The sequence below is a fragment of the Acinonyx jubatus genome, chromosome X (genome assembly GCF_027475565.1).
Source record: "Acinonyx jubatus isolate Ajub_Pintada_27869175 chromosome X, VMU_Ajub_asm_v1.0, whole genome shotgun sequence".
Taxonomy (NCBI): domain Eukaryota; kingdom Metazoa; phylum Chordata; class Mammalia; order Carnivora; family Felidae; genus Acinonyx; species Acinonyx jubatus.
This window is the reverse complement of record NC_069389.1, coordinates 112,666,018-112,738,106: the sequence shown is the minus strand read 5'-3', so window position 1 is coordinate 112,738,106 and position 72,089 is coordinate 112,666,018. Positions and strand designations below refer to the sequence as shown.

The window sequence follows — 72,089 nt, the reverse complement described above, 5'->3', positions numbered from 1 at the left end:
ACATTGAAAAAGACAAATGAAAGACATTTGTGGTATACAGCAGACAAAAGGATACCAGCTCTGATATCCAGAGACCTCGTACAAATAAACAAGGAGAAAGACAAATGATTCAACAAAAAAATAAGGCAAAGGATATGAACGAGCAGTCTCCAACAGGAGAAATACAAATAACTAATAAAAATATTAAAAGGTGCTTAACTTTACTAGTGATCAGGGGAAAATAACTTAATGGAATGAGATTGGATTTTTCATCCAAAATGCTGACAAAAATTAAAAAGAATGACAGGGTCCAGCATGCCAGGGGTCAAGTTAGCTCACACCCTTTGATCTAGCCATCATACTTCTAAGGTACCAGCGTGTAAAAATACTTGTAAATGTGCAAAAGATAGATTAAAAAGAATGTTTTTATAGCATTATCTGTAATGGTAAAGAAAAAAAAAACAACTGTTAACAATCTCAAGATTTATGTGGGAAGAGTTGAATAAATTATATAGTACACCTTACTATGGAATTCCCTCAGCTATTACAACAAAATGACTTCTATTGGGTCGCATGGGTGGCTCAGTCAGTTGGGCTTCTGACTTCGGCTCAGGTCATGATCTCACAGTTCATGAGTTCGAGCCCTGCATCGGGCTCTGTGCTGACAGCGTGGAGCCTGGAGCGGGCTTTGAGCTCTGGGTCTCCCTCTCTGTGCCCCTCCCCCACCCCTGCTCACCCTCTCTCTCTCTCTCTCTCTCTCTCTCTCTCTCTCTCTCAAAAATAAATAAACATTAAAAAAATATTTTAATGACTTTCTATTGAGCGCGGCTGGGGAGGGCAAGTTGTAGAATAGTATGTACAGGATGACTTCATTTTGTGAAACATCAAGAACACATGCACATACAGAGAAAAAGTAATCATGGCTGTCTCTGGACAGTGGAACTGTCACTTGTTACTCTGTCTACTACTGCATTTACAGTAAGCGTATATTACTTTTGTAGCAACAAAAAAATAAGCTCACTCTGTAACATTTGGATTAAAAAAACAACTGTAAGGAAACAGAAAAAAAATGATGCGAAATGTCACTAGACAAAGGCAATTATTATTAACCCGTCAACACTTCTTCAGTCTCTGGTATGCACATTAAACATATCTGAGATCTTCCTCTATGTAGTTTGGGGCTTGTCTTTCAATTATTGTTAAATTGTATTTTCCCTATAGGAAATTTAGAGAATAAAGAACTACAAGAGAATAAAAAGCCCATGTATTCCAGCCACCCAGAGATAACTGCTTAAGAAATACCATGCAATTTGAATTCACCGAATTGTATTATGAGTAATCAACGCACAGTGTCTCATCGATCTATGCATGGCCCGCTTTTATTTTTATCCATTAACTTATTGGATTTAATTTTCATAATTGTACAATTCTTAAATAGTCAATGGTATGCTTTTAATTATATAAGGAACACCCACCCACCGATTGAACCTGAGTGCTAGAATACGGACGATAGCTTCAATCCACTTCTATGATCTTCTCCTATTCCAGCCCCTTTCCTCAGTCCCAATGACCATTATCCCGAAGTTTTTATCGATGCTCCTTTGCTTTTTAATAAAATATTTTAAATCCCAAATATATATGTGTACCTAAATAACACAGTGTTTAGTTTCACTTGTTTTTGAATAATATAGGAAGGACATCCTATTATATGTGCTCTTCCAGGAATTGATACCTTAATTTAACATTATAGAAGTACAATCTACCCATATTATTATGTTCAGCAGTAGTTCATTTCTCTGCTATATAATATTACACTGTGTAAATATACCACAACTTACCCATTTTCCTCTTGGGACTTTTACCACTGACATAGTAGTGTATATTCTTCTGGTCATTTTTCAGAGGACATTTATATAGTTTGCTTTCTAAAGATTTGACTGTTATACATACTTCCATGTGACCTGTTCCTCTCACTAATGAGATCTTGTCAACATATTCCTATTTCAGTGAATATTCTTCTGTGGTAGACACTTAAATGGCTGCATAGTACTCCGTCATAGAGTTACCATATAATTTTATTTAACCACCCCCGATTCTTGGACATCTTGACTGCTTATGGGTTTTTTGCTCTGATAAGCATTATGATGTACATATCCCTTAACTCGGCAACTCTCCTTTAAGAATTTATCCTAAGTGATACCTGAACAAATTTGCACACAAGCATGTACAGGGCCACCATGGAAGACGACACAGTTTGTGTTCTGCACAACTTGTGTAATGTATGTGCTCATCACAGCAGTTTTTAGAATACAAAACAACTAGAAAGAACCTGATGCCCGCCAATAGGAGATATTAAAGTTACATATTAAAATTAGAACATAGACTCACAGTCACTGACATGGGAAGACGTTTATAATTTATTGTTAAGGGGAAAACTGGGTTAAATAGAAGTATGATTCCATTTTGTAAAAGAGAATAAACATACCTGTGAAAGAGGGTGGAAAAATATACACCAAAAACCTTCTAGAAATTATCTCTAAGTATTGAGTTTATTTGAGACCTTAACTTTTTTCAATTTGGTCTCTTTCATTTTGAAGTGTTTTCAACAGTAAAACTTGATTACATGTATAATAAGATGAATAAATAATGAACGTTTATGCACAATCATTTAAATATTTTTCCTGAATATAAAATACTTTCACACTGTAAGAACTTTGGGAGAAAAAAAAAAAGAACACCAAGAAGTACACACAAGTCACACATAAATGTACCCACCTAGAGATAATTAGTTCACAATCTCCAAGATGTTTATTTCTAGTCGTTTGTCTCTGATTATATATACTCAAGATAATTGCAATCACACTTTATATAATCTTGTGTGCTGATTTTTCACTTAACATTATATAATATCAACATACCACAAATATTTTAATGAAAGAATATTCCATCACATGGAAATAGCACATTTACCTAATCATGCCCTTAAAGTGAGACCCTTAGGTGTTTCTGTTTTTCACTATGCCAAGTACTACGTGAGGAACATCTTTGTGCATGAATTATCCGCATTTCAATGAAATAATTTTAAATGAAATCTTGAATAGATTCACTGAGATGAAAATATGAAGTCAAAGAGTACCAACTTTTTTATATCCCTTGATATATAGTGCCAAAACTATACTTACTATACATACATTTTTTAAGGCAGCATGGAGTGGTAGGGGAAAAAAGAAGCCAAAATACACGGATCCCATGCCCATCTTTAGTACTTGCTGTTTAACCTGATTAGGGAAAACTGATATAAAACATCCATCTTACTAATCAAATGAGAAAATAGATCCTTCAGTCACCATAAATGTTACTTCCTCAGGAATGCTTTCCTTAACTTTCCAGACTCTCACAACATCCTATACTTACTTTTCCTTCATGGTCTTGCAACAACTGATAGATAATTGTTCAATTATTTGTACGCTGTCAGTTTCCCCTAGGTGATTTTGAGCTCCATTAAACTATTCCTGGCACACAGTTGGCGCTCAATAAACATTTGTTGAATGAATGAAGACATGGATGATGGATGAAATGATAGCACTTTGCAAAATAAATCATTAGACATTTGGAAGGTATTTCAATTTTAATAATAATTATTATTCATTTGTATTACCATGTAGACAATTCTAGATCTTTAGGGATCCCTTGACCAACCATAATTTCATTATGTAGCTTTAATGCTTGTCATGCCACCCAGAGGCATGGTAGCAATATTGCTGGAAGCACCTGTTAGGAGGTGAGACTTGGAGAACCAAGTAGTTAGTTCTCTAGGTCAGCATGCTGGGGGTTAGGGAGTTGTAGTTACCATTAGTTGAACACAAGACAGTAGTCAGGAATCCAGGAGGTCAATGATATGTGAAGAAACAGGTAAATCCTGGAGGTCAGAAACAAACTAATGATAAGTGGTCTATATAGTAAGGTAAAACTGGAGAATGGTCAGTGGTAAGAGATTGAAGTTGATGGGAGGGCCAAATTCCAAGCACCAGGATTCAAAGCATGGACTTATGAATATGATTCTAAAGCAAACGGCTCTTGAACTCAGTGCTTCCTTATTTCTGCCCAAATTGAAAACGGTATCAGGAAGTGTTTGTGCCTAGTTCCATACACATGGGCAAGGGAATAATAGTAAATAGTTGAGGAATGAGATCTGTGGATACAAATATGTTCTGATAGTGACAGGAAAAAGTGAGACCATTTGGACATAAGATCTGATAATAGTCTGCACATAAAACGGGAGCAATCACGCTTTGGATCCCATAATTCTCATCTTGACTTTCAGCAGCAGATATTATAGCATAGCGGTTAGGATCATGGGCTCTGGTCACAAGCTAGCTGAGTCCAAATCCCAGCTTTCTCATTTCACTTATTAGTTGTGTCCTTTGGACAAGTTACTTCACTTCTGTGTGTCAGTTTCCTCATCTGTAAAACGGAGATGACAGCACCTACCTCAATGGGTTCTTGGGAAGATTAAATGAGTTGATGCATGTTACAACCTTAGAACAGTGCCTGGACGTAGCAAATGCTATGTCAAGTGTTATTATTATGATTACTATTATTATTAATTGGTCACATAAGACCAAACAAAAACTGGTGTTAAAAGAAATGGATAAATACACGGTATGTTAACTCTAATAAACAGTCTCTAAACAGGATTTTTTTTCATTAAATAAGAATTTCACTTGCACCTAAACATAGTTGACTATATGAAACCTATAAGCATTAGGGAAGTAGCAAAATTTCTCACAGCAATCCCATCAGTGTGTTTATTTTCCAGAGGCTGTTTTATGAACACTATCTTAAAAAATTGTAAAGCATAAATACATATTTACTAATAGCAGAAAACACTATTAAGCTGCAATACAGTTAATCCATAAAATCTGGTCTGTAAGAAGGAACACCTTATTAAATTTTTTGAGGCTAAATCTACTGTAGGCAGGATTACTTGTGTTGGAGGGCCTGTCTGTAGAAAGATCTGAACACAGAAAGGCTTGGACTTGGGAAGACTAATTTTAAAAAGGTCTGGACCTGGGGAAAGGTCAGAAGACCTGGACTATGGAACATGTTAGAATACCTGGATATTGTAGACACTGGAAGACCCAATGTTAGAAGACCGGCACTCTGGAGACGTTGGAAGATGTGGATATTGAGCCCCCTGTTGGAAGACTGGGTAGTTGTCGGAAGACGTGGAGATGCTGGAAGACGTGGAGTTGCTGGAAGATGCGGAGATGCTGGAAGACGAGCAGATGCTGGAAGCCCTGGAGATGCTGGAAGCCCTGGAGATGCAGGAAGACGTGGATTTTCTGGAAGACGCGGCTTAGTTGGAAGACGTGGATTTTCTGGAAGACAAATTTGTTGGAAGACGTGGGTAGGCCGGAAGACATGAATTTGATGGAAGACACAGCCTTGTTGGAAGACGTGGATTTGCTGGAAGACATCGATTTTCTGGAAGATGTCGATTTTCTGGAAGACCTGGAGGTCATTGGAAGACGTGGATTTCCTGGAAGACATGGATTTTCAGGAAGACCCGAGTTGTCTGGAAGACCTGGATTGTTTGGAAGACGTAGATTTGCTGGAAGACCTGGAGGTTCCTGGAAGACATGGATTTTTTTCCGGAAGACGTGGATCTCTAGGAAGACATATATTTGTTGGAAGACCTGGATCTAGTGGAAGACATAAATTTTCTGGAAGACGTGGCTTTATTAGAAGACCTGGATTTATTTAGTGGAAGACATAAATTTTGTTTGGAAGACGTCGATTGACTAGAAGACTGGATTTGGTGGAAGACATGGATTGGTTGGAAGATCTGGACTTTTCTGGAAGATACGGATTTGGTGGAAGACGTATATTTTTCTGGAAGACATGGAGTGAGTGGAAGACCTGGATTTCTTTCTGGAAGACATCAATTGACTGGAAGACCTGGATTTTCCGGAAGACATAAGTCAGCTGGAAGACTTGGATTGATTGGAAGACTTGGATTTGGTGGAAGACAGTTTTTTTTCTGGAAGACATGGATTGGCTGGAAGGCCTTGAAATTGCTGGAAGATGTGGATTGTCTGGAAGACCTTGAAACCATTGGAAGACATGGATTTTCCTGGAAGACGTGGATTTTCCTGGAAGATATGGGTTTTATGGAAGACCTATAATTACTGGAAGACGTGGATTATCCGGAAGACATGGATTATCTGGAAGACCTTGATGTTGTTGGAAGACTTAGAATTTGTTGGAAGACTTGGAGTTGCTGGAAGACCTGGAGTTGTTGGAAGACCTTGACACTGGCACCATTGGAAACCCTGGACATTGGAGACATTGGAAGCACAGGATATTGGAGACATTGGAAACCTTAGATTTTGTGGACATTGGTTATTCTGGACGTTGGAGACTTTGGAGACCCTAACTGTTTGGAATTCATGGGTATTGGAAGCCCTGAATACTTAGAGGCATTGTAAGTCCTGCACCTTGGAAGCCCTAAACATTGGAAGATATAGACAAGGGAAGATCTAGACATTTAGAAATCCTAAAATTGGAAGCCCTGGGTATCGGGAGATATTTGGGAAACCTGGATATTGACACATTCATGTTAAGACACAGAATTTGGAAGCTATAATTTTCATGATGCTGGAAGTCAAGGACGTTGGCAGCCCTAGACATTAAGAGACTTGGACAGTAAGATGTCAGGATGTCAAAAGACCAAGTCATCCAGACATTGGGGATGTTGGAACACCTAACCATTGGAAAACCTGGTTCTTAAGAGATATTGAAAGACTTGGGCAGTGGAAGAACTGGTGACAATGAGACATTGTAAAATCAGAATTTAGGAGACACTAAAAATTGTAGGAACCAAATGATGTGAGAGCTAGAAGATATTAGAAGAGCTGCACTAGGACACAATAAAACGTGGACTCTAGAAGACGTGCATATATGGGACACTGGAGGATTGGGAACATAGAGAAATTGGAACTTAGAACTCTGGACCCTGAGACAAGACCTGGAACTTGATGATTGATTATTGGAGAAAGTAGAAGACCTAGAGTTTTAATGTCCCCGATGATGAGGAGATTAGAAAACCCTGGCATTGGAGATGCTTCAGGCCAGAGAGTGGAAGATGTGGGCATTGTAACATTTAGAAGATCTGGCAATTGGAGATGTTGGAAGCTGTGAAGCTCAGAAAACCTGATGTTAGAGATACTAACGAATCAAAAGGCCTAATCTTAGAGATACTAGAAGGTCATGTTGAAAGATATTGGCAATGTTGAAAGACTTTCACATATGGACCTGATGTGACATTTAAAGACATATGATAAGGCTACTCTAGTAGTCTTTATAACTATGGCATCTCTCACTAAAAAGCAAAACACAGAGAAAGGACATCTTAGGAAGATGACAAAGAGGAAGCAGGGAAATTCAAGCGAAAGCAAGTAGTTTGAATGGGTTGGAACCTATTTTCATAGTCCCAGTGAACTAGCCTTGTATTGTTTGACAGGACGTGAATGAGGAATTATCAAAGATGAAGGAATATCCAGCTTGGAGAACTACTTGACTTTAAATAGGAGTCAGCCAGCCAACGTTTTCTGTAAATAGTTAAGATTTTGCGGGCCATATGGTTTCTATTGCAACTACTCAAGTCTATCATTATAATGTAGCCATAGGCGATACATAAATGAGTGGACATGGTTGTGTTGCAATAAAACTTTTATTTAAAAAAAGTTGGGCCAGCTTTGACCCAAAGGCCTTAGTTTGCCAGTTCCTGCTCTAGATGCCAAATCTAGGGTATAGTAAGTATATTAAGTACATCCCAGGCTAGCATTCACATGCAAAAGAGTGTGTAGAGCAATTTGAAGCCCGGTGGTAAATAAAGATACCATGTATGTGATGATGCTCAGGATAGGCGGCTAGCAAGAACCTGAGAATGGAGTTTAGATCTCCACTTAATTATTCCAGGGGCACAACAAGAATATTTGTATTTAGAGCCAAAATTGAATGGGTAGCATTCAGGACCCCAGGCAAACGGGGCTGGGGTTCAGTGAGGATACCCTAACTCGATAGGCTGGAAGCTTAAAAAGAATATTAAAGAAGAAAGTCACTTTTACACACCGGGGTTATCCTTCCAGGACTAAGCACCGTTCATCCAAAGAGAGGGAGTCCCCAGCCCAGGGCAGAGAATAAGTGGCAAAGCCTTCACTCTGTGTCCCATATTCTTCTCATTAGGACACTCAACATGCCACCGCCAATTAATCAAGAGCCAAGTCTAGGTGTTCGTAATAATGGAGGAGAAGAGGAAGGAGACTACAGCTTTGAAGTCTCATCTCAGGCACTCTGCCTTCAGGTAATAAGTCTAATTTCTGCTCTTACCCACCAGAGCTTAAGCAACAAACGTAAGAGATCAGGGTTGAGTTGTAAGCTGAAGATCTTTAGTACTTAGGCAGGGCTGAGGAAGACACGGGTGATCACAGACACTGTAGGAAAGAGAACACCGGCCGGCAAAACTGGTTACAATACGCTGGGACCGGGTCATGATTTAAAGGTTAAGTAGTGGAATATATAGACAATGGGCAGCCACTGAAGATTTTTGGACAAGGAAGTACCAGCATCCGAATTGTACACGAGGAAAATTTGTCAAGCAGCCAAGTGCCGAAGACTACCAGACATAATATACTAGAACATCAAAGACTCCCAGGTTCAAACACTAAAAGAGTTGGGATGTGAGTTATGAAGCCACTATAATCATCCAGGCTGAGTGGTAACGGGGGCTTGAACTGAGGCAGTGACAGCTCTGTTACCCAACAGATCCAGCATTTGGATGATGATGAATACTCAGCATTCTGGAAAGCATGATGCTAAGTTTCTTGAATGCCATCACAGAATGCATGAAATAGCAAAGATGTTCAGAAGCGAGTTATGCGGAATTGTCCTCCCCTCGTAAGAGTACTTAGATATCCAATTTTCTCTCAAAGGCAGCTGAGCTAATAATTTGGTGGTTTAAGCAAAGCAGGTCCTATAGAGCTTTATTGTTAGCTCCTATTAACACAGAGTGACTTAATTATCTTAAAAGTGGAACCAAGTGGATGGATTATTTTCTGGAGAATAGGAATATATCCATGTGAAAAAAGTCATTAAGAGTCATCCGTATATGAATAAATATCATGCAAGGATAACCACTTGATAAATAAAGCACATATAAATGGAGCTGCAGTCAAGGAGTACCACAGGGGCAAAGGAATTACCATTTCAGGTATCTTTCGCAAGCCAAGAAAAATATTGAAAATCAATTTTTATTCCTTCTCTCTTCTTAAAACCATCATGCATACCATTTTTGAAGGAAATTAGATAAAATATCAAAATATTAAAATCCTGCAAAAACATGAGTCAACTATCATCTTTAGTTCTATAATGCTTGTTATAATAATAATAGCAACAATTTATTGAGCGCTTACTATGTGCCAGGCACTGTACTAGGCATTTCATATAATCTCATAGCAATCCTATAATGGCAGGTATTTTTCGACCCCGTTTTACAGATTAGAAACTCAAGTCTGAAATGGTTAAAAAGCATGCCCACAGTCACGTAGCTGGTAATTGGCAGGGACAGGATTGAAAGCAACTCTGATCCCCAAACCTAGGCCCCACGCTGACTTGCCACACCCCAATAGCTCAAGGGCGATCCTGCGGGGACCAAGTGCCACTCACGCAAAGAGAGGGAGTCCCCACCCCAGGCAGACAAGAAGCCAATGGCAAAGCCCTCATTTATCTATGTTCCGTGTTCTTCTCATCACGGCCTTCCTCATGCCCCTGCCAGGAAATCAGGAGTTAATTCTAGGTATTGGCAAAAATGGGTTAATTATAATCACGGGCTTTATGCAGTAATGCAAGAAAGATGAAGTGCAATGTCTCAAGCACACTAGATTCCTATTTAATTTCCCGTTTGTTGTTCGCACTAGTGAAATGTCCTATCTGGGCTTTCATCTATTTTCTATGTGATTTTATGGCTCCCAAGAACATATACACTCTGTTCATGCCACAATTTATTTCTGAATTCTTAGATAAACAACCATAGCACATTGACATCAAGACCATTAAAAGGTAACTCTATGTAAAGTTCAGTGATCAATATATTCCATAGCACAAACGTGGTTCGCACACTCTTCGGCTATACACGCCGTAGAAGCCCTTTATTAGCATTCAGGTGGTGGCAGCTGTGTAATCCAAATGTGTGGTTTAAAGAGCCTTGTCTGCATTTTGAACGGAAAAGATTTTAAACAAAGGGCTCTTTTTAAATGTAATACCAGTTTTCTAATATTCTCTACAAGTTTCATCAACCTGGGCTGCCCTTTCTCCCCACCTCCTTTTCCTTTTCTTATCTTTTTCCAGTGGTTAAATATGTCTGTAAAGAAGGAAAACTCCATGCATTTCATAATAGTGAACACAACAATTTACCTGAACCATTTGACAAGAGGAAGATTCTTTTCACCCAAACTGTGCATACAACCTTCTAAAAGAAATTTCAGCTTGTCAATTTTGGGGACTATTCTTAATTTTAAAAAGAAAAAAGAAACACCCATTTGCATGGCAATGTTGTCATTCATTTCTATTTCTACCGCTTAGGTCTATACCAACTTTCAAATCCACCTGTAAGTTCTGCTGACTTGTTAAACTCAGCCATATTGAAATGTTCTAGATTTTATCGTCATCAATGAAACTTCTTAGATTATTTTAACTGGATATTGCATTAAACAAGAATTAGATTTATCTCAATTATTTTATTTCAAATGGCCTGGTCCCTAGACAAACATTTCCACCTCTCAAGGCAAAGTCTAGGCATTTCTGTGACAACTAAACTGATATAATAGTTGGTTTCCCATTGCATTATTTTTATATTAATGGTTCCTGGTTGATGCTGTTCAACTTAAATTTGATTTCTCTAACTCTGGTCAGATTTAAGAGAAATAAAATGGCAAGGCAGTAATCTCAAGAAATGGTAAAACTCTCAGGAAACCACATTCTCTAAAGGCATATGGAACCACTGATTATACTGGTAAAATAGTCATCGACTTAAAAATATTTACCTCTTGATATGATTAAGAATGTACCAATTATCCATGGAACCTTGAAACAGTAACCATACAGAGTTCTCTGCTTTGGTTTATGAAAACAATAGATACAACATGTTAAGATGTTTTACTCATAATATCTATGCATTATTATTTTCCCCAAGTCCTGTAACTCAAGAAGAAAAATCGCCATTAACACAAATAAGAAACTCATAGGAGGCCCTCTCTGTCTTTCTTTTTAGGAAGTTGATGCCATGTTTGTTTCTCGTTTTTCTATGCCTAACTCTCTTTTCTGGAAGACACTAAAACATGGTAAAACTTGAACCAGAAGCACGATTTTTAAAATAACAGGAACACAGTACAGTAATGCTGCTACTTACCTTGGTCTCTATGAAAGGGCTCAGGCACACTCACAATCAACCAATGAGGTTGATGCACCTTTCTTTCAAGGTGCAGAGAGAGAGGGACCTTAGAGACCAAGTGGTCCTATTTCACTTGACAGATAAGGGAAAAGTAGGGTGATTTGAATAAGACCATCCATTGAGTTAGTGGTGGAGCCGAAATTTAGAATCAGGGTTTCCTAGCTGCTGAGCCCACTAGCATTTGTATTACATTTTCTACTAGAATTCTGTTCAGACTGAGAGCAGCAGTTAACAACCATGGCTGTATAAAACATCGGTTGAGGAGCTTTAAAAATATACAGGTGCTGACCCCGTCCCTGATTCCGTACATCCAGAGGCAGGTCCCAGAAATCTGTGTTTTTCAAAGCCCCCCAACGTGATTTTGATGTGTCGAGAACTACTGTAAGGCAAGGGAGTGAGCTCCTCTGGCACTGTGGCGGGCCGCTAGACCCACAGCACCTGAAAATGAGTTTTCAACTCTCATCTGCCTCTTTTGAACCTGTTGGGGAATGCCTGATCTCAACTGTAACTATGCAAGCAAGCCCTTTTAACTCTTGGATTTTCTTCCCTTTCCTCTGACCACTTCAAACTCAGATATAGGTAAGCTATCATTCAAACCTTCAGCCGCCGAGGGTGGTGTGGATCATTGGATTTCTACCACCTTTCGGGAAGAAGTTTCGATATCCCTTTCCCAGAGGGTATTTAAATATGCAAATCGCTGGGAAGACCAGATAGGACAACAGAGAGGATCAATGGAGATGAACTCTGGCAGGTTTTACTCCTTGAGTAGATACCAAGAGTAAATCCCAGAATGCATTTTAAACGCACTGCCTTAAAGACTGACCAATGGCTACATCTACAACTGCTGGAAAACAAATTAACTGATACCAAACGAATGAGTCTAGATTCTGTCAAAATGGCAAGTTAGGCTTAAATAAGATTAAAATAAATGTCAGTATCAAGAGTACAAAATCAAGTTGTCCAACCACATAGAGTAACCCCCCTCCCTACGTATTAGAGTTGACTTCCTGGAACCCTCACTGTAGAGGAATCTGTGTTGGGGGGACTTATGAGCCTCGGGGGGGGGGGAAATTGCAGCAGGGAAGTGGGTGTTATGACAGCCCAGACACTTGGTCTGTTCGCTGAAATAAGACACTAAGTAAAGTGAATCTTGTTGGTATTTTACTAATTTCACATCAGTAACAGTGATGACTGGGCAACCGATTTCTGCTTCTCTCTGATCTCAAAGTCAGGACAATCATGCGTCAGTGAAAATGCTGGTCATCACAGTAGTGATAGGGAAAGAATCAAGACAATTGGGTTTTGTCTGGAGAGAAGTAAGCTCAACCTTCCGTTCTACTTTCCTCTTCCAGCACTTGGATCACCACATCATCAGAGCTGTTGGGAGTCTGAATCCCAAGGTTCAACTATCTGTGTGTGGCCTTTCTGCCTGCTGTTTGTAGAATGGGTTTGAATGACATGGCCCGAAGGTCCAGCCTCTTCTTCCCTGTTGAAGCAAACAGAGAAAGACTTACTGGCCTTCATTTGAAGGTTTCTTATTACTGCTTTATAGGGTTGTGGGTAATCGTTTAAATCTTGCCTTCAGGTCAATAAATATTCCATCGAAAGATCTCTCTCCTCTGAATCATCACAGCAATTTGACTTGTGGAACAGCTGCTCCTACATTCTTTGAGTTCTGGATGTTAACCTATGCTGACCTGTGGTATCAACTTTTGATGTGATCACATCTCTGAAAAAGTTCTCAACTATCTTCTGAGGGTGAGAATCTAACACTTCAGCAAAATGTCACTTAAATCAATGTCTTCAAATCCTTCACCACCCAAATGTTTTGCAGATGCTACAACCTTTTCAATTTCGTCTACCACTGGGAGAAAACTTTCAGAGTCCATTACAACCTCATTCCCAAGTTTGTGCCAGGCTCCATTAAGGGTTGCCTGTGTTATTTTTCGCATTGATTCTTCCACTATTGTTAAAGCATTACAAATGGGGAAATTTTGTCAAGCTACTTTCACAGTCAGTTCTGGCGTCTCTCTCATACGATCTGCAAGGTAATCAAATATACGCCAAGTACAGTACCTCACAAACAATTTTCAGCACTCCCAGATGCTTGGGTTGAAGGAGTGGAGTTGTACTGGGGGGTGGAGGTGACTGGAACACAAGGATCAGCATTTACTATCGCACTTTTGGCAGTAGGAGCAGGTGTCCAAAAGCAGCAACTTTGAATTCAAGGTTTTTTGTTTTTTGTTTTTTGTTTTTTTTGGTTTAAATATTGTCTAACCTCAGGAATGAAGACTTCAAAAACTGGCCCAAAAAGAGTTTCTCAGTGATCCCTACTTTATGGTTTCCCTTCATGTAAACAGAAAAGTGTTTCTAGCATTCTCTTTTAAGAGGGCAAGGACTTCGCAATCTGTGAAGCAATGTGGGTTTAATCAATCACCAGAACCGTTGGAACGAAACAGAACTTTGAGCTTGTCCTTTCCAGGCTTGAAGCCTCTGGTCTTTTTCTCATCCTCTGCAAAAGGTGTGCAAGTAGGCATGTACTTCCTGAACAGGGCCATTTCGTCAGCACTGAAAAAACAGCCATTTCCCTCAATCCGTTCCCTCAGGTATTCAGGGTAGCCAGCAGCAGCCTCACGATCTGCTTCCTCTGCCGACCATTTCTTTTCAGACAGACCACAGCATTTCTTAAACCTAGCCAACCACCCTTTACTCACAGTGAATGTTGTAACCTTTTGTCCAGATGAAAATTGAAACTTGCGTTTTTGTGATGCTCGCTGGCAGATTACGCATACAGGAGGAGGCCTATGCAGCTCTCTCTGGGTTAGAAGCCACACGTGCACATCTTTTCCATGGTCTCTGTGTTGGCATTTCACGTTATGTATGATGTTCTTGATGATTCTAGTGTGCTCCTCGATTGATTGGCCCTAATAGCATCTTATTTTTATTGTGCAAATCATAGATTTATTAATGCCAAAAAAAGGAAAAAAAGGGCCCTAGAGAGGTCTTGGTTTCACCATTATTGAGCATTTCGAGAACTTTCATTTCGTTTGCTGCAAACATCACTTTTCTTGCCCTCTTTGCTCTTCTAGCATCTGCACTCTTGCTTTTCTGCTTGGGTGCCATTCCTACCCAGACTCAACGCAAATTTCTAATTAGTGACAGTTTTAGATCACTGAGCAGTACACGACACTAATTCGTGATACGCACGAAGCAAATGACAACATTCACAAGACAAATAAAAACAGCAAAACGGCTTTTGCGTGACAACACGTGTGTGTGCTCAATGGCTGCAGAGGGGACAACAGGCAGAAGAACAAGGGCAGAAGCAAGCGACCCGGGTGTCGGTCTCGTCACATGAGACAGTCGGCAGGATAACGTGATGGCGACGTGAACTTGCATGCTGTTCCCAAACTCTCAAAGGCGCAGAGTAGGCAAACTCCAGTTTTGTAGGAAAATGACTTGCAGTTGTGAAGGGATCGCGGAAGTCAGGAGTGAAGGTCAAGTCTGCCTGGCTGGGATGAGAAGCACAAATAGCACCGGCTAGGAGAGAGCAGACACAAAAATAGGAAATGAAGTCAGGAACAGAGGCAGATTGCCTAAGTAGCTTTTACATTAGCGAGGAGAACATGAACTTGGGATAATAATAATATATGCCAACCTGCCCTTACAGAGGCTGGACCAATTTGTATGCTTACCAACAGTGGAGGAGAGCCCTCTTCTCCCATATGTTCACCAACATGAAATATTACCAATCTTTGTCATTTGCACCAAACAGAAGGTGAATAGCAAGGTATCTCAGTTTTGTTTTAATTTTCATTTCTTTAATCATCTTTCCATATGGTGAGCCATTTCTACTCCATCTTTAAATTGTCCGTTTATATCCTTTGCCCACTCAAAAATTTTTCTCCTACTGATTTGTAGGCACTATTAGCATATTAGAGAACTCTCCTTTTCTTTTTCGTTTTTTAAAAAATTTATTTATTTTGAGAGAGAGAGAGTATGTGTGTGTGTGTGTGTGTGAGCAGGGGAGGGGCAGAGAGAGAGAGAGAGAGAGAGGGAGGGAGAAGCTCCAGCAGGCTCCAGACCGTCAGTACTCAGCCTGACACAGGGCTCAAACCCATGAACCATGAGGTCATGACCTGAGCCAAAATCAAGAGTCAGATGCTTAACCGACTGAGCCACCCAGGCGCCCCTACGGAACTCTTAAACTCTATGCTGCAAACATTTTCTTTAAGCCTGCCATTTACTTTTTAATTTTGTCTTTTGCCATAAAGACGTTCAGATATTTATGTAATCAAATGTTTCATGCCTTGCTTTGAAAAGCTTTCGCCTCCCTAAGATGATAAAAATGTGTTCACGTATTTTCTTCCAATATTTTTATAGTTCTGCGGTATTATTTCGAGGTATTGAGGAAAGGAAGGATTCCTTGATGAATGATGGTGGAATGACTGACCATCCAGCTACAAGAGTGTCAGGCCTCTCTCGATGGCACTTCCCCTCTGTACGGGAGACAGGAGTTCTGGTAGACTCCGAGCCCCACGCTGATTCCCAGTTGATGGCTCAGCTTTCTCCGGAGGTCACTATAGCTCGAGGAGGGGAGAGTAATGAATAATTAATTACTCTGTATTTTTCTGGCTTAAGTTCTGTTCTGCTACCGGTCTATACTCCTGACTTCTGTCAGCTGAGGGACAGTACCAAGTTCTCAGATCTCTGATCTGCCAATAATCGCGTCACTCATAATTCACAGTCAATCACAGTTTGGGCACGACTGGAGGAATCTGGATATGAGTAAGCTGTCAGGTAGAATAGGTGACTGCCGTTGACTTTATTAGGTATAATAACGGAACCGCGGTAAGATAGGTGAATACTCACTTTTGAGGGTGGAGAACTGAAGCAAATACATAAACTCATCACTTATTTTATCAAAAATGTTAACAATTGTTAAATCCAGGTGCTTGGCAAGTGGGCATTCACTTCACTACTTTATTTCTCTGCAGACTTGAACACTCATAATAAAAAGTGTGTGTGTGCGCATGCACATGTGTGCATGAGGTAATAATCTCGTATTTCATGGCCACATTTTAGGTACCATCACGTCTCTGTCAGTGACTTTTCAGGTTAAATACCAGATTAAGAATTACAACTAAAGAGAGGCGCCTGGGTGGCTCAGGTTAAGCGTCCGACTCCTGATTTCAGCTCAGGCCACGATCTCATGGCCGTGGGATCAAGCCCCGTGTCAGGCTCTGCATTGACAGCACAGAGCCTGCTTGGGATTCTCTCCCTCTCTCCACCACTCGTACTCTCTCTCAAAATTAAATAAACTTTTTAAAAAATACAACTAAAGAACAACTGATCACTGGAGGGGAATCACTTTAATGAAGTATTTTCCCCCCGTTAAATCAATAGATTAAATACTAAGGCATCACACAGCCTGAATCCCAGTATCAATTTAAAGGTATGAGACCAATTTCCAGGTCTCCTTTTTCCCTACCAAACTGGAACAGAAGATTTATGGCAATTTAATCCAAAAGGAGATTATCTGAACCTTGGGACAGCTCAGCTTCATAATACTAATAGCACCTCTTTTCCACACCGTACAAGAGATGGAGATTTATGAAAGGAAATCAGGAGCAAACAAGAGGATAAAAACTGATAACCCAGGGTAGGGAGACTGACTACTTATGTGCGTAACCGAATCACTGGGTAAAACTTCATTCGACCAACTTTCAAATGAGAAAATACATTTCTACCCACAAAATTCACTTTGGGTCAGCCTTTCACCCTGTGTCCTTTGACCTTTTGCTAAGGGACATGTCACTTTTCTAAGACACTGGCACCAGGCCAGTGTGAAGAATAAAGTGTCTGAAACAAACGTCCTCCGTCACCTTTCAGTTCTGTGAGTTGTGCAGAGCTTCGAGGCGGTTAGGACGCTATCAAATAACGGTATAACCAAGAGTTCCTCTTCTCAAGGTATTATTCCAAAGTACATTTATCTAAAGGGTTGAGAGCATACCATCATGCATCCGGCCCTTGTGAGTCCAAGGAGGCCTGATATGCTGTCGAACGAGAAATAAAGCCCGATTGAGCTTTGAGTTGAGGCTCACGTCGCTCAAGTGCCCAAAAGGGCAGGAGCGTCTCAGGATGTTGATTCTGTCAGCATTTCAACAACGGGGAAGAATAAAGGATTTCTAAAAGTGCCACACCCTGTGAGGATTTGAACAGCCAAACAGGATTGAGCTCCTTTGAAGCTTCTGTTATGAAGGGACATTTGGTCTCGGTGGCGGGGGTGGGGGGGGGGGTGCTGCTTTCATACAAGCTGTGCAGAACTATCATCTTCCCCCTTCAAAAATCTTAAAACACACACACTCAAGTGGTGAACTCAAAAAGTACAGAGCCCCGGAAGCATTTCACCTTTTGAGTATAATACCCATAAATGGCAACCGATGGGGAGATTTCCATGAGAAATCTTATTTTCTTCCAAAATTGATAAACTACCCACAACATGTTTACCAGGAGGATAAACCAAGCTGTCATGCAACTGACTTTTGAGACCGAAGAACCCTAAGAGAGCGTTTCAAAAGTAAACCCTTATCATAACAAGTTTCTGACATGCATTCTCCTCAGACAGCTCGTGCTTGTCACGTACAAGGGCCACGTGGTATGAAGAATCCAGAAATGAACGGAGAAAAAACCTTGATCTCAAGAAACTTAAGTGTTCCAGGGAAGGTGAAGATAACGTGCTATGAGGTAGAAAGTCACACATTCCCTAAGAGTTACAAACAATGTGTTATTGAGGCCTAATCCTGTTTTTGTCCATTTCTACTTTATGTACCCTGCTTCGGGCCCTTCTCTTTCCTCATCTGAAGAAAGATGTGACTTCCTAAGTCGTCCGCCTGCCATTCACACCTACTGACCGCACTGCCTCCAGAGTAACCTTTTTTTTTTTTTTGAAGTTTCTTTATTTTGAGGGGAGGAGCAGAGAGAGAAAGGGAGAGAGAGAGAGAATCCCAGGCAGGCTCCACACTGTCAGCACAGAGCCCAATGCGAGGCTCGAACATGTGAACCACGAGATCGCACCCTGAGCTGAGACCGAGAGTTGGGTGCTTAGCCGACTGAGCCACCCAGGCGCCCCAGAGAGCAACGTTTCTAAAATAAGTGTCTAAGCCAGTGCTGCCGCCACTTGAAATCATTCCATGAGTCTCCATGGCTTATGGAATAAAGTCCAACCTCCCTGTGTGTGGTGCTGTCTGCCTACTTTCCCAGGCTTATCTTTCACTGCCTCTCCGTTTCTGCCTCTGTAATCTCCGCGGTAGCCATTAAGGGGCTATTTCAATCACCCGGATTTCCTTAACCTTCAACGCTAGGTCAAGAACCACCTCTCCCAGGAAGCTTTCCCTGATCTCTCTGGCTGTGTCTGAAGCACCGGCTGGCTCTGAAGTAGGGATCGGAGCTCTCGGAGCCTCCTTCCCAAATTTACTCCGATTGCAGCACTGATGACATTGCACCGTGCTGCCATCTGGTTCCCTGTGTGTGTCATCATCTGTGGATGCCTTGCAACACACGCAAAAGTCAGTATTTGAATCGGACTTTGAAGAATGGGTAGGATCTCCAGCATGTGGAGAAGAGAGCAAGCGAGTGGGAAGGAAGAGGCAGGAAAACGCTGGGGAAAATTAGACGAGGTTGAAAGACAGGGTAGCCGAAGTGGATGGTAAAACAGAGTTGAAAGTCTGTTGAGGCAAGTCATGGAGGGCCTCAGATGGCAGATTTCTTTTGTGAGATGGAGTTACATTTAGCTGTCTCGGTATTAACGAAAGGCTTTGTTTGCAATAAATAAAAAATTAAGGAGATGTTTAGGATGAAGGAGACCTGTTCTCCTTTGTTACTATGTCTCAGCACACACATTCCCACAAGAAAAAGACCTATTTATGTCCTAAATAATTTATGTGCACCGTGCTGATATTTATTATCACGTTGCTATTTTGTTCTCGCTATTTTAATGTTTGATAACGACAGTTAGGAAACATCTTCACTTTCCTTCCATGGCTTGATGGGTCATTAATCAAATAGACATCCACAAGTTATTAATAATAATCTATTTTTCACATTAATATTCCATGGAAAATCACGCATATTTCTTACTGGATCCAAGTATTTTTTGTAGCTCTGAAAATTCTCCCCACCCCAAAAAAATCAAATGGAGTCCATGTGGCAACAGTGCCCTCTGCTGGCTACAGCGTGGAACAGCTACACCGAGACAGGGAAGAAACGCCAACACCCATCTGCGGTGCGCCCCCGCGGGACAAGGTTCCCCCCCATGCCTGCCCTTTCTCAATTTCTTCCCCTTTTGTATTAAGCAGAATGTTGACTTAATAGCTCCTCAAAGTAAGCAAACTCGTCTTAATAGGCCAGGAATCTGGCAAGTGATGGGACAAATTCCCCCTTTTCCCTGATCTTTTGAGGGACTGGACACACCCAAAGCTTCAAAAGATTTCTTTTCTTTTTCTTGTTTTTTAGGAAAAGGCACATAAATGTGAATAGTTTCCTGATCTCTTTCATTTGCTCTTCCCCTTTACTTCATTTTCACCGGCCTGCGTGAGACGAAAGGGAGCATTTAGTTCGGGAACCCAGCAAGGAATCCGGCAGTCACCGACCTAGTGGCCAGCCACGTCCCAACCTGAAATACAACTGGGCCGTCCCCTAGGCCTGGGCTACGCGTGCCATTTGTCTCTTAGCCGTAACGGCCGCAAACCACACGAGCTCGGCAGAAACTGGTTCTGAGGGATAATGACAACTGAAAGCCACTTTGAGCCAGCGCCCAGCACTGTGTCTGGTTCCCGGCTGAGAAGAGTTATATGAGGTATGACAAGGGAGATGCACTGTAAATTATGGAGTGTCGTCATTCAAGGTGCCTGCATCATTGCAAATTCAGACTGAATCGCAATACCAGGAAAAGCTCCTGGCAGGCTTGAGCCGAACAAGGCGGCCCGGAGCATAGAAGCATCCCTCTTTCTGCAAATTAATTTCAAAAGCGCTTCCCAGTTACTCGTGGTTCCTTCAAAACACATATATTCAACCCAATTCCGCATGGGTTCCTAAGCCCTGATTAAGGGAGCACAGCTTCCTCTTGTGTCCTACTTCTGCAGTGTTTTGGCGATTGGAAGGCAGAGCTTTGCAACCTGGGGGTCTCGCATAAGCTCTGGCCTTCAATCTCCTCCAAACGTCGCACTGCCCCAATGGCCTCGGTGAGCCAAGAACTGGGCTTTGCTCCTTGAGGCACGAGGTGATGAAGCCGCAGTGTCTCCAAACCGAACTCACTGCAAAGAAAGCAAATGAGAAGTAGGACCGAGGTCCAGGATTGGGGACCAGGGGGGCGGGGCGGGGGGGGGGCGGATCACTTCGGAGTTGATTCGCAAAGCCCAGGATTCGGATGAGGCCAGGGTGGCTAAGTCGTGCCGAGTCGGGGTCAGATCGTGTCTTTATTTCACATGTTGATGTTTTGTTCATCATGGATTTTTCTTTTTGCATTAACTTTGAATTTTTAAAGATGTCGCATTAAAATTTTTATCTTAATTACCGTGTGTCTTGGTGCGCCCCCCCCCCCCTCGCCTTAAATTTCGCGCCGGAGGTGCCTCCCGGCTTTGCCCTTGGCCCGGGCCTGGTGACTGGAGTGCGGGATACGCGATGGTCGCAGCTGGAGAAGAGGTAAAGGGCCGCCCCGAGCAGGGGGTGGGAGCGGAAGCCTGGGCCGCTGCAGTGGGCGTGGGGGAGGGGCGGAGGTGGGGCTGGAAGCCGAGGCCCGGGCTCGGGCACGTCGTGGCGGCCCCCCGGGGAATCGGCTGGGTTAAAGCGGAAGGCCGGAAGGCCGCTGCTATACCTGTTCTGGCTGCTTCGGGCCCCGCCACCTCCTCTCCTAACGGCCAACATCCGATCTGCTCCCCGGTGGGGACGGAGCGCAGGGTCCCCGCGGCAGTGCCGACCGAAGCAGTGCCCTGTGGCGCAGCCTTTGTCCACCTGCTGCTCCCAGGAGAGACCTGCCCTCCCCCGCGGCCGGCCGCCCGCCGCGCCCGTCGCTCGTCGCTGCCGGACGTCCTCTCGCTCCGCGCTGGGTGGGCTCGTCCCCCGCGGGGATGGGAAGACCGCGTGCCGTCACTTCCCACCTGGTCGCTGGCTCCGGACGTTTCCTCGGTTACGCGGTTCAATCCGCCCCCATCCCCTTCCCCGCGTCCCAGTCCGTCAGCTCCGTCCCAGCAACAGCGGCAGCCCAGACGCACTCTGGATTAACCATCTCGAGGCCAGTGATGACACTCCGCAGGGTTATTCCTTAGCGGTCAAAGTCGCTGTTTGACCTGATCGTTGGGGCAAGCGGCAAATCCGAAAGAACTTCAGATTTGGGGTAGGATTTAGCAAGTGTCAGTTCACCAGGTTACTTCGGGTTTCTTCCGAAGCAATTAACATGGCTTGTTCAAGTGAGACCTGCGGCTAGAATGGAAACAAATACTCCTGGAAAAAGGATGCGAAAAATGGGTATGCCACACGGTTGTTTTAGTGTGGTAAGTTACACTCAAAACAACCAGGAGGGTGGAAATGCACATTTCCCCCAGATCCCCAAAGACGTACTTCATTTCCGGAGTCCTGCCTTCAGATGTTTGGCTATTTTTAAGGCCTTAGTATATAAGTGATGGGCAAAGTCCGTAAGTACAAGGACAAATGCCAGATTTACCAATAAAAACACAAGTCACCCAGTTAAAACTAAATCTCAGGTAAACAACAAATACTTTGTTAATGTAACTATGTCCTATGCAATATACAAAACTTGGATGTTAAAAGCTATTCATTGTTTTTAAGTGAAATTCAAAGAAGTGAACTTCAAATTAACTAGGTGTCCTGTTTGTTTGGGTTTTTTTTCCTGGCAAGTCTGATAACAATGCATCAGCTACTTGAAGTCCCTTTTTTATAGTCAGTCTAACAAACAAGACACAAGCCTATATTGAGAAGTAGGCAAAAAAAAAAAAAAAAAAATCACAAGTTTTCTTAGTAATTTGTACACGCAAAAAAAAAAAGCCACATTGAAACATTTATTATGAAAACAGTAAAAAGTTTATTTACGTTAACCGAGGAGACTGTCAATCTGATAGTTCAGATTATTAAGAGGCTACAAACTACTCCCTGGGGAATAAATCAGGCCTGTTGCCATGTTTTGTAATGGTCTTTGAGCTTTACATTTTTAAATGGTCAAAAAGAATCAAAAGAAGAACAATATTCTGTGGTAAGTAAAAGTTACAAGAATTTCAAAATTCAGTATCCATAATTAAAGCTTATTGTAACCCAGTCACGCCCCCTAATTTTCTTACTGTCTCAGTCTGTCTTCAGGCTGGTAGCCTGCAAAAGCAAAGTCAAGCCAATGCAACAGAAATGGACGGACCTGCAAAGCCAGAAATTTTTACTATCCGGCCCTTTTAGAGAAGCACTTTGTCAACTCCTGATATGGATGAAACCATTACCTGTAAAGCGGTGTTATAAATAATCATTAAGTCTGTTAGCTACAACTCTGAGCAGGCTAAACATTTCCCTATTTGTAGAAATTATTTGCTTAGCTGTCCTTTTTCTCGTAGTGAAAAGAAAAGGACCCTATTTCCATAGATCAAAATTTTGGTGAACTGAAAACCAATGGCGTTGGAATGAGATTTGTTTTAACAATATAGGCTGTCTCCGCTTTTCACAATGTCTAATTCACCCTTTGTCCATTGCTTCACTGCCTCGCAAATCCAAATATTGCTGCGGTTCCTAGATCCCGAACCTGGACAGTATTTTACCAAGTGGCTCGCCTGCCATCTAGTGGGGGAAGACGTAAGTGAATTATTATTGATTGATTGATTTATTTATTGATTTATTTATTTAGACAAACGGACTGGCTAGCTATATAACCTCTAGGACCTTGAACGGTGATGATAAGAGCAATTCCTTACATTTGAATAGCAGTTTGCCATTTACAAAGCATTTCCCCGTATAGTATTTTAATTAATCCTCCCTCGGAACAAGTGCTGTGTTATAAGCAGATCTTCTTTGCCCTATTTTTCAGATGAAAAAACTGAGTCTGAACATTAGCTTATACAGGGTCATACAGGTGGGCTCAAACCCAAGTGCCACATTCTTTTTGCTAAGCCTAACCCTTCCGAATTTAAGTTCCTTTGTTTCTACATTTCTAGCTCTACTCTATGAATGATTTTGAAAGTCTCTATTTGCCACAAGTACATATATTTTAGGAAACTTCCATGGATAGTTTTTTAAAACGAACATGACCCATCCAAAATATCCCTTCTCAAGAAAAAAAAAAATCAAAGAAGGCCAATGCAACTTTTTTCAGGCAAATTTTTAATTAGTATTTTTCAAAAACAGGGTATGAGTTAAGATCCATTTTCTAATGGAAAATGGAAGGTGCCAAAAGTGGGCAGAAGACACTGGCCCCCTTTAAATCCTTAAGATATTAATATATATAACATATAAGATATATAACATATATTAATATACATAAGATATATAAGATTGTTATATAATAATAATAACTAAGATATAAGATATATAATAATAATAACGCTTTCAGTGCAATACAATCCCCTTACTTTTAGGTCTACAGAATGTTGTTTGCATATGGCTTTGAGAGTGTAAGAAGGGAGATTTGTGGGCTCTTCCAGGAGCTACTAAAGTGCCTCTGTCTTAGAACAGCAGCCTGTGTGCTTAGTGATGACCAAGAACCAGATTAAATCACCAGAGGTCAGGGCAACCCGTAAGAAAGAGTCACATTTGTGATGACACCCATCTGCTGGGTCTACAGCTGGGCACACAGTGCGAATGGACGGAATCATGGGCCGCCTGCTACACGCAGCTGTACGTGTTGAGTGTGTCCAAAAATGCCCAAAGCATCAACCCAAGAAAGAACAGTTTCCACAACTTTGCACATCACTGTTCTCAGGCCCTGCCTGTTTCTGGTGAGCCTGCCCCCAGTGCGAACACTTTAGGATTACTTGCAAATAGCCACCCCTTCATACTGAACTTTCGGCTTCGGGTAGGAGTATGAAAACTAAGGCCCCTGGGACATAGGAATTAAATCCTTGTATCGCTAGACTTTCCACGCCACCTTCAGTTTAACCACAGGCAGTCCCTACCGTTTGCGAGCTTTGCGGGTAGTGTGATTTGTAGATAGAGGCGCTCTCCAACTCTGGCTCGGACGTGAGCCTGGAACCATTTTACTGGCTGCCCCCATCGTCCCGGAAGCCAACGTTCCGGTTGGGCCATTTTAAGCTACAGAGGCCTGGTTATTTATGGGGCTAGCACATGGCTGAACCCGGGTGTACCTTACCAGTTATGCCGAGAGGGTAGAATCGAACATTCTGAAATAGCCCCTGAGGTTCACTACTGGTTTTTTCAAGCCCATCAGGTCATCCTAGGTACGTCCCTACAAGTTCACAGCACAAGAACTCCCTAAAGTTGCTCCTATTTATATCACAACTATCATTATCGTTACTATTACTACTGACCACACTGCTGCTACTAACGACGACGCACACCGTACGGGGTTCCCTCTTGTTAGACACTGTTGTAGGGGCTGCATATGCATGAACTAAACCAATCCTCACGGACTGTACCTGTGCGATGTTCACACCAAGGCCCAGAGAGGCGCAGAGACTCGCCCAATCTCAGTAGTGAGCCTGAACGCGCACGGTGCGGCAACGACGGAACCGAAGCAGTCCGATTCCAGAGCCCTAGCTTCTAATTGATATGGCCTCAAGCCCAAAGCACAGTCGGAAGAAGAAAGGACGCATCACCAACGCAATGAAGTCCAGTGACCAGCTTGCCCTTCACGACCTTCCGTGGTCTAGCTGCATCTCATATTTCCCTCGCCCTGGGCCACTTCCAGCCTAGTCCGCTGTGGCCGCTACAAAGGGCTTACCAGTAACAGGCCAACCCTGGATTCACGTTGTTCCTTCTATATTATCCCCTCCCTCACCCCTTTCCCTGTTGAACTTCTCATCCATTAAGGCCCAGCTGCGATTCAACCTCTTTGGTAAATATTTACCTGGGGCCCCAGCTGGAACCAAATACACTCACCCTTCTACCCTCACTCACTGCCCTCTGCCTGAGCTTCTCCTAGGGTGCTGAGTACCTTTTACCTGAAATTGGAATTATTTACATGCGTACCAGTCAGTCACACTCACCAGACTATAACCTCACTATAGAAAACCCAGCACAACCCCTGCCTCAACCATGGCTCCTTGGTTCCCTAAATATATTAACTCACAGGTTCCCTTGGCACTTTGTTCTTACCTTGTGTATAATACTTAACCTTACCGCAGGGTGCAGTCATTGGTCTGGGTATGTGCCTTACCCAAGAAGGTAAACTCCGTGAGGGGGAACGGTGGTCATATGTGTGTGTGTGTGTGTGTGTGTGTGTGTGTGTGTGTGTATGTTTATAAAGTTTATTTATTTTGAGAGAGTATGTGTGTGCGTGCACGCATGTGAGCAGAGGAGGGGAAGAGAGAGAAGGAGAGAGAGATTCCCAAGCATGCCCCACAATGCCAACGCAGAGCCCGACACTGGGCTCGGACCTATGAACAGTGGGATCATACCCGAGCCAAAACCAAGAGCCACACGCTTAACCGGCTGAGCCACCCAGGCGCCCGGGCAGACGGTGTTTCGCTTGTCTCTGTATCTTCAGCCTAGCACAATCTCCTGCTCATTTGCTTGTCGAATGAATGAAGGAGGGAAGCCCTTCCTGAATCTCCCCAACTAGAAGTAATCACTCCCTTCTCCGAACACCAATAGCTCCTTGTTCTTCCATGTGCCTTTTTTTTTTTTTTTTATCTTTGTTAGCGTTATCCATGGACAGGTCTTATCTCCTTGTTAGACTATAAGCATCCTAAGGTTGGAGCTATGCCTTAGGCATCTCCATGGTTCCATTACCTAGCAGAATTCCTGGTCTAGTAAATGGGCTCGATAAATGTTTTTATATGAGAGAGAGCATGTGCAACTGGGGGAGAGGGCCAGAGGGAAAGAGAATCTTAAACAGGTTCCGCACTCGCACTCAGCACAGAACCCGACGCGGGGCTCAATCCCACACCCTGGGATCGTGACCTGAGCTGAAACCAAGAGTTGGACGCTCATCCCTGAGCTGAAACCAAGAGCTGAACGCTCAACCGACTGAGCCACCCAGGCACACTAAATATTTTCTGAATGAATGACTCATCACAAGGAATGGAGCCCCTTAATGATGGGCTCACCAGTGGTCTCAAGGAATAAATGGAAGAAGGCTGAACTGGGTGGGAATCAGCCATGAAGGCTGAGGTGAGCTGTGTGTGGTGGAAAAGCTGTGAGCTATGGGGCCTGTCACTCACACCTATACACACAGGCAGCCATCATTTGTCACTGTCAGTACTGACATGAGAGGCAATTCATTATTCTTTGCTTTGCTACTGGAGATATTATTAGGAAAACAAACATCAACATCCTCTAAGAGAATAGGACAAAGTGATGAAAACCCATAAAGAAAACTTATTTTCAGATTCATACAATAGGTATATATACATTCTGGGAAAACACGATGTATCCGTTTGTCAGTGTGATTATATCCCAGTCCTAGCCTTCCTTTCACATTATTCAAAACATTATCTTAGCACCACAAGACAAATAATAAACGAAAAAGCTTGTATTATAATGCAATGGCAGGAAAGCTTTAAAATATCATAAAAATATATGGGTCTACAGGTTAATAATGGGACATTCTTATGCCATCAACTGATAAATCAAAGAAGTAAAAATAAAATATCTTGGAATGAAGTAATCTTCAAAACTGAGTTCTTTATAGAATAACCCGACTCTTAAGATTTAAGAGAAGGAAGAATAAGAACACTGGCTGAGAATCTACCACGTGTCAAATACTAGCCTCCGTGCTTTTACCCACATTATCTAATTTATCGGTCTGAAGAAATCATGGAAGGTTACAGGGCTCGTAAGCATCCAAATTGGAACTCGGTCACATGTCTTCTGTATGCTTACCTTTATTCTGCCCCTCCTATTAAGAATTCACTGCAAATATAACACTTACTGAAACTCCCCATCAGTACCATTTACCTTTATCCCTCCCCACCACAAACACCATTTCAGATGCTATCTGGGCCAGTTAACGGAATTTCTCAGAGATTCATTCAACACATCTAAGTCCAAGTGGTCAGGATTTCTCCCATTCATCTACCCTATCGTCGATGCCTATATTTTTCCTTTAGAGAGTTTAAACCTGGTGAGTTACACAGACTACTAGTCTTTTTAATTTTTTTCATCTTCCCCAAACACACAGTTTTAGTAGCCTGATGACAGAAAGCCAATCCTGGCAATCCAAATGGGCTGAGTTCCAATGGATCAACAACTCACTTGGTAGCCTGCCACCAAGTGGCCAATCGCCATCAGAAAATATGGAGCCCAATCCTTCTCTAGTCTGCCGCCGATTAATTAAGTGGGTCATCTTTCCTTGGCAGTGGTGACAGTCCCTTCCAAGCAATCCTATGTGTGAGAGTAGTATGCAACTGGCTTGCAGACAGGGGACTTACTGCAAACATCCATAGACACTTTCAGACTAGGGAAAAGTTTGTGAGACCGTGTAACAACAAATTTAAGTAGTAGAGTATTCATGATCAGTATTAAAAAAAAACACTAAGCACTTGTCAAAATGGCACAGTTAATTTCTTTTAGAATTAAATGAAAATGAAGGAACAACAATTAAGCATGTAATTATCCACAAAAATGTTTTTAAGATTTGTAATTACAGTTAATTGCTATAAAATATCACGTTGACTTAAAAAGCTGTTACAAGATTGAAAATAAAGTAACGGCATGGTAAATGCATACTTCCTTCTGTTCGCCCAGGCACACGGGCTAGGGCACAGCCCCAGCTCCCTTTGTGACCCAGCTCCCTGTCCTCCTTCCTCAGCCGGCTACACATCCAGCCTCCCTTACTCTAGTTGTGCCTTTTTTTTCCCCCTTTCTCGCTTTGTCCCTGCCCACGTGACAGGTCTTCATATTCTCTGCTCTTGTCCCCCATCTGTGGTGGAGATGCCGAAAGAAAATGATCCATGGGATTAAGAAAAATTAAAACGAAGCCACGGAGGTGATCTGGCTTTAAAATTGGAGTTCTGATGAACTGCATCTGGGTTGACGTTCCCTAAACTGGACCTAACTTCAAAGCATGTCACTTTCATTCACTGTAGCCACAACCGTGTCTTAATCCAAAAGGTTTCCAAAGTTAATTTGCATTACGACTATAGCATGAAGATGAACGTTCAGAAAACCTGTCCTCAGTAAAAACAAGAAAACAAAAAAACATGGTGTTATCTTTTCAAACCACACCTGACATTTAAAAAATTTAAGTGCATGGCTCCATGTAATATCTCTTCGTTAATATCACTATCCTCTTACAGCTGTTCTTGAAAAAGTTGGGAGGGGCGCCTGGGTGGCTCAGTTAAGCGTCCGACTTTGGCTCAGGTCATGATCTCATGGTTCATGAGTTCAAGCCCTGTGTCGAGCTCTGTGCTGACAGCTCAGAGCCCGGAGCCTGCTTTGGATCCTGTGTCTCCCTTTCTCTCTGCCCGCCCCCCCCCCTCAAAAATAAATAAACGTTAAAAAATTAAAGAGAGAAGAAAAATTTGGGTTACTAGTTACCCATCTGCTCTACTTGGGTGGGGGGAGAGGTTATATGGGTAGTTCAGAGAATCCTACTATTTTCTTCAAGCACTAAAATGTACATATTTCAATATAATATATACTTACTAATCTAACTCGTGCTTGTCCATTTTCACAGCTCCTTATTCGGTAGAATTTACTTATATGTGGCTATAAAGTATCTATATTTATCATTGTTCACGTGTGAGAACAATTTGATCCCCTAAAATATCTCTGCAACATGAAACGTGTACTCTGGCCAGTGTGAGCCTCAAAGCCAATAGAAGTTGTTTAGCTCTGCAACTATGTCTAGCATCTATTGTATGCAAATGCCAGAGGAATGGAGATACATGGGATCTAAATACTTGAGAGAGAAACTAATTACACTTCAGCAATTAGTTTAGCATACGAAACCCTGGTACTCGTAGACGGATCCAAACAGAGGGCATCTCTGTAAGCATGTGGTTCCATTGGTATATTAGTATTTGTGAATTCATTCATCTATTCACTCCACAAACCTTTCCTCAGCTGCTGTTCTGGGCATGTCACCATGCAGGGTGCTGGAGACACGTAGAGCAACTCGTTAAATCTCCACGAGAATATGAGGTAGGTACTGTTATGGTTCCTATTTTCCAAGTGCAGCTTAGAGAAGTCATTTGCCCAACATCACATAGCTAGTAAAGTGGCACAGTCACTCCAAAATAACTCAGACGACAGAGACACCTTTAACTTAATCGTAGGGAAGTGGCATTTAATCCAAAATCCTAGGCAGAGAGAGGACTGGTGAAGCCTCGGGGCACTATGGACACCCAGGATTATTTACTGGAACTTTTACTAACTCTCCAGTGCTCTGACGCGGTGTCACCATTACTGCAGGTGGCACCGAATGTGGCCATTCAGGACGACTATGAAGAAGGGGGAACAGCTTCCTCCTCACCTAGGGCCCATGCCAGGGTCTAGCCACAAACAACAGTGACTCTGATGAGTACTCGGGGCTGGCAGACCAGGGAGGGCAGCTCCCCGAATTTGAGGGTCAGGCTAGAAAATGCAGCCTATGCCACTAGGACGCAACATGAACTTGATGGCTATTTGCCCCATTTGACAGGGCAGTCTGAGTGCAGTGAAACTGCCTTTTGTATGTTCCCTTCCTCAGACCCCTTAAGAGTCAAAAAAAAAAAAAAAAGTCTCCCCACTAAAACAAAAGTAAAACAAAATGACAAGAATGTGGCAGAAGGAATTCATGGTCCTACTCCTTGGGCCCCATTTTCCTCTCTGAAAACAGACCAAGCAACGCCAAGCATCTCCCTGGGAGGCCGGCTGGAATGCCGTAAGCTGATTTTCAGAAACTCAAATAAGCGGCAGCGGCTAAGACAGAATTAATTCAGGTTACTGTTTTGTCTGTTTGCTTGATGTTTTGCAACTGAAGAGCTAAGGAGAAGGCTCTTTTGCTCTTAAGAACTAGCTGAGGGTCCGAGGGGCTAAGCCTGTTTGAGTGTTATGTCCCCCGGCATCCGGCAGCTGTCCAGCCCAGGACGTGCTTCTGGCTTTCAACTAACAGACTCAATCTCTTTATGATGACGCCACCTACAGCCTTACGGAAGAAATTCTGAGCACAGGAGAGAGATCACTATGAGCTCTTATCAGGTGAATCAGAACCATAAGGAGAGGGAGGCTCTGTATTTTTTAAAAGATCCCCATGTGATTCTAAAGTGCATCCAGGCTGAGAACCACAGGTTTACATGGTTTCAACCTTGGGAGGTTTCTAAGTAACTGGAACTCAGGTCACATGGAGAGGGAGGAACCCTCTAGGCCAGAGCTGCCCAAGAGAAATGTAATAGTATGAGTCATGGATATAATTTTACATTGTTTACATAGTCCAAAGAAGAAAATAGAAAGTACCAGGTAAATCAATATGATAACATATTTTATATCACCAAATATATCCAAGATATTATCATTTCAACATGTAATCAATATAAAAACTCATGGAATGATCTTTTCCATTCTAAGTCTTCAAAGTGTGATGTGTATTTTACGCATACAATATATACTCGGCACTGGACAGCACAGCTGTATGTCTGAGTGAATACCCGCCAAGTGGGTATGGCTTTTACCTCCCTATGGGCTGCCACTCCAGAATGGTGCTCTGGAAAGTAATTAAGTAATTTCATCTGCAGAGTCACTGAAAGGGCCAGAGCTGGAAGAGCCAGTCGATATTTGGTCCAACTCCATCACCTAAGAACAGCGATCAAAGCCCAAGGGGGGGAAGGCTTGTACCAGATTGTGCTCGTGATGTGCTACAACGCAAAGGCTTTGGAATCTTAGGCCGTTCTCTCTATCCTGAAAAAGACTGCCATTGAAAAGGTGGTGTCTGTGCTAAGTCTCCCCTTTCTTGATTAGCAAAGAAGTATTTTCTGTAATGCTGAATAAAAACAGAAATTGATCAAAAGGCTATTCGTTTTACGTTAGAAATTAAAATACCAAATTTCCACTTTGTTGGGATTTTTTATTTTAGCACAGCAGGCTTTGGACACCTTATCTGATGCCTCGTCAACTGTCAATTTCAGCGCATACAGGGCCAAATTCACTCAAGAGATCCCCAACTGAACAGAGTGATTTCTGGAACAATCCACACATCTGGTAGGAGTAATCAGAAGCTTCATTAACAGACCTGAATTAAACAAAAGGTTTATCAAGGCTGTTAAGGACCACTGGTTGGTTACACAGACCTCTTTAGTCTTTCATCTGTTTTTTTTTTTTAAGATTTTTAATGTTTATTTATTTTTGAGAGACAGAGATGTGGCACAAGTTGGGGAGGGGCAGAGAGAGAGGGAGACACAGAATCCCAAGCGGGCTCCAGGCTCTGAGCGGTCAGCACAGAGCCTGACACGGGGCTCGAACTCATGAGCTGTGAGATCATGACCTGAGCCGAAGTCGGACGCTCAGGTGACTGAGCCACCCAGGCGGCCCTCTTTCATCTGTTTTTGAATGAAATGGTAAGGGTTACTTAGATACTAATTGCAAACTGCCTAATACTCAGGAGTGTGTGGTAACTAAAAAGTGTTTCCCTGAGGAAAGGAAAAATAGGATAAAAACAGAGAAGGAGGCAAACCACAAGAGACTCTTAATACAGAGAACAGACTAGGGGGTTGCTAGAGGGGAGGTGGGGGGGTGATGGGCTAAATGGGTGATGGGCATTAAGGAGAGCACTTGTTGGATAACAACTGGATGTTATATGTAAGAGATGAATCACTGGGTTCTGTTCCTGAGGCCAAGACTACACTGTATGTCAACTAACTTGAGAATTAAAAAAAAAAAAAAAAAGTGTTTCCTCCCCACAAAAAAGATGCCTAGGTAACTATCAACATGTGTTTCCCTAATATGCAGTTGTGTACTAGAGAAAGTTATGGGCCAATGTGTTTGGGTCCTTTTTTGTTCCTTTACTTATCCTCTTCAGTGGTTTACATCAGGGTTAACCTGGAGACAGTTCTGCCCCACTCAGTACTGGCTTTTCTGTGGCTTGTCAGCATTACATCACATAACTGAGCAAAGAGCCGACACGGTGATACAAACAGCCACATACACGCTGGTTCTGTCCTTCATGCATTCAATCATTCATTGAGCACCCGTATACAAGGCACTGTGCCAGGCCCTGCAAAGGACACAAAAGTAAAGGAAATATAACTGCTGCTTTCAACATGCTTACATGTATGGGAAAGGAATATACAAATGGCTGAACTGTCTGAAAACTCTAAGTGTTCAAGGGCACGCATATGCAATATTATGGGAGACACATCTTTTTATAGATATATATCTTAATAATTTTTTAGATCATTTCGACTGAAAATGAGAAAAGGACACACAGATGGGGTGGGATGAAGGGACAGGCTGTTTTGATAAACTCCAACACTTGAAATCAGGGCTTAAGGAGGAGAGCTATGGTTTTAGCTTCCACAGCAAGGGGTTGTTTTCCTTTCTTTTGTGTTACAGACTGGTGAGAAAATCCCCATTTACCCTGAAGAGTAATGCATTCTTGCTTGTCCAATTTTACAGTACCCTCTGAGAGTTGGGCGTGAATTTTTACCAAAAAATGCGAAAGGCAGCCTTCCTTCCCGGTCCATCGTACGTTTACAAGACATTCAAATATCTGCACAGAGTAAGCAAGAAAATCCTCATTATGGGGCTTGGCCAGGGTCCCGTTCCTCTGGCAGGATTCACGAGCCATCTGAAGGCGACACACACAGATGACACTGAGGGGCTGTGGATGTTAGGGGCAGACAAGCCTTTCCCCACAAGAAAGTCTGGCACCTTCGCTCTCCACCTCCTCCTCCTCTTGGAACTGAGATTTTTAAGTTTTGCCGCTGAGTGGGCAGAGCTGGGGACGCCAGAGACCGCTGAAGATTTTGTTTCTTGACTATGCTGGAAGGGACGGTAAGGGTGCATTTGAGATGAGCCTTGAAGGATGGGATGAGTTTGAACAGCCAAGTGAAGGAAGAGGAGCCTTCTTAGGCGAAGGCAGTGACATGCAAAGGGAGGGCAGGAGAGAAGCTTCAGGACCCCGGGGTGGGGGGGCAGACTCGCTCAAGAGGCCGAGCCACACTTCTCCTTCGGGGCTAAACACCATGCCCTGTCCTAGAATAATCATCAGCCAGGAATCCGAGAGGGGATGAGAGGATGGGATGGGGAAGGTGAAGGAACAACCGTAAAGGTCTCTCTTCCCCTGGCCAAGTTCCTCTGCCAAAGCTGTTCCAGCTCCCCTTTGGCTTTCCTAAGCATCCCCCCTCACCCACCTCCAGGGCAATAATGACTGGGTGTGGGGGTAAACCCCAAGAGGGCTTTCTGAGCCCCTGCAGAGAGCCGAATAATAGGGCTTTGCAAACGAGGGACTTTAAGAGTCCTTAATCCCAAGAAGTTTAATAATATTCACAAACACAAGTTTAAATGAAAAACTTGAAAAGCAAAAAAAAAAAAAAAAAAAAAAATGTCTGCTACATTAATAAAGCCTTAGTGGACCGTAATCAGGTTTTGATTTAATCTCTTTAGGAAGCCCTCTAATACTCTGCATCAAATACAAAGCTAATCTTCTTGTTTCCTCTGAAACTCCACCTCAGCAAATCGTTCATCCCGCCACGGAAAGAAACAAGCCTCTCCAGAATGTATTCTGTGGTTTGGACTCACAGTGATTGTGTTGTGGATTAAACAGTCCTCTGTCAATAGTCATTTTTAAGTTTTGTAGCTTTGCAGTTTCTAAGATGCAAAGATTAAAATATTTTCCAAGTCGTTACCCACAGATATTACCTCTCTGCCTTCTCCAGTCACCCCTGTTCCTCCTTTCCTAAGCCTTCCTGTAATTTACAGACACTCGGGGTCCGCTTCTGGTCCGCCGGGGCACAAGCTGAACACTCTTGTGTCTGGGTCATTCACTCGGCCTCAAATTGCGCTTGTACTCTGGTTCCGGAAGCCTTCCCTAGGGGAACTGATCTCAAACTCCAGGGACTGGTACCTGTGTGCTGAGAATCAACCCATTTTCCTCTGCGAGCTGCAATACCTCCTTCCCTAGTTTTCATTATTTTACAAAGTGTGCCAATTTGCTTCTCTTGGGGCTGGGGGTAAATAAAATGCGTCACAAAAACTCTCCCATCCCCCTGTGACCCAAGATAATTAAGAGAATTTTAGAAAACGCTCAATGACCCAAAAGTTTTCTATTCCTGCTCTCAGTGAAGGCAGTAGGTCTACTTGGGATGTATCACGCGGAGCACTGCCTCATGTTTGATAGGTTACAGAGTCGTCATCTAAAAGCAATTTCCAGGGACGTCCGGGTGGCTCAGTCAGTTGAGCATCCGACTTCAGTTTGGGTCATGATCTCACAGCTTGTGAGTTCAAGCCCCATGTCGGGCTCTGTGCTGACCGCTCAGAGCCTGGAGCCTGCTTTGGATTCTATGTCTCCCTCTGTCTCTGCCCCTAACCCACTTGCATCTTGTCTCTGTCTCTCTCAAAAATAAATAAAACATTAAAAAAATTTTTAAAGAAATAAAAAAAATAAAAAATAAAATAAAAGCAATTTCCAAATTGTGGAAACCACCCCTTTTCACATATCCATGAAAACCGACCAGTTCTACGAAGAAGGTTGGGATCTAACTCAGCTGAATTATCTTTACCTTTATAAAATACATCAAAAGATGTCTGCAAATTCTAAGAAAGAGAAGTACATGCTAAAATCTCCAGCATTCATAACTTTACTGGGGCAGCAAAAGCCTCCCATGTTCAATATGTTAGGTATTGTTTCCCACATCTGAAAAGTTACTTAGGCTTATTATTACAATTAACAATACTTCACAACTGTGTATCACATTATATTTTATGTGATCATACGTATTTTCTCACTTGTCTTCACAATAACCCTGTGATATAATAAGCAGAGCAACTATTATTGTTCTTCCCATTTTAAAGATGAGGAAACTGGTGATGAGGTAAAGATTTTACCCAACTAGTCAGTAGTGCAGTGACATGACGAATCCGTGTTTTCTGCCTTCCTGTTCAACATGTTCAACTGGGGTAAACTATAACTTTCTGGCATTCGATACCAAAGACGTCCATTGTCTGGATAAACCAGAAGGGATTACATCAGAGAACTGACCTTGAACGGACAGGCTGAGGGAAGAGAACTGAGGAACTCCCAGATCAAAGGCTCACCTATCTGCTGCCATTAAATGGCAGCAAAATGAAATACTTTTGCCGCCTCATGGCTTCACTTCCTCTACACAAGAAACATCGTTTCCTGGGGGCACCTGGGTGGTTCGGCAGGTTGAGCGTCCGGCTGTTGATTTCGGCTTGGGTCATGATCTCGAGTTTTGTGGGTCCGAGCCCTGCATGGGGCTCTCACGCTGACTTGCTTGGGATTCTCTCTCTCCCTCTTTCTCTGCCTCTCCCCTGATGGCTCGCTCGCGCACGCTCTCTCTCCCGCAAAATAAATAAATAAATAAATAAATAAATAAATAAATAAGAAAATATAGTTTCCTGAATATTTAAATTAAACCTGAAGCTCATAACTTTAAAAAAGTTTCATTCAAATGAAAAGTCAGGTAGTATCTTTAGGACTGGAAGTTCTACTTTTCATTCTTCTATCTCGGCTTTCTATCTGTGAAGGAGCATGGAGTGGCCCTTTAACCACATGAGGCATCGCCATCTGTCTACACTGTCTCCCTACTGACAGGCTATTGGCCAAAGAAGGGGAGGAAGAATCCAGGGCAGGGATGGGCCAGGGCACCAGAGGAACTTTGCTGCCTGTGCCCCATCCCGCCCCTTCCGAAAGGTCTGCTCCCAGTGAAGGCAGCTGGGCATGGCTGTCCCTTCCCACCGTCAGCTGAGACGACTCCAGTCAAAGCCAGTACACCTGGTTTCACAGGCTCACAGGGCCCGTGCTGCTGTGTGTGACAAGTCAGGCCAAGATCCAACACATTCCAACGTAATTCTTCGTTCACTGGTCCAGAGATTTCCAAACTTTGAAAAAAGACAGTATCCCAGCTCAGCGCACCCTTGACCTAAGTAAAGCCTGCTTATTGTATTTATCATTTCTCCTACTAAGAAAACTCCCATGCAGGAAAAATGTATTTCTCTTTCCTTTTCTAAATGAACTCAGTTTTGTATTTGAAGCTTACACACTGTTTTCCTCAGGACACTTCGGGTGGGGCAGAGGCGAGGAACGAGATTCAAAACTAGGAAAACTCCAGTCCCAAGATCGAAGGTGGAAAGAGCAGTAAGTGGAGTAGATGGCAAGGAGGTGTGGGGGTGGGGGGGCAGAATATGTAATTGTGAATATGGTACAATGCAAGCAAAGTCTGCATCCATATGGCTCTTCTTTCTGGAACACTCCCAGTACTAAATAGTGTGGTCCGCTCTGTCCATAAATACATGTGTAGCTATCACCTCTCTTGTTGTAAAATAACCCTTGCATAGAGTGTTAATTACATGATTTTAAGCGAGTGATTGCTATGATGTGCGCTATGTAAATGAGCCAGGAATGGGAACATTCCCAAGAAGGAGTATCACACTGGATCCTGCTCCCCCTCATTTGTCTGAAGCGTGAATCCACCATATAACATCTTCTTTACCTTCTACTGGGGATTAGTGTTGAGTTATTTAGATACAGGACATAGCACACTTTTCAGTCCATCTAGTGAGCAAACTTATTAGCGAAATTCTAGAGGAAGAAAAAAAATCGCCTTGCTGTATTCTTTAGTGACTGAGTCCTCTTTCCCTCTACTCGAAGGTAATGTTGTTCATTCCTAAGACTGTGTCAGGGGAGGGGGACATAAAGAGAGAAAGGAAGTTTCAAGCTCACCCCTGCTGCATCATGAGCGATGTGTGTGATTAATACAGCTCCTCAACCCCATTTAAGGTTTATCTTTCCATGTTTTCTCGGGCTCCCAGACTCCATATGAAATGATATGTAAATAAATTAGGGATATGTTGAGGAAAAACAGATAGTAAAGCTCTTAACAAAAGACAACATGCCACATAACTTTCTACCCTCCATTTCGTTCCTCCCTGTACCACCATGACCTAACTTTCAGTGGGGAAACTACTTTTGGTCAGAAGCATCGGCTACCCCTTTGTTCTTACTGAGGCATGTTTCAGGCATCTTCAAGCTCAGTTTAGACTTCTGGAAACTCTGAGAGAGTCAACAATCTGACCGTAAATGCCATGTGCTCAGTAGAGAGATGATATTCAGCTTAAGGAACAGGTGGTCAGACTGTGTAAGACTCTAGTACCCTGGTGAGAGGGTACCTGACTTTTGTACCCTGTCGAGAAGGAGAAAACAAGGGGAACAGGGGCCAAAATTGTCAAATGGGGAATGGCAGAGAGAGGCTAACCTAGGCAAAGAGAAGAGTTCAGTGAGACAGGAACTGTCTTCAATGATCAAAAGGGTCATGTGTCGGGGCGCCTGAGTGGCTCAGTCGGTTAAGCGTCTGACTTCGGCTCAGGTCACAACCTCAGGGTTTGTGGGTTCGAGCCCCGCGTCGGGCTCTGTGCTGACAGCTCAGAGCCTGGAGCCTGCTTCAGATTGTATCTTTCTCTCTCTCTGCCTCTCCCCACTCGTGCTCTCTCTCTCTCTCTCTCTCTCTTAAAAATAAACATTAAAAAAATTTTTTTAAAAAGGGTCATGTGTCAGCAGGAAGTGACTTTCCCCAGGTTCAGAATGTGCATCCCGGGGAGACAGATTTCAGTCCAACAAGAGGCAGGACTATAAAGATGGCCAGAGACTGAATGGGCCACCTCAGAAAACACGGAGTGCCCCATCCTGGAGATGTTCACACCAAGGTAGAAGAAACTACTTAGTGCAGATTTCAAAATGGAGATACAGAGACTGCACTAAATGGTCTTTAAGGGTTCTTTGCAACTTGAGACTATGTTATCATCTTCCCTTCTCTGGTCCTCAGCTTCAACTGGGGTCCTAAGAGAAACACTAGAAATCTTCCTATATTACAAATGAGAACTTTACCGAACTCGCAACCTACCTTCACCAATGGGCACGGCCTCTCTCTGCTGGTCTGGGAACACGGTAGGGATTTCAGGCAGAGCCACAGGTAGCTCAAAAGAGCTCCTATCCCGACCCGAGCAGAGCTTAAATAAGTCAGTTACAGATACCTGCACAGACAACTCCCCATCCAACTCGTTCACGAAGCCCCCCAACAGCACCCTCCCAGCTCCTTACCCTCTCATGTGCACAGATCTCTCTGCCTGCACCCAGATCTCTATGTGCTACAGCCAACTCCCCTTTGCAGGTTCTCTTGTGACGAAAACCTCTCAAAATGAACCCGCTCAATGACGCGCTCACACAGTTGCCCAATCAGCACACTTGTCCCTTGTCTCCATTCCCGATCTGGTCTGTCGTGCATCCTCCTCAAGTCAAGGTGCTAGGTAGCTGTAAGTCTCAGATCTGAACCACTCACAGACCAGATATTGGCCCTTTGCTATTAGCTTACCAGGTCCTCAGCCCTTGCACTGACTGGGCCTAGTGGGCAAACTGAGGTGCAAAAAAAAAAAAAATCAAAATAGTGCAAACACATACCAGCCATTTCACCCCTTCATTCTGGCACAACGCAGCCACCCCTTATTTCCCAACAGAGACATGCGACCAAATACACTGTATCGTCCTGGCCAGAAAACGGTCCTCTCCTGGACACTCAGTCCTAAAAAGCTACATCCCTACCCTTGCTTGCGTCACCCACAAGACACAAAGTCTTCAGAGATCTCTGATGTATGAAATAATGCAAACCATCGATCTCCATGTCCCATCAGCGACAAGGAGACATTGCCAAGATATTTTGAATGGCATCTCCTGTGACCTCATTTGAAGTGCTACACTCATCTCTCCGTTGTACTGTTAAAAGCAAAAGCTTTTAACAAAGGCCGGGAGGACTCACCATGGAAATCACTGGCAGGCTTTCTTGCATCCTGACCTCCTCAAGGTCTCTGTTGTGCCACTTTCCCTCTTTACTTCTGAGAAAATGAGTTCCTTCCCACAATGGGGACAAAAGTTTCCTTTTCTTACGCAGGTAATGGCAACTCTAAATACACTTCCATTCTAGGCAATAAGAAAACTGTGGTAGCCTGAGGTGGCTAGCATCCTTGGCCATTTCCTCCCCAACCCTGGATGTAGCTGCAGGTGCCCTAGAAAAAGCCCTGTGGCATTGCCCCGGGGGCTCAGAGGTGCTTTCCCAGCTACACTTCCTCTCCTCTTTACTCAACCCTCTAACCGTGTTGCATATTTGTGATTTACATCCAGGTGCCTTGACCCAGCCCTTTCGACAGTAAGGAGATGCACTGCTTGGGCTCTTAAAATTTCAGAGGCACTGCTTTTCTGGCTTTAGAACCCTCTGGGTTCTACAGTCACGGGCCAGAGCAACCTCACCGGTGAGCCCAACTCAGGCCCCAGGACCCCTAGGCAGGTGGCTACTGCCCAGACTCTATGCTCTTACATCTGTTTTAACCTTTACAGTTCACAAGTACTTCCCTGGGCATTTCAATCTGATTCTAAATTAGCCTCATCTAGGGTTAAGGAGGGTATATGTAATGGCAATGCCATTTTATAGGTAAGAAAAATAGAGACGCATAGAACAAATAGCCCTAAAATTTGTATGGAACCACAAAAGACCCCAAATAGCCAAAGCAATCTTGAAAAAGTAAAGCAAGGCTGGAGGCATCACAATTTCCGACTTCAAGTTATACTACAAAGCTGTAGTCATCAAAAGATTATGGTACTGGCACAAAAGCAGACACACAGATCTACAGAACAGGATAGAAAACCCAGAAATAAACTTACAGTTAACATGGTCAGTTAACCTTTGACAAAACAAGAAAGTTTAAGCAGTGGGAAAAAGACAGTCTCTTCAGCAAGTTGTACTGGGAAAACGGGTCAGCTACATGCAAAAGAATGAAACTGGACCACTTTCTTATACTGTACACAAAAATAAACTCAAAATGGATCGAAGATTTAAAAGTGAGACAGGAAGCCACCAAAATCCTAGAAGAGGGCACAGGCAGTAATGTCTAACATTGGCCATAGCAACATTTTTGAAGATATGTTCCTGAGGCAAAGGAAATAAAAGCAAAAATAAACTACTGGGACTACATCAAAATAAAAATCTTCTCTACAGCGAAGGAAATAATCAACAAAACTAAAAGGCAACCTACTGAACGGGAGAAGAATATGCAAATGACATACCCAACAAAGGGTTATTATCTAAAATATATAAAGAACTTAGACAACTCAACACCCCCAAACCAAATCATCTAATTAAAAAATGGGCAGAAGACATGAACAGACATTTCTCCAAAGAAGACATCCAGATGGCCAACAGACACATGAAAATATGCTCAACATCACTCATCATCAGGTGTAATCCCATCTCGACTACAATGAGATATCACCTCATTCCTGTCAAATGGCCAAAATCAAAAACACAAGAAACAAGTGTTGGTGAGGATGTGGGAAAAAAGGAACCCCGTTGCACTGTTGGTGGGAATGCAAACTGGGGCAGCCACTGTGGAAAACAGTATGGAGTTTCCCCCCAAATTTAAAAATAGATCTACTCTATGATCCAGTAATCACATTACTGGGTATTTACCCCCAAAATACAAAAACACGAATTCAAAGGGCTACATGCACCCCTGTGTTTATGGCAGCGTTATTTACAATAGCCAAATTATGGAAGCAACCCAGTATCCATCCACAGATGAATGGATAAAGAGGGGGTATATATATATATATATATATATATATATATATATATATAGAGAGAGAGAGAGAGAGAGAGAGAGAGAGAGAGAGAGAAAGAGAGGTAGATAGAGATATATAGATAGATATAGATATACAGAAGGGAATATTACTCAGCAATAAAAAGGATGCAACATTTGCAACAACATGGATGGAGCTAGAGGGTATAATGCTAAGCAAAATAAGTCATTATGCTAACTAACTTGGATGTAAATTAAAAAATAAAATATGGGGCATCTGGGTGGCTCAGTCAGTTAAGAGTCCAACTTCAGCTCAGGTCATGATCTTGTGGTTCGTGAGTTCAAGCCTTGCGTCAGGCTCTGTGCTGACAGCTCAGAGCCTGGAGCCTGCCTTGGATTCTGTGTCTCCCTCTCTCTCTGTTCCTCCCCTACTTGCTCTCTCTCTCTCTCTCTCAAAAATAAATAAAGACTAAAAAAATTTTTTAAAAGTAAATAGAATTTTAAAAATACATTAAAAAGTAACTCATTCAGAGAAAGACAAATACCATACGATTCACTCATATGTGGAATTTAAGAAACAGAACAAATGAGCAAAGGAAAAAAGAGAGAGAGAGAGACAAAGCAAGAAACAGACTCTTGCCTATAGAGAATAAACTGATGGTAGCCAGAGGGGAGTGGGGTGGGGGATGGGTGAAATAGGTGACAGGGACTAAGGAGGGCACTTGTCATGAGGAGCCCCAGGTGTTGTATGGAGGTGTTCAATCACTATCTTGTACACCTGCAACTAATATTACATTGTATGTCCACTGTACTGGAATTAAAATAAAATGAAATAAAATAAAAACTTTAAAATTTAAAGAAAGAAAGTAGAGACGCAGAAGATGCCCCAGGTCACATGCATAAATGAGGGAGTCAAAACAAGGGACTGTTGAGTAATACTATTCCTGTTACTACTTTGACAACTATTACACCTAACAACAACAACAGCAACGGTAGGTTATGAATACTATGTTTATGAGTACTGACATAAAGAATTCAGTTTCGGTGCATAACATTAGAGAAGCAACACTTCTAATTTAACTTCGCAACTTGAGTTCACTATTCTCTCTCTCGCAAGTGTCTCCTTTTGAACAGGATCAACTACGTAATTGGTAGGGCCCAGTGCAAAATGAAAACGTGGGGCCCCTTTTACCAAACTTATTAATAAGAATGTCAAGACCAGGACAGCAGAGCCTTAAACCAAGCATGGAGCCCTATGAGACACACAAGTCACAAGTCCGTGAAGCTGGCCCTGCTTCTGAACCCTTAAGAGATATGTAAATCTTAGAATAATGCTTCACTGTAGGGGCAATGAAGGAAACATGTCATTGGTTCTCTTATTCTTCTCATTTCATGAAAACTTTTGTTTCTGTTACCTCTTGTAAATCTCTTCTATTGTCAAGAGTATCATTAGAATCAGAGATGTGTCACAATTCCTGGATAGCAAATATAGGATTGTTTTCATTGATTCTTGAGATAATGTACTTCCTGTGGAGTTCTGATTCATCTTGCTGACCCTCTTGAATACTATATAAAACAAAAACTCAAAAAGCCGCTCGATCTCCATTCGTCCCTCTTCTCAAGCCCTTCAGTCAAGAAAGGATACAATGAATATGTTAAAATTAAACTAAACTACCACAAGGAGAAAGGCCCCCTCTGTTAGCCCACTTACGAAGAACAAACAGTGCCATTGAAGGCACAGCCTCACACAAGACTGTGCTAAGTGGTTCTCACAACAGAGATGCTAGACCTTTTCAGTCTGGAGGGATCCAGTCTCCCCAGCCATACTCCACCTACCACGATTCCCACTCCCGAGCCAGGAAACAAATAAAAGAATGCTAAGAAAGCCATGAAACGACAACTAAGATGAAATGCATAATGCAATGTCATTTAAGTGCGCTGGGATAAATTTTTAGATAAGAGCCACATTTTGTTTTCTGCAAACACAGCACAGGTGTTTTCGCTAGGGGGAGGTCTTAGGGTTTGCTTTCTGTCCTCCACGGTCCTTTTTTCTGAAGAAATGACTTACCATATTTACCTGATTCCAACATGTATTTTTTCTTGCCTTTTATACATCTCTGAAATCAGAATGCACCTTATAATCAATGGCATTTTACCATCGCTGTCAGCCAGGAGACAGTTGAATTGCCTGTGTATATACTGAAATCTGGTCATGGCTATTGTAGTATCATGACATATGATAAACATGTATCTAAATAAGCCAAAAAGAGCTCTCTCAGTAAATATAAAATTAAAATTCTATGGATATGAAAGCATTACATCATAGTTTATTTAGGGGTGTTTGTTTTCTTTCTTGGTGTTACATAAAAACTTAATTCCATAAAAAAGCATCTCAAATGTGATGAAATACTTCATATCTTCCATAGAATGCCATGTCTGCCATTGTCATTTTGGAAGAGCTTGAAAAGCTGCCCATGCACCCGCTGAGAAGCCACCCAAAGTTCGTACTGGGAAAATTCCTAGGTGCTAATAAAAGACTACTTTTTAAATATCCTGGGTGGAATATTGAGGGTTTTTTTACTTTCTCCTGCTTACAACTAGAAACCCCCCAACCTGAAAACCCAAACACTGGTAAAAGGTACTAGCTTCACAAGAGTTACCAATATACTGAACCAGATTCATGGACAGATCAGTTGTTCCTGTGGTCACGCTTTTAGAGGAAGTTCGAGAACACCAACGTAAGGTCTAGAGCAGCACCATCATGTACAATACATATGATGCAAGCTACAGATGCACTTTTAAATTTCATGCGCAACGTTTTTAAAAGTTTACAAAGTAGGTAAGATTCATTTTAATAATATGTGTTATTGAACTCAATATATCCAGAAGATTGCCATTTCAACATGTGATCAGTATAAAAATATTTATGAAATATTGTATTTATCTTTGCCCTGTCTTTGAAATCTGGCGTAGACTGTATTCTGCACTTATAATATATCATAGTTCGCACCAGCCACATTTCAAATGCTCAATAGCCACATGTGGCTCCTGTATGGGACAATGCAGGTCAAATCAACACATACGTTTATTGGCAAAATAACATAATCCCTTCCAGAACATTCAGCAGAAATTCAACAGTGGCAGCTATTTCCACGGCACTCTGGTGAATGTCAATTACAATGAACTGAGTACCTCAATGATGACAACAATATATGCTCTAGAGCAATTCTGCCGAAAACAGTCTAGGGCAGTGGTCTTCAAACTAGGCTACTGGTACATGAAATCTTTTCCAGAAGTATGTGAGCAGGGATAGTTTGCATGGGATCCGCTCTCAGATTCTCAGCTCCCGTGGATCTTCTCTACTAAAATTTATCTGCCTAATAACAACTTTTTTTTCCCCACGTGCTTAAAATTAAGCATTAGTTTGCAACTATTCTCAATACTGCTTGCTTAAATGCATCATTAACTGGAAAGAAATGCACGTCTTGACTAACAGCAGGATAGACTGCTGATGCTGATTCTGCAAATATAACTAGAGTGTTTTCCTATATTGCAAAATGGTGACACTGGTAAAACCGATGCATAGAAATTGTATGTGATTTCTTTCTTATAAGGTCCGTCATTCAATTAAATGAGTGAAAACCTGTTTTCTCAGGTTGAATCTTGAAATATCTTTTCCACTCAAAGTCAACCCTCATTTCATTTTATAAGTATTTTCTATCTCCCATTTTCAAAAACAAAATATGGTATTTTCCAGACCGATTATTCTTTACCTATGTATACTTTTCTCCTGATAAAGTATGGTTGAAACGTTTGATTCTGTGGTCTAATAAAATTAATGGAATTTTAAAATTTTTGTACATGATTCCTAGTTAATTATTCCAGAAACCCGACACCAGAGTTGTAAAAACATATGCATAAGTGTTTACCAAAGGAAACTACATCTGCCATCGGATTTCTTGTTTCATACATGAATTATGTTAGCTACATATTACATTCTTTAATTTAAGATCACATGAGAAACAAAATTATTAATTTCTTAATTTATTTTGAAGTAGATAAAAATCTCATTATAATTTTAGTCTATTTAATCTACTAATATTTAATCTATTTACTCCTCAAAGTGCATATCAGTTCCTTTTTTCCACTGCGAAATGAAGTAGAACACTTTTTCTGAAGGTACAGCTGATATGGCTGATTATTTTGATATGGACATTGCTTTTGCCAATTAAGTTATATTATAAATATTTTCTATGAAATCATGACCCGAAGTTACAGCCTCCAAGTTTTATATTTAAAGGGTATAACAAATTCAAGGCACTTTGTCAAAATTATTGTATCGGCTAAGGCATATTCATCTAAGTATTTTGATTTTTCCAACCTTTTGTAAGCACATTGGATTAAAAATAATGCCTCAAAATGAAAGTATGACCGATATTATAGTCATTTGCTAAAGCATGGTAAAGTCATTTTGGTAAACTTACCAGAAAACTCAGAAATAAATGATTCGGCAACAAATCCTTTTGTAAAATTGGGGCTTCTTTGCTTTCGTGGAACTAAGGATAGGCCTAATCAAAAGTTCTCTGTTAAGAATTTTAAATTTTAATTAAAACATTTAAATCACTAAAAATTATTTTTGGTGACAGATCACTGTGATTTTTGACTTATGACTTGGCCATTCATTCCATTCCCTTGTACCTATTTATGGGAACAAAGTTTTCTGAGTTCTTAGAGTTCTATATGTGAAAAATAGGAATAAAATTTATACTGTACTGTCTCATTAGAAGTAACAGTCATCCTTAGAGTCATGAACTAATTTGGGGGAAATAACAACTATAGGCACTCAAAGGATGTATTTCCAACCAAATTTGAGTTTTCATTTTTAGTAAGTACTTATAAATATATGTAAAATTTCATATTGTTTTCAGAAACTGTATACTACTAATAATTCAATGATAAAAAGTTTAATAGTTAATAAACTTAGCATTAGAGGAAAATTTATTTCAACCCATATGTAAAACACAGAGATGTACAGTAGGATGACCAGTAAAAGACTTTTAAACACAAAAATATATTACATTAGGATAAATTATTGAGGGGAGTTACATAGAATGGGGATTTCAGGGAGATTTCAGGTCAAGTTTCTCACCATGTTTTTTTTCCCTTTGTTTGCTTTTAAATCAACAATGACAAGTATCAAGATATTATGGTAGTTTCAGTTCACTGAATGAATATAAAAATGTGATTAAATCACTTTATTTAAAAGTCTAAGTATTTATAATATGCTAGAATAGAAATAATAACTACAAATAATTAAACACGCGATAAGAAATTTCAGATGCCAGCTTCAAGAAGGATGATGGAGTTGAGATTTCTCAAAATTATTTTAGCAGGCCTATAATTGGAAAGTTTGAAAACCACTGCTATAGAACACAGTCTCAGTGAAGCCCAGAGGAAAACTAAGTGGGGGAAAGGAAATTTAGAGAGATTTCTTTTATTTTGTTGTCATTTTTAATTTCTGAATATAGCAGAAACCACTGTAAGTTGAAGTATACCAGCTTATTTGCCAGGCCGGTAATGCAACCTTGCAATGGGTGAAATTGTAGGGATATTCTGAGCAATCCACAAACACTGCACTTACTCACTATGGTCACTAGATGGCAAATATGCACTGGGCATGCAGCCCTCTTCCCCTCTTCCAAGGGCTCTCTCAATCATCCAATCTCCTCCTGCAAAAAGGAAAAGGATATGACTAACAGCGACAATCACAACAAATAATTACAGGAAATATTTGTTCCCATTTTCCAGGGACAGTAATAAGCCTTTATCATCTCTGAAAATTTCATAAATGGCCTTGTTTATGAAGGTAGCCTACCCTTCATTAATACCACCTACAAATAACATTAATACATTCTATTATAGAACCATGCACTTTGATCATAAAACCCAAACCTTATGCAGCTAAGAACTTCAGTTCCAGCAAACCCAAAAAGCAGCATCTATGATATTCCAAGCAAAAGGCTAAAACCTTCATTTCACTGAAACTTTAAACAACTCTAAGAGATAGGTGTTACTATTACCCCATATTACAGGTAAGAAAGCAGGAAAATGGCCCCAAACCATTCAGTTAGTAGGAAAATGCAGGTTTGGTTTTGTTTTGTTTTTCCTAATTCAGTAGCCATGCCCTTAAATAGTATACTGTGTGATGTTTCAGTGGGGCGTGTGTGTGTATGTGTGTGTGTGTGTGTGCGCACACCTGTCTATGTGTCTTTCTGCATTTGGTTATGCATATTTGTCTTTCTGTGCTTCTGTGTGGTTCTGTGCATGTGGAAGTGTGTGTGTGTGTGTGTGTGTGTGTGTGTGTGCACGTGCACACACACACACAAACACCTGTGCACTCCGGATCTTTTAGATCTCTTTCTGGTAATCTTTGCATCTGCTTTTATCCTGTATAGTCATTGGAGGGAGCTCAATAATTTCCATTTTCTCTTGAAGAGGCTAAGAAAAAGGTACATTAAAAGTCATAGTGTCCTTTGAAAAAGTGTTATTTGTGTGTCTTTTTGTAAGTATTTGAGTCTCTTTTTTCACATGTATAAATCTGCGTATGTCTCCATATCTGTGCATGTGTCTGTGTTTGTTTGCAGCATGACTGAGCCCATGTATGCATCTATATGTGTATGTTGGCACATGTATGTGTGTGCATCCATGTATCTGATGCACGTCTAGCACTGAGTGCCACGTGGGCACGGGAGTACATTTGTAGATTATTTGAGTGTATGTACACATGTGACAATGTGTATGTATCCATGTTGACATGTGAAGGTGCATGTCTGTGCATTTGTGTGCCTGCGGATGTGTATTTTATACCATGTTTAGGTCCGTGTTGTCTGCAAATATATGTGTGAACGTCTCTTTTATATGCCGAGGGCGTGTATTTCTGGGTGGGTACAGCTGGCATCTGAGTGGACATGTGCATGTGCATTTATGTGCCCGTATGTTGCACACACATATGCTCTTATAGAGTTGTGTGCGCATGTGCCTATAAGGGGGGTTGGGAGTGTGTCACCATCTGAGTAGATGAAATCTTGTTTTCTTTGGAGGCAGTGCCCATGTCTACGTGTACATATGTAAGTCTGTAGACCTGTACCTATACTCTCATGTATATATCTCTGCATGAGTCCATGTGTATCAATGGCATCTATGTCTGTGTGGAAATGTTTTGTCCTCATGTTCACCGCTTGCAATTATTCATCTGTGTGAGTAGGGGCATGTGTCTGGGTCTGTGTGTACATAATGTCTGTGCCTGTGTCTGAGTGTGAGTCAATGGGTCTGGACCTGTACATCCTCGCCTGGAAGCCTCTTTGTGATGAGGTGCTTCTACCTCCACGGGTGCGGCCTCAGTGCTCATCCATCTGTTCGGCCACCTCTGCGTGTGTCTGTGTGTGTGACCATCTGCATGTCCATGGGGACGGGCGTCAGTGTGTCTACATCAATCTGTCTACGCGAGAAGGAATTTCTTTGGCTGGCTCTCCAGGTGAATGGATCTGTGCGTCCCTGTGCAGATGTTCGTGTTGCTGCATGATAGAAGGACTCTGTGTGCGTGGGAATTTTGCATGTCTGTGTGTACATGTCTGGCCGTGTTTGTGCACGCTTCTGTGGTGTGCACACTCATCTATGTTTGCATGCACACACACGGCGGTACATATAAGTGTCTGCACAACTGTATGTCTGAAGGGTATCCTGGATTCTGCCCGTGTGCGCATGCATTTCTAAGACTAGGTGCACAGATCAACAGACACGTGTGCTTCTGTGTGCCTCTGTGTTTGCTCCGGTGGATGTCTGTGGGTCTCCGTGTCTATCTGTATATCCGTGTGGAATACCTGCATGTGTGGAAATCTGTATATGTGTCTCTGCATGTATCTGCTCAAACTTCCATATCCATCTCTTCGTGATTCTATATGGGTGTGGGTCCGCTGCCTCTGTGCACATGCCTGCATCTCTGTGAATGTACGTGCGCTCCTGCACGTGTATGTGACTTTACATGCTCCTCTCACGCATCTGAGTGAGTCTCTGTGAGTGCAGAAGTGTTTGCCCATGTATATCTTTGTGTGGGTCTTTAGGCCCATGTCTGTAAGTGTGGGTATATGTTTCTGCATATAAAAGCATTTCTGCCCAATTGTTTTCTCTCTCTCTCTCTCTCTCTCTCTGGATCTATATATAATACATCTCTCTCTAGATAGACAAGCATCTCTCTAAATGTATATGCCACTATCTCTCTGTGTATATGCAAGTCGAAATCTCTGTTTTGTATCTGTGTGCATGTATACGTCTCCACATACAAATGTATTTATATGTGTACAGCTGCGTGCTTGTGTATTTCCACATGTACACCCACATGCACGAACATTCCTTTCTGTACTTCCATATGCATTTTCATGCATATGCACGTGTGCACACTAAATTTTCATACGTGCATGTGGACAAACTTGTTTATACATGTGTGCTACAATAACAACTATGCTGCTGTGTGTACACGTATGTGACTCTATAAGCATGACAACACCGGTAAGTACATGTTTAAAACACACGTGTCTAACCACGAATGACTCTTTATGTTTCAATGTTTGCATTCATGTCTCCGTGTCTGCATCTCAGTAAATACACATGCACCCGTGTCCACGTATGGATGACTTTATGCATCTGTCTATACGCATGCACACACGCAAACATGTGTGTCTGTGTGGGTTCACATATGCCTGTCTACATCTCTGCATAAATGTCGAGGGGTGTCTGAGCATGTGTCTATGCCTCGTGAGCCTCTAGAGGCTTCTACATGTTTTTGTAAGTGCATATATGCGTGTGCATCTGTGATTTTGCATCTTTGAGGCTACGAATCAGTAAACACGTCCTCTGGATGCTGGCCAGGTCAGCGTATACGCCTCTGCACGCTTCCCTGGGTCTGTGTGAGTGTGGATTGTGTGTTTGTGAGTGTATGTTGCTCTGCACCTACACACAGAGCTGTGGGCATTTGTGTGTACCTGTGTGTATGCATATATGTATCTGTGTATGTAGGAGATGACCCCTGTTGGGACTCTGAATTTTATGTTCATACTTGGGAAAACATAGGTCTTTGGCTGTGGCTGTAGGAATCTACGGTGTGTGGGATTATGACACACCTGTAGGTCTGGGCCAGTGTGAATATCTGTGGCGCTGTGTGTGTGTGTGCGTGTGTGTGTTCTAGCGTGTACTTATCTATGATGAATATGTGTGCACAGATGTGAGCACTTCCTTCCCGAAAAACTTTTCTGGTCATTTCCACACCTGCTTGTCTATGACTCAGCCAGCAGAAGGAGCTCAAGCTTTTCTTCCTACTCTTGAAGCAGCCAAGAAAATAAACATTACAATATGGACTCTTTGGAAAAATGTGGATTATGGAAGCTGGTGACTATGGTCTAAGAACACAGGCTTTTTATAATCTGAAGACAAAAAGTGGGTGGCTCCTCAGTTCTTCAAATCCCGCCGCCGTCGCAGGCATTTATGTGGGGGACCCTGGCGCACACCCACCTTCCTCCTCCTCTCCGGCCCCAGGCAGAGCCTGCATGCCGCCGCCTGGCCGTCCAAAGCCACCCATCACAGAGCCTCCGTCCCACCTTCTGCTTCCCCAGGCTTGCCTATTACAGAGGGCTCCAGAGTCACCCCCCTTGTCTTTGCTCATCCTACTTGTCTTTGCTCATCCTACTTGTCTTTGCCTCGACATTCAGATGAAGAGGCCTGGTGTCATTTCATCCTTATCACGGACTAAGAGGCCGGAGCCGGCGTCACCCCCAGTTTACAAGTGAGGGCTGAAGATCGGAGAGTCCGAGTGTGTCCTGTAGGTCATTTGGCCAACAAGTGGCAGAGGCAGAATTCAAACACGGGCCTGATGGACACCAAAGCCACGTTCCTTCTGTTCTACCACTGACCATTTCTACCATCGAATGTGCCCAGGTTCCAGCGCCAGTAAGCAGGCATGTTTGCCTCCAAAGACTGTGCTCTAAACCTTGGTTCTTTCTTGAAATTATCTTACTGAATTCTCGGGATGACCTCAAAGGAAGCACTCTGTCCATGTTTACAAATGGGCGTCCAGACTCAGAAAAGTCAAGTCACTTGTCAAAGTTCTGCACGAGCGTGGAGGTCCTCCGTTCGTACCCTGTGGGGCAACGTGTTGTTGAGGAGGAAGTGTGATAGAGTGAGCATGGGCCTCGTGAAGGGAAGCCGTATAGTCCAGGGTGAGCATGCATACTGTGCTGTTCTTTTTGGTGGATGAGGCCTCCTGAGACTTGTGTAATGAGACTGTGCAGTTGGGGGCAAGTGTGGGTCTTCTGGGGTGAATGTGCGTGTTGTGGTTACGTCTCTGTGTGTGGATCTTGTCTGTGCCGTGGTATGAGTCTCTGAGGACTGTGGGGCAAGTCTGAGTGTTCCAGATCTAGTTCCTTGGTTAGGCGGCACGTCTCTGTGTAGCCCTGTGACGCTAGATGCCATGTGGTGAATGCGTCTTGAGTTAGGTCTCTGGTTGTATAGCTATAATCTCTGTGCTATCTTGCTGAGATGAGCACTGGATGTTGTATGGAAACCAATTTGACAATAAATTATGTTTAAAAAACAATCCCTGTGCTACGGTGGGACGCTAAGTGTTGTGGGGCGAGTCTGGTAAGGCAAGGTGAGTCTGACGGCGGTGGAGAAAATCTGTTACGGCAAAATCCCTTTGTACCGTGCCTTGATGTTACACGTTTTGGGGTGATAAGTTTTACATTGTGGGGTGAGCCTGTCTGAGGGTAGGTGGGTCTGGATGTTGTGGGGCACGTATGCGGGTTTTGTGGTGTATCAGGAAACTGTTGGTCTGGTGAGTGTGTTTCTTGTGATGTCAGTCTGTGACTCGCATGATTCATATGTGTCCTGCGAGGCTGTTCTCGGTGCACATTAAGGGAAGCGTAGCAAGGTAGGGATGAGGTGAAGCCGTGGATTCTGGGTTGTCTCTATGAAATATGGGTCCTGTGAGTCCTGAGCTTCTGATTTGGAGTCACTTGCTTTGTGGGAGTGATTCTGGGTGTTGTGACTTTCGTGGCTGTGATTCTTTGGAGGTACTATCAGGAAAATCTGGGGATGGTGGAACACGTCCTCACGTTGTAGGGCATGTCTAGGTGTGGAGTATGCATTGCAATCTGCACACTGTGGGATATATATTGGAGTAATGGGGTGAGACTATGTGTCATGGGTTGTTTCTAGAGATCGTATAGCAAACTGTTTTGTCATAGAGCCAGTGTGCATGGTAGGGTATGTCTGTGCCTCGTGGGGTATCTATGTGGGTTTTTTAAGGCAGGGAGAGTCTCTCAGGTATGGGACTGTGTCTGTACGTGATACGGAATTTCTAGAAGTTGTGGTCCAATGCTGTGTATTGTGGGGCAAGTGTGTATTATATAGGCTGATCGCGAATATGGTGTTGGACAAAGTCTGAGCGTGGTGTGGCCAGCCTGGGATTGTGGCAGAGGGCCTGTGTGTTTTCAAGGTACTTTGTACATTGTCGGACGCATCTTCTCGTTGGAGGTTTTGCCAAGGTGTCGTGGGGGTGTGTGCACTATAGATCGTGTCTGGGTTGTGGAGATCAGGGTTGCCTTGTGGGGCAAGGCTCACTTATAAAGAATGTCTGGTGAGGTGAAAACTGTGAAAGATGTCTTCATCCTGTGAGGCAAGTCTGTGTCATAGGGCAATTCTGGGTTTGGGGGATACATGTTTTTCTTTGTGGGGGTATATGTCTTGTGCAATGACTGTGTGTGTGCATGTGTGCGTGCGTGTGTGTGTGTGTGTGTGTTGAATCTTTGCATCCGAATGCAGCTTTGTGCTTGTGGGAGAAGAAACCTATGTGCTATAAGGCACCTCTGCCTATAGCAAGTTAGCTGTATCTGGGTACCATGGAGCTATTTTGTGCATGGTAAGACCTGTCTTCGTATTGTGTGGCCAGACTGAATTCGGGGGTGTGGCTGGACGTCTGCAGTCTATTCTTACCACAGTGGGGTAACTTTTATGTGGTGGAGTGACACTGTACATTATAGGGAGATGATGCATTGTGGAACTTAACTGTGGGTGACAGGGCACGTCTTGATGTTATGGGGTGAGTCTGAGTGTCGTGGGGCAAGTCTGTTCGTTGTAACTTCATTGTAGGTATGGGGAGGCATTTCTGTAGTGTTATGGTGAAAAACTGAGTTTTGAGGCAAATCTGGGTATTATGGTAATATTGGATGGCTTACGGGGTAGGTCTCGGTGTTTTTTTGGAAAATGTTTGCATCGTGAGGTCAATTTGTGCATTGTGATGGGATTCCACGGGCTGTGGTGGGGATCTCGCGTCATGGAGCATGTGTGACATCATAAGTTGGCCTCAGTGTTGAGGGGTGAGCGTGGGGGTTATGGGCCAGTCGGATATTGTGAAGCTCACAGGCATGTCATGGTGTGCATCTGTGTGTTTGGGCAGATATCTGGTAGTTGTGGTAGGTGACGGGTTCGTTATTTGCTTTGTGTTTGAGTCTCTGCGGTGTGGGATAGCACCGTGTGTAGGGGTGAAAGTCTGTGCACTGGAGAAGGAGTTTGAGAGTTGTGTAAATGTCCATGCATTGGGGGGCAAGTCTGTTTTCTGTGGTGTGGTTTAGACCTCCTGGACAAGAATGCTGGTGGCGGTGGGTGGGGTCGGATAGGCCTCTGAGGATGCGACTGGATGTTTTAGGGGAGTCCACTGATCCCGGAGTGTATGTTCTGAGAAACGTCTCTAAGTTGTTACGCAGTATTGTGTGTTTCGGGGTGGGTCCTGTATCTTATTTGACACATCTATGTATTGCAGGATGTCTGCAGCTGTGGGAGAAGCTGTCCATTTTGGAACGAGTGTGGATGCTCGTGCGATTTGGGACGCTGTGGAGTTAATATCACAGAGACAGCTCTGCGCTGTTACTGGAATCTGGGCACTGTTCAGGGAGTATCTAAGCCATGATCGTTGTCGGCACGTTGTAGCGTACGTCTGGGCATTGTGGGACGAATGTGGATTCTCAGCTGATTCTAAGTGAGGGCCAATCTATGTGCTACGCTGTGTCTGATGCAGGCGGGGTTTGCGCGCTCGGGGCCGAGCGTGTCTAGCCCAACGTTGGGAATTTTGCATTCAGTGTGCAGTGGGGGAGCCTTTGTTCTCTGGGGCAGCTCTGTGAGTCGTTGGTCTGTGAGTTGTTGGTCTGTGAGTCGTTGGTCTGTGAGTTGTTGGTCATGGTTGTGCACATTGTGAGGCAACTCAAAAACCTGTGAGCTGAGTTTGAAAGCCATTGTTCCTTTCTATCCATTACAGGGCAAGCATGGGCTTGGTGAGGGTTTCCATGGGGGCACGTTTTTGTGTTTTAATATGACTTGGCAGCGATTTTTAGAGTCTGTGTGTCGTACTGTGAGTTTGAGATGCTGTGGGTCAAATCTGTGCAAGTTAGGGTTTGGGGGCAAGTTTGGGATTTGTGGAGTTAGTGTGGCGTGAGGCAAAAGTGTGTTGGGCTTATCTACATCTTGAATTGTGAGCTGATGTGCTGTGATGTAATCCTGTGTGTCGCAGAAGTGTGCATCTGGGGGCACAACCCTACGTTGGAGGGTGTGCTTACGAGTTGCAGTACATGTGCGTGCAGCGCTTGGGCAAATCTTTGCACCATGAGGTAAGTGTGGGATTAATTAATTAATTGTTAATTGTGGGATTGTTCTACATGTTGTAGGATGGATTGTGCCTTGTGATGCTGTTCCATACCTTGCTGGGACAGGAGATCGAGTGTTGTCACGGACCCCACGTGTTTCTGGCTCCATCTTTTGCTGAGGCATGTGTGTAAAAGTTGTGTGTGTGTGTCTGAACTCTGAATATTGTGTGGTACATCTATGTGCCATGAGTTGACCCTATACAACTCATGGAAAATCTGCACACTCTGGTGTGGTTTTGTGTGGGTCTGCGAGTGGTGGGCAGAGTCTTGGCATTCGACCTAGGAATTGTAGACAATGTCCGAATGACTGTGTCGCGGAAGAGATGCATGTTGGGGCATGTTTCTGATTTGCGGGAAGTCTTGTGGCATGAGAGTCATGTCCCCACTGTAACTTGATACTGTGCATTGTGGGGGGCATATCAGTGCTTTGCAATATGATTGTGTACTTTACGGGAAACGTCTGAGTTGTGCATTTGTGTCCATGCTTTGGGTTTTTTACAATTCTGTGGGCTGTGCAAGGAGCTAGGGGTATCGTAGAGTGACTCTGGGTATGGGTGGTTCTGGACGTTGTGACACATGTCTGTGCATCTCAGGATAGGCCTTTGTGTGCGGGGACAAGTCTAGGGGTTGTGGTATTAGATCAAACTCAGTAGGGTGGACCTGTGCGTCGTGGGATAAGTCCACTGTGGACTACGTGTTACACGAGGCATGTCCGTGTTGAGCGTGAGACGCTCCGACATTTGTCTACGCACTGTATGGTGTGTCCAGGTGTGAAGGGGCAAGTCTGGGAGTTGAGAGGCATATCTATGCATTATAGGGCCTCCGCGTGGTAGAGAAATGGGGGGAGAACGCTTTGCGGTGAGCCTGGGTGCCGTGGCTCTAGTATTTTCACTGTGGCGTGACTGCATATGTTGTGGAGCAAATCAGCTTTAGAGAGTGAGTCTGTGTGTTGTGATTCTGACCTGTGCATGGAGAGGCTGTGTTGCGGGGCACGCCTGCGTTAGGAGGCAGGCCTGTGCACCATGGGGTTTACCTGTGCTTTGTTGGGGGGCATACGGGGCACTGTGGCACGTGACTATGCTACGTAATGACTGTGTGTGTTGTGCGACAGTGCGGGCCTGTGGGGCCTACCCTGGCATCGTGTTGTTATTACTCTGCGCACTATGGGGCGAGCTTGTGGGTTAGGGTCAGGTCCATACTTCGAGAGGCACATGTGTACGTTGTGGGCCAAGCTTGTGGGTTGTAATCTGTGGGCAGCGAGGTGACCCTGAATGTTCCGATGTGAGCGTGGGTGATGCAGGCACACATGGGCATTGTGGGAGATGCCTGTGTATGACGGGACATGTTTGCAGGTTGCGGGATGAGTCTGTGGTTACAGCTTGTATCTGAATTCTCTGCACCTGCATATCTTTCGGGGGACTACGTGAGGACAACCGAAGGTGTTTGGGGCCTTTGCGTTGTGATATCATTCTGTTCCCTTGGGCAGCTGGGCGCTGTGGGAGTGCCTGTGCATTAGGGGATATGTCCGGGTGTTGTGAGGCTATGGTGCACGGTGGGGCAGGACGGCGTGCTGTGTGGCCTGTCTCTGCTGCGTGGGAGAAGTGTGCACCGCAGTGCTGAGTGCATGGTCGGGCGAGGAGCCGGGGTACCGTGGATCCGGTCTGGGCGTTGCAGGACAGGCGTCGGTGTTGTGAAACGAAGGTATTTACCGGAGCCAGCGTGCGTGTTATGTGCCTGATACGGGCACTGCGGGGTAGGTCTGCTTTGTCCCATGATTCTGTGCGCTCCAGATCTGCTTGGAGGGAAGGGGGCAATCCACGCGCTGAGGGACAAGCCTGGTATGGTGGAGCAAGCGTGGGCCCTGTGGAAAGAGAGCAACTTGGGGTGTACGAGTGAGATGTGTGGGCTGTGACGGCGACAGTGGGATGTGACTTTGTGTGGTGGTCAAGGCTGCGTGTCGTGGACTGTTTCCAGGGATTTTGAAGTGAGGCTCCTCTGTGCACGGAGAACACTCGGGATTACACATTTTATCCAAGCACTGTGGAGCTCATCCGTTCCTTACGTCACGCCGGCCAGCATGTTCCATGCTGAGCGTGTGTGTTGTAAGGGCACGTGTGTATAGGAGAGGCTGCGTTTGGTTGGTGAATCCGACATGGTGAATCCTCGCATGGATGGGTGAATCTGTATCGTGGGTGTGTTGTGTGCAGTCATTTGGGAATCGTAAGCAAACGGTGGTGAGAGTGGGAACCATGGTGGGATTCTGGGCTTCATGTAGGTGGACTCCGTGTGTCATGGGCTGATTCGAATTTTTTCCAATTAAGTCTTACCAGCACAGTCTAGTTCCATGTGTAGAAACAACAACAATAACAGTAACAACAAGATTAGCTAACGTCGATAACGCTAACTCCGTGTCAAGCACTGTTCTCAACACTTTATAGGCGTTCACTCATTTGTTCCTCTCAACAGCCCTACTAAGTAGGTACTATTATTATTCCAACTTGTACCTGACAAAACTAAGGCCCAGAGCAGTTAAGAGACCTTTCCAACGTCACACAATTAGTCAACAGTCCCTGTGGGCCTGGAACCCAGGCAGTCTGAATCCTAAGTGTCAGCTTCTAACCGCAATCTACACTGCCCCTTTGTTTTGGGGTGTGCTGTGCTTCTGGAATGTCTCTGGGCCTTGCGGGGCACGCACAGCTGTGGCGGCATATCTTGTGTCACACGACACCTAAGGATTATATGTTTGATCCCAGTAATGTGGGGCTCATGTGTGCACTGTCAGCGTGGGCAGGCTTTTTATCGTGGGCCAACTGTGTAAGTGGCATGAAGTCTCTGCTTTAAGGGAAAGTCATGTGGTTATGCGATTCTGTGAGCAATCAAAGAAATTGGCACGTTTGTGTGAGTACCTATTTTGAAAGGTGTGTTTCCTTGAGAGTCTACTGCCTGGATTACGGCACGTACCTGTGCCTTGTGGAGTCAGTCTAGCTGCTCAAGTCTTTGCTTTAGAGGGTAGGTTTGTACACTGTGATGCAGTTCCGCGAGTCATGGGGGAACCACGCGTGCTGTGCGAGGCGTGCGTGTGCCGTGGGGTCTCCAGGTATGCTGGGGCTAACGGCTACCTTCCCGAGGGGGCCGTCTGTGCATGGTGCGCTGCCTCTGGGCGTTGTAATGTGTGTGTGTGGGCACGTGCACATGGGCGCGTTCGTGAGGAATGTGTCTGTGCATTTTAAGGTTGGTCCATATCCATGGGAAGCGTCTTCGTGTTGTGGGACATGTTTGTTTGTACAATAGAGGCAAGTGGGTGTTTTGCGGGGGGATGAGTTTGTGCGTTGTGGAGTTCGGCTGTGGCGCATGGTGCACCGTGCAATGGAGAGCATGGCGAGGCTTCTCCGTCCATCCTGAAGTACCCCTAGGTGTCCCGGGATATGTAATAGGTATTACAGAGTGTTCTCCGTATTCATGAGGCAAGCCTTACTTTATAGGAGAGGACTTACGTTGGGGGTTTACTCTGAATGTTATAATGCAATTCCGTGTATTGTACAGGGTCTATCTGGACATCCTAAGCTGTTTTGGAGCACATCTACGTACTGTAGCATGTCTGGGTGTCTTTGGATGAGTCTGTGTATTATCATGAGTCTCCATCCTGGGGAACCCCCGAATTGTTGGGTGAGTCTGTGTGTCGCAGGATGAGTCTCAGTACCATGGTGCAAGTCTTGTACGTTCGTGAGCATGTTTGTGAATAGAAAATATATGCACACGTTATACAACAAAAATGTGAGCCTGGGAGGATGTGTTGGTGTGCTACGGGGCATATTGCTGAGTTGTAGGGTGCATGGATGTGTGTTTGTGTGTGTGTACGTGGGTGTGTGTTGTGTTGTGGGTCTGTGCCTCGTGGGGTGAGGCCAGGCTTTATGCATCCAGTCTGAATACTGTGGTGTGAGCCTGCGTATAATAGAGCAAGCCTGTGCACCGAATAGCAAACTTGTTGTTTGTGATACAGTTGTGTCTATTGTGAGTGGCATCTGGTTTAGGGTTCTGTGTGTGCTTGGGGGGGGGGGGGTTGTGGGGGCGTATCTGTGTGCTGTAGCGTGTTTTTACATGTTCTCAAGCCAGCCCGTGTATCCCGCGGCCAATCTTTGTGTTGCCAGATGATTCTAGGTGTTTGGGGTAGGCCTTTTTCACTTTAACAGTAAGGCTTCGGTGGGGGGAGTGACGGTCATATAAACGAACAGCTGCATAGTTTCTAGGTGCCTGTACTAAGCACTTCACGTATCTTAATTCATTTACTACTCACGACGACCCTTCTGAGTAGGTACTACCGTTACCTTTGTTTTACAGACGAGCAAACTAAAGAACAGAGACATGTACTTACCCGAGGTGATACAATTAGAAAGGGGTGGAATCTGGATTTCAACCCAGGTTGTCTGGGTCCAGAGGCCTTGCTCTTAACCACTACACAAGCTGTGTCTGTGCTGCAGGTCAGAGCTGGAGCTCAGTAATGTGGTGAGCTATGTCCGCGATCCGTGATGGAAACATTCGCCTCGCAGGCGTAATACGCGTGTTGTGTGTCTACGAACTGGGGACTGTGCATGTGATGTGTAGGTATGCTGTGTTAGAACGAGTCCACGCTATGACCAGATGCGTGCACGGCAGAAGAAATCTATGTGTTTACAGGCAGCCCATGAATTGTAAGTTGTGTGAGTGTGATTACACGGCAGGGCTTGTCCGTGCACTCAGGGTGAGTTTCGGGGCTCGGTCGTGTTTGCGTGTGTTGCAGAGCAAGTATGGCTGCTAATGTGCTGGGACATGTTCATGTGCGCTGTGGGGCGGGGGGGGGGGGGTTGCCGTGCTGTGGGATGGGTCTGTGTGTTGTGGGTGGCCTCCGTGTTGCGAAATGAGTGAGGGTAGTCTGGATCACGTCTGCGACTGCGCCCTGAGGGGTGGCTGCGTGAGCCCTGAGGAGTGGCTCCGGACACCTTGGAGACAGATTAGGTGGTGCCGCGGCATGAGTGTGTCTGTTGTAGAGCCAATCTGTCCATTGTCGGGCCCACGTGCACGCTGCGATGCGGTGCTGTGCACTGGGGAAGAGGGATGGCTATTTATTGCAGCGTGTCTAAGGAACGTGGGGCACGTATGTTGACGGAGGGACACGGCACGCCTTGTCTCGCAAGTGTGCGTGGCCGGCGAAGGCCCAGATGTGGGGCAAACGAGCGCGCTGTGAGGCAAGGGTTGGCGTCGTGTGGTAACTGTATTTGTTGTGGAGCGAACTGGGCCTGGCGGTGCGCATGCATTCCGCGGTGCCTCTCTTTGTGCCATGGAGCAAGTGTAGCTGCCGTGGGGGAGCGTGCCTTCCCACATGGGTCTCTGAGCTGCGTCAGGAACCATGTTCTGGGGCGACGTCTGTGTTCTGTGGACGGTCCACGTGCTCTAGGGCGCATCTGTGTTATGGGGTAAGGCCACGTGCCCTGAAGTGGGGCGCCTGCGTGCTCTAGGGAGTGTCTTCGGGACGCGAGGGGAGTCTGTGCCCTCGGGAGAATCTCAGCTCTGGATTTAGTCAGCGGGGCACCGGGAGAAATCTGTGGGCTGTGGGCAGAGGCCATGTTCTGTGGTGTGTGTCCTGTAGGACATGTCTGTGTCCTGTGGGGTAAGTCCGTATTTGCTAGAGAGCCTGGGCCACACCAAGGGCTCGAGTGCTATTGGGACAGTCTGTGATGTCGGGACTGTGGCTGGGTCGTGGGAAAGTCTTTACGGAAGGGCGAGTCGCGTCATGTGGGGCAGGTCTATGTCCCTGACGTGAGACTTTCTGCCTCACAGACAATATGTGTGTCTTTGGGGGAGTCTGAGTGACGTGGGAGATGACTGTGTGCCTGTCCATGTGCCGTGCGCAGAGTGTGGGTGCTGCAAGGGTAAATGTGTGTGTGTGTTAAGTGACCGGTGGGCCTTAGAGGGTAAGTTTGTACATTGCAGCCCAAGTCTATTTCAGGGCAAATTGTCCTTTACTATCTACAAATAATAATGCCAACACTCATACAAACATTACTATGTAACAGACACTGTTCTAAAGGTGCCATTATTAATCTGCATTTTACATCTGAGAGCGCCGAAGCACAGAGACATTAAGTAATCGTCCTATGGCCATGCAACTAGCAAGAGGTGGAGGTCTGAAAGCAAGCAGCCGGTTTCCTGCGCCCACACTACCATGAATCCCCTTAGGGCCTGGGGGGCATCAGTGGCCTCAAACACTGGGAATACTTCGTGGTCACTGCTGGACACAGCGAAAGCAGGTAATTTGAAAGGAAAAGGGAGCAGCTCAAAGCCTTCCAAGTATTACAAGATAACACAACGCTCGATATGCAATAGCAACGGCAGCTTAGCCCAGAGAAACTGACATCATGACTGTACAAGCGCGCCTTCAGTGACTGCGGCCCCCACAGCCGCATTCTGCCACTGCAGAGGAGTCAACACGCATGCCCTGATGAGCTGCTGTTGCCAGGGAAACCAGCCTCCAGTCACAAACAAATCACAGCCTAATGCGACAAGTCAAGAAGTGACCGGGCCGTGGCTGTGAGCCAAAAGAGCCCCTTGCAATGAAGGCACGCAAGGCATCCTCCCACCCAATGCCCCCTGTGTTTCTTCCTGAATCAGCAAAGGCTAGAGGCCAGACTCCGAAGTCAAGAGACAAAGAAGGCTGTGTTAGACGTGGGGATGGGGGCTGGGGTGGGGTGGAGGGGGGGTGTCAGCAGTGGGTGGCAGGTGATTTTAATAATCAAATATTTCTGTGAGCAACATTTAACTCTTCTCCCACTAAGACTAAGAGTCTGTTTCATGCCTGAGCCTTCCGCCTGCAGTGAAAAGAGGTGAAGCACTGGGGTGTGTCCTTACCTACAAGAGACGGTTGCAGTCTACCTCCTTTAAATCCCTAGATCAGACTACTGCCAGCAACAGGCTGGCGAGCGTTATTTATTTCTGCTCCTCTCACAGCTCTTACATTTCCTTCTTATACCATTCTAGAAAACTCCAGGAACTGAGTCCAGACAGCTTTAATTCTCCGAGCACCTGAGGAGTAGAAAAAGAGGTTGAAGGAGGAACCTTACCAGTAACACTAACCCCGGGGGGTGGGGGGTATGTTTTGAACCCACAATTAGGATGCCAACTGTGTCCAAGGGGAATAGGACATCTGGGACAGTGGTTTTATATATTCACTTCCCTCAGTTTTAATTTGTAAAAAGCATCTGATAAAAGTACAGTTTGGGAGTATTTAAAATTTAAAAATCCTGTCTGAAAACCACTGAGCTATACTGCATGTGTCTAGAATCCTTGAAAGGCATAAGCACGAACGTGATGCTTTAGAATGCTACCGGAAGCTGCAAGAAGGTACAAATACTATTGTGGAAAGGGACCACCTGGGGCAGAAAGAAAATGGCTGACCTGTGGACACTATTGCCCTAGCTAACGGGAGAGAAGTTATTGCCATTTGAAATCAGTGGAAGGAGGTTGGATTATTCAATAAATGATGCTGAAACAATTGGTGACCTATTTGGAAAAAAAACAACATTAGATCCTCCTTCAAATTCATACCATACACCAAAATGAATTCCAGATGAATCAGAGTTAACTGTAAAAAAATGAAGCAACGGAATGGAAAACAAGGCAGGTGAGTGTACTCATCAATGAAAAGAAGTAAATCCCCAAATCAGAAAATTGATAGCTGTGGATATCTAAAACTATAAGGCCGCAACATGGGGAAAAAAAAAAAAGCTGCATGACTGATACAAAATCAATAGGCAAACAACAACTGGGAAATAATGTTGTCACCACATATGATAAATAAATTAGGCGGTAGTGTTTAAGGAGGCGGTGGAGGACAAATCTTAAACTGGTTCATACCATTTGATCCAGAAATTCCACGTCTACAAATTTATCCTAGGGAAACAAAAACCAGAAAAGCACACAGAGATTTATATGGAAAGATATTCTTTAAATGATAACAGCAAAAATTGCACCTATAAACATTCGATAACTAGACATTTAGTGGGACACTTAGGTGATCAGAAATTATGCATCCATAGAACCCTGCATTCTTATGGAATGTTTAGAAAATGACGAATTGCTCTCCATATGTTGTTTAATGATGATTAAAGCAAGTTGCAAAACTGTATGCACATATGATTTTCATTTCCTATACAAATATACATTTCTACACATTCATTTGTCCATATTCAGGAAAGAGGAACTGAGGGTAATTTTTGCAAATGTTAAACAATTAATATGCAAAATTTTTATCATAAAGGGGAAAGACAGTATTTTCATGACTGCTATAAAAGCAGTGGGAGCACAGAAAAGAAAGTCTAGGGATAAAGACAAGCAAAACAAAGCCTAAATGTACCTACGGGCCAGGGGGAGATCCAGGAAAACAAACTCAGTGTGAGTTACAAGAAGATTACAGTATTATTTTCAGGTTAGTAGGTGTAGAATTTGTTATACAAGATGGACTCCTGGAAAATTTTCTTCACTACACCAGAGAATGGTCACATGTCCCAGGGTGCGTCAGTCATTCTCTCTGCCGCAGTGCTCAGTTCAATGCCCCCCTCCCTCTGCCTTCGGCACGCTCTCCCCTACTCCCCGTGCAAAATATGCCACCAGCGGACATTTTCAGCTTGGAAAAATGGCCCATCTTGTGGGTTTTCTTTAAAGCTTTTCTTGCTTATGTTTCCTCCTTGATCGCTGTTTGTCATCTAACTCACAAATCTACGTATGCTTTTTTTTCCTCCTTCCTTCCTGCTGAAGTGTCAAAAGAGTCTGAATTTCAAAAGAAATAAACTGCTCCAGTTTTTTTTTTTTTTTGGTTTGTTTTCTTGCAGAAATGGATCTACAAATGCAATTTCTAGGTAAAAGGGGGCACAACATCTTACACGTTTTCAGACACTTTTCAGAAACAAACATAAAAGCTTTTTTGATAAGAATCTCTGGTCTCCTTCTTCCATCCCTTGTGAAATAAAGAGGCACTGAGAATATTCTGCCTTTACAGTACAAATTGATGTCCACAAGTACAAATAGATGATTTTCAAAATAAAGGCACAGCCACAATATTCATTATTTCATTTTCACGATTTTTCAGCCTAAAACCAACTTTTAATCTTTCCCCTTCAACACATGTTCGTCTCTCACATGAAGCAATTAAGCCGAACGTTACAGGCTGCCCTCCTCACTTTCTCTCCTGTACAGACATCCAGTCACATGATTTTCTTAATTAAAAAAAAAAAATGAGGCATGGTATCCTTCCCATTGCCAAGTAACAGTTTTTTCATACTCTTTCCACACTGGGACAGGGACTCAGATCTGAGAACATCTTGAATCGTAACCCATTTTCTCAAGCCTCATCCAAACATCATAAAGCTGAGATACTGTTCCGAACACAATTTCTCATCTTGGTAACAACTTCATCAAGTCATATGTTGGGAAATATCTTACCAGAATCACAAGGGGACATTTCTAGATTTCCCTCCGGCGGCCCACTTACCATGTAAGACACAAGCTTTAAACTAGTAACGTGACTGTGGAATATTTAGAATTTAATTAATCCATTTTCCAAATACTGGTGATTAGAATCAGGGATTCCTAGATCGTTCTGTATTATTCTACTCGATCAAAACATGTTGTTCACTTTGCAAAGCGTATTTTGGGGATCTATTTTACAAAAGATTTCTCAGCTACTTACCAGCTGCCTGCGCTCTGCCTTTCCACCAGCTCTGAGGCTGTCGCACTGGAGGGGTGGGGGAAAAACAGCAGCAGCCACTTGAAAATGAGCTGTGTTCTGAAGAAGGGATTAGCTCTATGGAAAGAAATGAAATGCCTTGGGATTATCGTCAAATTCCTCCAAAAACGTAAAATCATATTAAACATCACATGTCAAAAAGCACATGCGCATCAAGGAACAGATTTTAATAGCTAAACCTCTGATCTAAACCACACTTAAATTGCCTTGGTTTCCCGTGGAACCCCTACAATGCCATGGGCTTTTGGCTCTCCCGTCTCCTAGCAACAGCCTCATTAATATTGGTTTCTGCAGTGGTCCTACTAGGCATCAGAGAACACCGACAAGGTCTAGTCTCTGGTAGCATTTTGTTGCTCAGTATGTGTTTTCCCCAGGTCAGTAACAAGGAGGGTCAGGCATTCAATGACAAGTTCTCCAGAGGAAGATTTTGGATTGGAGTGACATTCCATTCTAAGGACAGATTGTTCTTCTGCCCTCCCTTGGTGCAATGCTGTCATTAGACCCTTGACCTAAACATGGGCCTCAGCAAAAAGATGCCTAATGCCTTCTGCAATCCTCAAATTACACACAGAAGTTCAGGCCCCATACCAGTGTTGTTATTATACACCATACGCAGAGAAAAACAAATAATGCACAGAATTCATCTGTGTCCTTACCCCCACTCATCAGCATGGCTCCTGGAGGTATATGTCAGAAAAACAGTGGATGACCTACAACCAGATCAAAAACAACCCTTATCTGTAAATATTAACACTAATATGACAAAATATTGACTGCATGTTAAGGAAATAAGAGCAGGTTGTTGTACAATATGTATAATGCGATCACTTGTATAACTTATGTGGACAGGAATGAATGTACACAAAGAAACCTGGAAGGCTATACATCAACGTGTTAAGAGTGATTACGTCTGGGCTTTCTATGGATGGTAGAATTGGATGGGGCGTTCGGTTGTGTTTCTTTCTGATGATATAACTTTTCTGCAATTAACATACATCCCTTAGGTTAGTAAAAGAAAACCATGCCCAACAATGCCAATGTACTTAATGCCACTGAACTATACACTTACAATAGTGACAAAGTTAAATTTTATGTTATGTATGTTTTGCTACAATAAAAAAGAACCATTCATTCACTCCGCAAGGATGTACTGAGTCTCGCCACATTCAATATACTGTATGCTGGGCAGACATTATAAAAATGAATAAAACACAGTCTGTTCCCTTCTAAAAGCTCATAATCTAACGAATGAGTACCCCCAAAACTTCTATGCGGGTTTTTATTATACATGACACGTAGAACTGCTGCATTTAGAAAGAGATATTTCATTAACATACTTTTTACATTTCATCAATTTTGGGTAACATTTATAATTAGAGTTGTTACATCGTTTGCCTAAACATACTGGACTCCTGGTATGTGGAGGAAGTAAAGGGATACATAGTAAATATTTTAATTGTTATTAAATATTTTAATATGTAAGTAATATATATATTTGTCTATGTGTATAAAATTGTCGTATTTTTAAAAGGAAGGGAAGGGAAGGGAAACTGTTCTAGATTAAAGAAGATTAAAGAGATAGGACCCCCCCCCCAAAAAAAGAAGGAAAAAGAAGTATTCCAAATGCAATGTGTGATCTCTGATTAGATCCTGGATAGAAAATAAAACAGCTATAAAAGACATTTTCGGAACAACTAAGACATCTGAATACAGACTAGATATTAGATAATATTAGGTCAACGTAAAAGTTGTTAGGTATGATAACATAGAATGATGGATTTGTTCTCATGAGATACATGTTAAGTACTGAGAGGCGAAGTGCCATAATGTCTACACATTACTCTGAAGATGCTTTAGAAAAAAATCATAGTGAGAGACAGATAAAGCAAATGTAGCAAGATGTTAATAATTGGTAAATCTAGGCTAAGTATACACAAGTTTTTACCATATTCTTCTTTGGTCTAAAATCCAGAAAATAAAATATTTTTAAAATAATTACTGCACAATACTTAAAGTTAAAATTCATATATAGTTTGGAATGAATGACAATTAGCTTTATAATCTCTCATTTAGAGAAAGCTTTCCGTACTGACCAATTGGACGAGGAGTTTTGTCACGTGCCATCTAGTGGTAAAATCCGGATTTACCATGACTGAATGATTTCTAAAGAACAAGTTGACCACTGGCCCCTTCAATATTACTATAATTTTATTGTAATAAGTAAATAAAAATCAAAGTATTTTTATTACTGTTTATCAATATAGTTTAAAAGTTTCCTTAATTTTCATTCTCTCTTTCTGGTTATGGGGAACGTCTCAGCTCAGGTATCTCCACATAGGCCCCATAATGAAGCCTCAACTGCAAGCTGACCTAAGTTTTGGTGAAATGCCCTGGGATCCTCCGTGGAACACGGCAAGACAAGCAGTCTGGTGAAGACTGTTTCTTACTACGTCCTTATTCTGTGGGGAGGCATGGGACTTTCCATCGTGCTTCCTCCCTTAGAGTAAACCTTCAGGCTCTACACCCCACCGGATGTCATATGGAAACAGCTCCTGCACGACAGAGTGACTCACTGCTCATGTCATCTGTCACCTTGTCCCTCTGGTTGTCGTTCTGTGGGATCAGGGATGTGGAGGGCTGACACCACGCTAACCTTCTAATCTTGCTTTTGCTGTACTCGTAAGTAACAGACTGTGCCCATTTGGCTCATTGTCTCCTTAACAACTGAATACATGGCAGCGTAGCGAAACCCAGCAGCTCTTGCGGCTTAGAGCCTTCATCATGGCTTGTTAAAAAGTACCCACAAATGTAGGGGTGCCTGGTGGCTCAGTCGGTTAAGCAAGTGACTTTGGCTCAGGTCATGATCTCATAGTTGGTGGGTTCAAGTCCAGCGTCGGGCTCTGTGCTGCCAGCTCAGAGCCTGGAGCCTGCTTCGGATTCTGTGTCTCCCTCTGTCTCTGCCCCTCCCCACTCATGCACTCTCTCTCTCTCTTTCTCAAAAATAAATAAAAATTTTTAAAAAGTATCTACAAATATGCACAGGGGCGGGGCAGGGCAGGGTTGTTGGTGAGCGTCCGTAGAGAGAGTGCACAAATTTCACACATTCTGTTGAAACGCTGAAAGCTTTCTTCTGAAACTGGAAACATGGTGAGTGATGCCCACTTTTACCACTTCTTTTCAACATTGTGCCAGGGCAAGAGTGGGGTGTGGATAGTGCTCAGTGTAGTAAAATTACGTAGAGAGGCAAAAGAAGACTAAATATGAGGAGATTAACATCGGTACCCAAGTAATCACTTAGTCCTAAATAACACAGTAACAAACATGAAGAAAGAACTATATGGCTTCACTGTGAGTCTGCATATTGCTTTAGGCCAGGTAACCAGAGGTGGCCCCTCAGCAACCACCCAGACATCCCACTGGAAGAGCTCTTGGTCTGACCTGCCTGTTTGGTCACCTGATGGAAACTTCCAGCTCCACTCAAAAGCCACCATGAAGGGGCTCCTAATAAACATCAAAATAATAATAGTAATAATGCCTAAAGTGACTATAATGCATCAAATATGTAAAAATCATAATTAACCGCCCAAATCAATAGTCATCACTGGTAGTTACTAAGGTAACACCCCCTTATTCTTAAAATTGATAAGGAAAGGGAACTAGTCAAGCATTTATCTTAACTCTCCTATGTGGACTGCATTTCAACATAAGTAGCTAACAAGGGGAAGCTCTTTTTTAAAGCAAATTTCCAGTGAATATATACAGAAAGGATGAGAAAGTTAGAGAAAAAAAATCACCATTTTGCAACCCTCAACAAAACAGTGGATCTAGGCAACAATCTTCAGCAGCTGCCAAAACCATTTCATGAATGATCGATGAGAAATTCTTTTTAAACAACAAAAGTAACTTCTCAAGTGCAGCCTCACGAATATCTGCTATTATGCTATTATAACCGTGACATCAACTCTGGGAAAGGATAGCAGGAGAAAGGAAAATTATAGTTTCATCTTGTATTTGAGACTGCTACCATTTCCAAGCAAGATACAAATACCTTCAGGTCAACTGGGTGCTCAGTCAGCTGGGCATCCGACTTCAGCTCGGGTCATGATCTCGTGATCCGTGAGTTCAAGCTGTGTTGACAGCACGGAGCCTGGAGCCTGCTTCGGATTCTGTGTTTCCCCCTCTCTCTCTGCCCCTCCCCACTCATGCTCTCTCTCTCTCTCTCTCTCTCTCTCTCAAAAATAAACAAATATTTTTTTAAAAATTTAAAAAGATACAAATATCTTCATTGGAGAGTTCTGGAAAGAATATTTACACAACAGGAGTGACTCTATTCTAGGCCTGATCTAAATGACTTCCTGATTAAAATGCAATCCAATTTAAATAAAATATTTGAAATAAACTGTTTAGGAAGCATTCTCAAGAGTAACCATGGACCCTGGATCATTAAGGCAGGTCATCAATGGCACTGTGTGAGACACTTGTGTCTTTAGAGCTGATCCCTGGATCCCCACGTGGGACAAGGAGAACGGCACCGCTGAACAACAGCAGGCGCACTAACAGACTCAACAACAGAGCCACACTTACCTCCTACAGCAAGGGAAGATTAGTCGGGACCTACTTCAGTGGAAAAATCGAACCAGTCTCTGCAGAGGGACTGGCAGAATCGGAGCTACATTCCACTGAGGTTGTATCCTGTGCTGCTGATGTCCCCATGTGTGGTACTGCTACAAAAAAGGCTCTAATTTCTTTTTAAATCAGGAGATAAGAGAAAAGATGCTGCTGTTTGCAACCTAATGCCTAGGAAATCGGAGAATATAACACATTTAACTACTTTTCTTTGCATAAAAGGAAAGTCAACTGAATTTTCTAGCCATTTGCATCTATCAGAACATAGCCTCGAGCATGAGATCACACCAGTGCAAGTATAGCATAAATAAAACCACAGAAGGTCACATAAGAAGCTCCAATTTTCTGCTGAGAATTTAGACAAAAGTGCAATTTCCATCTGAATTCAAAGTTTTTCATTAGAAGGAGAAAAGAAGGCCCAGAATTAGAGTCTATTTTTAACCCAACTAGAAGCATTAATAACTAAAAACTGGGGAGAAAGCAAGACAGCACAAACGAGCAAGAGAATGATGAAAACCAGTGACGAACCTAAGATGGCTCTCCTTAGCCTGCCTTGCTCCTTATTAAACACGGAAACAGCATGACCTGTTCCTCTTGAAGTTTCAAAATTCATCACCATTTTGCATATTCTTCTCTGGAGCTTCTCTGGTATGTCTTTCAGAAGATGGTACTACAAACTCATCAAAGTAGCCCAGATTTTGGCTAAAGAACACAGAGAAGACTAGAGTCGTGACTTCTGATGATCGGATATACTTCAGGACACTAGAGAACAAAGCACAGCGTAGTGGGGAAGGTCAACCATTGTACTAGGTGCTGTGGTACAACACAGATAAGACAGACACGGCTTCAAAGAGCTTATAAGTTGTATAGAGAAGACAGATCAATACAAGGAATCATACAAATAAGAACATAAGATCATGATGAGTGCTACAAAGAAAATAAAACACAGTAATATGACAGAGCATCCTTGGGTGGTCAGGAAAGGCCACTCTGAGAGATTGACATTGAGGTGAGACCTGAATGACAAGGAAGAAAGCAAGAAATTATATGCAGAAGTGTTTCCTGGGCTGACAGAAGAGCTAATGCAAAGGTCCTGGGAATGAATGGGCCAGACATGCCCAAGGACAAAAAGATGGAACGAGGTAGGAGATAAGGCCAAAAAGGTAGACAAGGGTCAGATCCCACAGTGCCCTACTGGAAACAGCAATAAATTCAGATATCTAATTGCGATGGGAAGCTGCTGCAGGGACTTGAGCCGGAAAATTGCCTGATATGATTTATGTTTTTAAATTATAATTGTGACTATTTTATTGAGAACAGACTATATCTTGGCAAGTTGTGAAGGCAGGGAGCTCTGTGACGAGTATCCTACAGAAGTCCAGGCAAAAGATGTTGATGGTTCGATTCAGGTGGAAGCAGAATGAGTGATGTGAAGAGTTGAAATTCAGGACGTATTTTGGAGGTAGAGTCAACAGGATGTTAGTTGGTGCTGTAGTAAGGGAAAATAAAATCTAGGTAAAGGAAAAAAGAAATCTAGGATAACTCTTAGTCATGGACATAAGTAACTGGGTGAATGGTGGTGCCAGGTAATTGATGGGGAGACAGGAGGAACAGATCTGAGGGAGGAAGGTATGAATCAAGAACTCTCTTTTGGGGAGCGCCTGGGTGGCTCAGTCGGTTAAGCGTCTGACTTTGGCTCAAGTCATGATCTCCCGGTTCGCGGGTTCGAGCCCCACATCGGGCTCCGTGCTGGCAGCTCAGAACCTGGAGCCTGCTTCAGAATCTGTATCTCCCTCTCTCTCTACCGCTTCCCTGCTCATGCTCTGTCTCCCAAAAATAAATAAATGTTAAAAAAAATTTTTTTTAAAGAACTCTCTTTTGGAAACACTGAATTTGTGATTCTATTGGAGATGTCGTGAAGGCTGGATAGAGTTTCACAGGAGAGGTGCAAACTAGAGATCTAAACCGGAAGTGACCAACCTATAATTGAAATGAAAACCACGGGAGTATGTGAGGATACCTTGCACGCCTTGTCCCATATTGAGTTGTTGTAAAGACGAAAGAAAACTGATGTAGCCTCGAATCATTAAACTATTTTTAGTAGCTGTGCTACTGTACGTAGGTAAGTAGATCTGTGTTTAACTCAGATTTCCAGAGCTCTTCGTATGACACTCTCCTGTTAAAACAGATATCCTCCCCCATTTTGTACTAGTGTCACTGATTTATTTCATCAAGCCACCTCTCCTCTATCTCCAGCCTCAATCTTAGGCCAGATCCTGCTGTCTCTCCTTTCCTACGTGCCACATGCTGCCAGGAGGCACTGTCACGTTTTTTGTCTATGATCTCCCTACTCTGCATGCAGAATGGACCACATTTCAAAGAGACAACTGGACTACAGTAGGCTCAGCCACAGTTTGGCAAGGCACCAGTAACCTACGAGAGCTGGGCAAATAGCCAAACAATTCTAGACTAGAATGCTTATTTCATCTTCTCATAGCAATTTGGT

The 72,089-nt window shown here is 43.3% G+C and overlaps 1 protein-coding gene and 1 long non-coding RNA gene across 3 annotated transcripts in view; one reads left to right on the top strand and one right to left on the bottom strand.

Annotated features, from left to right (window-relative positions):
- LOC128311449 (uncharacterized) overlaps positions 1–8,443 on the top strand; it is a 73,817-nt gene extending 65,374 nt beyond the window's left edge. Inside the window, exon 3 of the mRNA XM_053201661.1 lies at positions 8,230–8,443. Coding sequence (XP_053057636.1) covers positions 8,230–8,443 — 214 coding nt within the window. The remainder of the gene's footprint in view (positions 1–8,229) is intronic.
- Positions 8,444–12,997: 4,554 nt separating this feature from the next.
- On the bottom strand, positions 12,998–65,649 carry LOC128311463 (uncharacterized). Of its 2 annotated transcripts, none has more exons than XR_008289880.1 (6): positions 65,614–65,649; positions 64,901–65,014; positions 63,070–63,105; positions 62,065–62,238; positions 47,083–47,166; positions 12,998–15,031 (listed from the first exon to the last, which is right to left on the bottom strand). It is a non-coding gene; the product is annotated as an uncharacterized LOC128311463 (long non-coding RNA). The 2 variants fall into 2 exon arrangements; XR_008289879.1 differs by having other exon boundaries at positions 47,079–47,166; positions 65,614–65,648.
- Between the last annotated feature and the right edge of the window lie 6,440 nt (positions 65,650–72,089).